This window comes from Rosa rugosa, chromosome 5 (genome assembly GCF_958449725.1).
Source record: "Rosa rugosa chromosome 5, drRosRugo1.1, whole genome shotgun sequence".
In the NCBI taxonomy this organism is placed as follows: domain Eukaryota; kingdom Viridiplantae; phylum Streptophyta; class Magnoliopsida; order Rosales; family Rosaceae; genus Rosa; species Rosa rugosa.
The window spans coordinates 31,217,589-31,274,094 of NC_084824.1; the positions used below are offsets into that span (position 1 = coordinate 31,217,589).

Below are 56,506 nucleotides of genomic sequence, written 5' to 3' on the forward strand. Positions count from 1 at the left end.
ATACTGTATTGCATTAGTGGTCCTAATATGGACAAAAGGAGCAACCTAACCAAAGAGCTTTTAATACTTGCTGTTTTGTTGGACTTGCAGTGCTTCTCATTCATTCAAGTGTTTGGTTGTCTGGTTGTTTTGGATTCAATACAGTGTTGATTAAGTCCTTCTCTTAAATGCAGATCACCCAGATTACTTTACTCTCTCTAACGTTAACTGAGGCCATCGGTCACACACGTTAACAATTTACATGGACTTGGTGTGCTCCTCTTTGACGACAGGTCACCTTATGATTGAATGAGTGAGTCCCACTATTAGAAATCTAACAAAAATAATTTTTTTTAACAAATGACCCAACCATTGCTCGAATCCATGACTTTTAGAATACAACTCGCACAACAAACCACCATACTAACCTTGCATTGTTTTAAATTATCATTAGTTTTTATATTTATACCATGTCCCTTGAATTTTCTCTTCGTCTACTATATCTCTTAAAATTTCAAACAAAAATTTATTAAGCATTTTATATTTTATGAGAAATAAAATATTTTTAGATCAAAAGAGAAAGAAAAATGTTTAATTTTTTAGGAATAGATAAAATATTCATTAACTTGGGTTTGTTTTCGGCTCAATTAAAACTCAAGTTCATCTTCGTCAAAAGTACTTAGAAACAAAACAAAATAAAAAACTTAATGATGAAAGTTTTGAAGTACTTTTTTTTTAGAGTAATAGTCAACCATTTTATTAAAAATTACAATAAGAAAAATTGCAACTTGTAGATGTAGAAACTACATCAAAATATAAAGTAACAAGAAAAATACTAGATGCAACAAAGCATCGGAAATAAAACCTAGCAAGGATACGAAGGGATGCACTTAAGCATTTGTTGAAGCGCCCGACAGAATCCGGGCTATGTAAAACGGTACCAATAGTATGGTCGACCATACTTGCACGCAAATAAATGTGTCGAATAGAGGGTAACCTTCTATCAAGGCAACCGGCGGTAGTATGACCGACCTTGCCTACTCCACGCAAATTAATACGTTGAATAGAGAGCAATCTTCTACCTATGTAACAAACACACCAATTCGACGAAGCAGAAATAGTTGGGGCCCATAAAAAGTCTCCTGGATCCCAAATGCGAACCCTAACAACATCGGGTTCGTACACAAATGGCAAAGTCTCAAGAGAATAGGCCCAACCCCTACTTGAGAAATCCAAAAGGGCAAAGGCCCAGGCCCACGGGAAACTCATTTGGACACCCAAATTTCTGGGCACCCAAACCCTCCCTGACCTCGTCCCCGACCACTGCTCCACCCCCCTTAATTTGTCTGAAACTGACCAACGCGGCCCCATCGGAATGACACCAAACACCACCTCCCATGCCGGTATGCCTCATCACCGTCAACAGCCTAATCCTTGCGCCGCCATCACCTGTTAACAGCCACACTTCCATCCCTCGCCGGAACCAATCCAATCCCATTCTGGCCAGATCTGGGACGCGCCGAGCACCAGCAACTCTCCCCCATACACACCGTCGTGCCAACCCGAGCCACAACCCAACCAAACCAGAATCAGACCCGTTAAAATCCAATTTCAGTCGTGCTCTTCTTGGACGGAGTTGGCCAACTCTCGGCGGCAATCCGATCCAGCCAAGCCGCGCATCCTCTTCACCACCCTGACCAGAGCCACCTTGAGAAGATAGAATCTGAGCACACGATGATGTTGCCGGCAGGATAGCGAGCCAGGGACGATAAGGAGACACGATAGGAACCATGCGCAAAGGCAACGACGCCGAGATCGGTGCTGGAAAGGTACTCCATCGATGATGGAGAAAGGTACAGAGAGGCCCAGAGCGGCGCTCTCCCAACCCTAGCAGAGCGCTAGGTATTTTCATTTTGGGGAATTGATCAACAGTAGTTTCTGCATTTTTTTGCCGTAAGTTTTGAAGTACTTGAGCCTATTCAAGGGATATAATATTAATATAAAAACTAAGGTAATTAATCGAATATCATAAATAAATATTTTTATTTGATTTTGTAAGGAATATAGTATAAATATAAAATCTGAGTAAAATTTAAAGAAAAAAATCATTCAACTAAAATTTAAAATCAGAGCTATAAAACTAAACTAAAAAAATATTTAAAAAAAATTTGTCTTAGTGTAACAAAAAATTTCGCCTTAGGCCTCATATTCTCTTGGGAGAACCCTGATTCTACAATTAAGCAAATATTTTGTTGATATCTTTGTGACGTTTTTGTGGGCGTATGCAGTTCAATGATTGACATGTCTTGCCATCTATACCATGGACGTCCTTTTGGTATTTCATATATATCTACAACTTTTGGTTGCTCAATATTAATCCTAACCGTACATTAAAAATTTTGAAGTACTTGCAACAGCCTGCATCTGAAGTTATTCATCGAAGTTGAGAGAAAGATGGCGAGAACAGATATCAATAGCAGAAACAGGAGATGGTCTCTTGAGGGGATGACTGCACTTGTCACCGGTGGAACCAAAGGGATTGGGTTAGTCCCCTAGTTATTAATCTTCACTAATTAAATTTCTTTTTATCATTTTTTCAATTTCGTAAACATCCTTTTGAGGTTAGAGTACTTCTGAAATTTTGTTTGTCGCAGTCCAAATGTAAAAATGAGGTCCTCAACCTTTCATGGGGTAAAAATGAAAATTGAGTAACTTATTGAGCGCCCGAATGGTTTGCCTATTTTTCCTCGTTTGCTTCACTCAGATCTAGATCCTAGTACTATCTTACTCCTATTACAACATTGCTACGACACTTGTGTTGTATTTAGGTATGCTATTGTGGAGGAATTGGCTGGACTAGGGGCAAGCGTACATACTTGTGCTAGAAATGAAGTCCTACTCAAGTTACTGGTTCGATCTGTGATATGGTCTTAAAAACCCAACGAGAGGAGCTAATGCACAAGGTCTCATTACTGTTTAATGGGAAACTTAACATTCTTGTAAGTATTCCATGTATTCCTACCATCTATTACAATAACAACCCCATTATTTACGATTGCCGGGGCGATATCATTTCCATAAATCCTACAAAAATAACTCAAACCAATATTGTTCTCAACCTAACTACATACATCTTATGCTCGTCATTCACCATATATTTTTTCAAAAGTGATATTGCTTTTTCTTCAGTGTAAATGAGTGTGTAATACCCCGAAAAATCCAAATTAATTTCCGTGGATTTTTAGAAATGATTTCACGATAGTGGGAGCGAGTACGAGGCTTGGAGAAGTTATGGAATTAGTTCGAACGATTAATTTTCGAAAACGAACGTTATTTAGGAGGTCTCAAAAAGTGACTTTTTATACATTGGGAATTTGGGAAAACGTCATTCATGAAAGTTGTAGAGCGCGTCGATACGAGTTCGTGGACATATGGAATGCGAAAATCGGAGTTCGTATGAGAAAGTTATAAGCGATTGAAAATCGGGAAAATTCTATAAATACAAAAAAAAGTTCCGGAAATTGCATTGGAGGACAGAAATTTCAGAAACCTATATTTTCTCCCCAATTCTCTCCCGAGCCCAGATTTGTTCCTCTCTCTTCCACCGGCCATATCTCCCTCCACAGACCTCCGATCGACTTGATTCCAAAAGTATTTTCATTCGCCTTGAAGTCAGTTAAAACTTCCTAGAAGACATCAAAGTGAGAAAAGAACCATGGAAGGTGCTAGGAGGCCGAGAAGCTGCACAGCTCGAGCTGGAATTCGCCCGATGCTGCTCTTCCTTCACCGGCCGATATCTCTCTCATCCAACCTCGAATCGAGTTGATTCCAAAAGGGATTTTGCTGGGCCTGAGCTATATTACAACTTTGTAGAAGACATCGAGGGGAAAAAACCAACGTGGTAGCCGCTACAAGTCGAAGAACACGGTGCAGTCGAGCTGGAAATCACCTCCTTTCCCCACCGTCGTTCTCCCTCCTCCGGCCACCTTTTGCCGTGATTCTTGAGAGGATTCTGCACTTCTGAGGATGTAGATCATTTCCCCTAAGGTGGATTGCATCGATTTCATCTGTGGAGATCGAATTGGAACGAATTCAAAACTAGGGTTCTTCGGGTTTCAAACCTTATAAGGTAAAATTCTACTTTTTGGCTTATAATCTGACTTTGGTGTAGTTATGAAAGTTTCAATTCGAGTTAAGATGAAGAACTTTCGTGTTGGGAGTTTTGTCTAATTTTGACTTTGGATGGGTGGCGGTGCCGCCATTGTGATGGTGGTTTCCGGCGACCTCCGGCCACCCCAAGGACAGTTTCTGTCCATTTTTGTGTTCTACGTGTCGATACGATCGTTTGCATATATAATTCATAATTTTTGGATATCGTATGATTAAGTTATGAATTTTTAAGTTTCGATCGATTTCGATCGTTCGATTTGTGATCTGTGAAGATCAGACCGTCCGATGGACTTGTAGTTTTGTTATGTTGATCTTATGACTGTCCCAGTGGCTTTGTGTGGTCATGGGCGAAGATCCGACCGTTGGATCTTCGTATAATTGTGAAATAGTGATTCGGAAGGCAATTCGTGAGAATCTAACCGTCGGATTTTCGTATAATTTTGAGGAGATGTTTGTTAGAGTGATTCAAGAAGATCTGACCGTTGGATCTTCGTGATAATTTTGGAGGATGATCCTAAGGGCGATCCGTGAGGATCCGACCGTTGGATCATCATATAAATTCGATCTGGCCGTTGGATCATCATTAAATTAGAATCCGACCGTTGGATTTCCGTATATGTGTGGTTTATGAATGATTGCTAAGTTAAGATCGTATCTGACTAGGTGATTGACGGTTTGAGTTAGTGGACGATTGTGGATCGTATTTTGAGCGGAATTGAAGACGCAGCGGGATTATCGAGGTGAGTAAACCTCACGTGGTTCATATTACGAACCCAATATATTTAATTGCTTTATTTTGCAATCATATGAACTATTGTTGGTGTATTAGACATTCCTGTGTGAATGTCTGTATATATATTATTACGTGAAATAATATGTATTGTTGGAGTTGTGTTGAGTTTATTGTTGAGAAACAATATATTGTGAGGGGTATTGAGTTTATTGTTGAGAAACAATATATTGTGAGGGGTATTGAGTTTATTGTTGTGAAACAATATATTGAGAGAGATGTTGAGTTTTATTGTTGAGGAACAATAAATTGTTGTGATCTGTGGAAGATCAATAGGTCACGGGGTGACCATGGCATACTATCAGCGAACCACGCTCTCGCGCCGGGTAGGTGGAACTGAATAGTATTAAATCGTGAACCACGCTCTCGCGCCGGGTAGGTGGAAACGATCAGTTAGAGCTCTAGTCTGTCTGCCAAATATTGAGTGACCTTATGGGGCAAATTGAGAGTAACTCATAAGTGTCTATATATATATATATGAGAGTGAGAAAGTAACGTGGGTTTGTGGTGGTCTTGTAATTTAATAAATCAACAGTTCTTTCTTGTTTACTCATACTAGCTGTCAAAAGCTTACCGGGTTTTGTGTTGTTGCAACTCCCGGTACACTATTCAAATTGTGTAGCGGGTAATCCTACAGGACAGGAGAACCAGGACGGTGATCGTGCGGTTAAAGCAATTGTTAGAGTTTTACAGCAATTGTAAGTTGTGAGGTGTGTTATGCTCATTTGAGCTTTACAATATTGCTTGTGAGAGTGGATTGTAATAATGAACTCGAAGTTTCGAGATTTGGATTTTTGTAATTGTAATTATTCATGTTTCGGATTTGAATTTATTATTCAAAATTCGGGGCGTGACAGTTTGGTATCAAAGCGTAAGGTACATATTTGGTGATAATCAGTACTCCCCGAGTGATGGCCCGTCTGCAGCGGATCCCCATCATATACTCTTCGGTACTGGTATAATCATTGGGTATGTCTTAGTATGGGGTCTAGACAGCGTGTATGTCTGTAGGACGGTAGAGTTGTCTTCTAAGTTCGTATTAGAATAAATTTAGTTTCCGCAGGTTGTAATCTTCGAGGAATAGAGACCTCTAGATTTAACTCTGATGAGTCGGTGAGATTTGTTTTATGGAAGTGAGGTCCTTTTGGATGTTGAAGTGTTGGTTGAAGGCATGATGTTGACCTATGCACGTACCTAGTGTGGATACGAGTATGAATTGTTATAAATTTTGTCTTCTTAAGTTGGACGTACAGACGTTTGGATGGGATGTACGTATCAAGGATTAAATATCTTGTTTTGTAATGAGATGTCCTTGTGGAGTTTGTTAGTAGGGTTGAGGTTAGGAAAGAAATTATTGTGGTTACTTCTTCCTTGTGCTTGTAAGTTGTTAAGCAGGGTTTAAGGTGCGAGACAAGAATTTTATTTTGTGCTCGATGGTTAGAGATGAGAGACCATTGTTTTGGGTTGTCGTTGAGTACTATAATTCCTTCAGAATCAGGATTGTTGGTAGAATTGGAATTAGTAGTAGTTTTGATGATTCGGAATTTGAATTGAGTTCGCGAGACGTGTCTTATATACGTGGTTGATGTTGCTTGCATCATTTTGGAACGATACGTTACGATTCAAAAGGAAAACTGGATTTGAAATTTATTCATTTGAACACCATGGGTTGATGACCTGACCGTGACTTGTGAATATAGTTTTGTTCAAGTGAATGAAATTGAATTTTGTGGCCTTTGTGTGGTGAACTAGTTTTCTTAAGTTTTGGATCATAGTATGGAGATGGACTGCAGTGAATTTGAAGTTGTTGTGTGTTTTAAGTTTAAGTAGGCGGGACACTTAAAGTTTTGCAAGGGAGTTGATTTTGGTGTAATTAATTGGGAGAGTTAGAATCAGTTCTTGTGAATGATGTTGGATGAGAGTGTGTGCCTTTGGTGATTGATTTTAGGTGATATAGTTAAACGCAATTTCGGATATTGATTTTAGTGACTTTGTTAGGTATCCATGGTGGTTCAAGTGAATTACTATGTGATATGGAGTTTGATTCGAATTCTGAATCGCTAAATGTTTGGGATTGAATTGTGGTGAGTTTTTGTTGAAGCAATTGATAGATGGAATTATCGAGATTCTATAAGAGTTGTAAGAGTAACTCTAAAGACGTGGGTTTTTCCTAGCTAACTCAGGATGTGTTTAGCTTTATAAATCCCTAATCCTATCGATGAAATTGTTGTGTTTGGTTTGACTCAGAGGATACTAGCTAGACCTCGATGCGACTTAATTGATTGTTGGATTCTTTTTGAGTGATTGTTTTTATTGCATCATTATGAAAGATGTGTGCAGTAGAGTTGTTTATGGTTTTGAAAATAGTATTGGGTGACCAAGGTTCGATCCTTGGTGTTGTCGTTGGTTAAACAAAAAGAAAGGAAAACATGCACACCATCTTATTGATTTTATATTACAAAAAAAAAAAAAAAGGAAAACGAGGACTATGCTATGCTAAGCCTAGTCAGCAGCTCCGGATGGATTGAGGCTGAGCTCAAGAGAAACGTTAGAGCCACTGTTGTAACCGCCTGAGCCACCAGAATAGTAACCAAATACGCTACCTTCCTCGGATGTAGTCTTCGGGTTACCAAAGACGTCCTCGCCGTGCACGGGGAACAGAGGAAGAGTTTCAACCTCCTGGTGATCTCCTCCTCGTTGTTGCAGGGATGTTCGTCCTCCTGTTGTGCCAAAAGAGTTGTACTGGTATTAGTATTGAAGGGTGAGGAAGAATATGAAACAAAATTTAAATCAAGAAATCCTTCATTACCAGTAGAATAGGTGGAACCAAAGTTAAGATCAATGGATCTACCATCATCAGTAGAACTAGTGGACCCAAAATTGATGTCAATGGATCCACCAGCTGGCCCAAAATTGATGTCGATGGATCCACCAGCACCAGTAGAACCAGTGGACCCAAAATTGAGATCAATGGATCCACCAGTACCAAGAGAACTAGTTCCCATGGGCACTGGAGCAGCCTGATTACACCTATTCATCTGCTTCTCTCGAGCCCTGACGTTCTGGAACCAAAAGTAAATGTTCTTACCCTCAACATGTCCATACTGGTTCAGCTGGAGGCAGATCTCGTGAATGTGCTCTGTAGTTGGGCACTTAAATCCCTTGACGTAGTAAAGATCCTTGAGGATTCTTATTTGTTCTGGAGTAGGAATCCACCTGGTACGGCTTCGCCAGAAATCCATGTTGGCACTACTTCCAGCTGCTTGGGTGTTTCCTCCCTCCTCTGTTGGTTGCTGTTGTTGTGGTTCCATTTGTTGCGGGGTTTGGAGCTCCATTAGTTGCAGAGTTCGTGGCTCTTGGGTCATGGAGTGAGAGGATGTGAAAATCGAGGAATACATGGTTTAGTGTTTGAGGGAGATTTTGTTAGAAGGATTGGAGTTGTTGAACTGGTGATTGGAGATCTGAGATTCTCAGAGGAAAGATGAGATCGAATCTTCAAATGGAAGAAAAGATCTGAGAAAGAAGGATTGAAGATTTGGAGGAAAAGATTGAAGATCTGAAAGTTCAGAGGAAAGATGGGATTGAATCAACTAGATGGGAGAGAAGATCAGAAGAGAAGGATCGAAATTGATGAAGAAAGGATTTGAGAAGAGAAAGGCTGAAGAGTTGAGAGAGAAAGACTTGAGCTCGGAAGAAAATTTCTTTTCTTTTGGAGTGAACAGTTTTTCTCCAGAATGCACCTATTTATAGAACAAGGTGAGCAGATCTCCACCGTTGGATGAACGATCTCAGAATTTGAATCCACGCGTTGGATTAAAGTCGCCCCAAAACCCGGAAAAGCTGTTGGCGCGTGTTGAGCGTGTAAGGGGACAGGCCGAACCTCGAGACGCTGTGGCAGACAGCTTTAGCCGAAAGTGATTTGCTTTCCGTAAATCACGGAAGAGACGTGTCGTGGCACGTGGAGTGTACCGACAGTTTGTTGTTATTCTATCGCTTATGATAGAATAAATAAAAGAAGTTGCGTGGATAGTAACGAGAGCAGCTGGTGCTCTAGTGGTTGAAGAGCAAGGCTCTTGTACAAGAGGTCAGAGGTTCGAACCTTGCCTCTCGTTTATTTTTATTATGTTCGCTTATGACATAATAAGTATAACATTTGTACACATTATATTAAGCACAGCTTGTGCTCCAGTGGTTGGGGACAAAGGTTTCGTGCAGCAGGTTAAGGTTTCGAACCTTGCCTCCCCCGTTATTTTATTTATGTCGCTTATGACATAATAAATTTAACACGTGAGCATATATTAATGAAGGCAGCTCTTGCTTCAGTGGTTGGGAGCAAAACCTTCGTGTTCGAGGGTCGGGAGTTCGAACCTTACCTCTTACAAATATTTTTGGATCTCGTATATGCTTGATATACGGACGTATATACGGTATGTACGGTATACATACGTATATACGGTCTGTACGGTATGCATACGTATATACAGTTGTACGTTATGCATACGTATATACGGTCTGTACGGTATGCATACGTATATACGGTATGTACAATTTCATACCGTAGCCGAGCTGGAAGTTGGTGGGCCGATTGGTAGGCCCAAATAGTAAGCCCAATTGTTCGGCCCGATTGGTAGGCCCAAATGGTAAGCCCAATTGTTCGGCCCGAATGGTAGGCCCAAATGTTAAACCCAATTTGGTTCGGGCCGGTTCGAAATGTGGATGGTCCGATTTCTTCAGCCCAATTGGCCAGCCCTAATGCTTAGCCCAAGGATTGAGCAAGCCCAAGTCATCGTCACTGGGTGACATATTTTATTGGCTTGCTTTTGGGGATGATTTGTTTTGAGTGATGCATCACTATTGTTGTGAAGAATGGTGCATGCTTGAGTTTTACTATAGAGATTTACCGTGATGCTAATTGAGTAGCGAAACACTTTGTGGGAGTGTTTACTGTGCTTGTATGCCAGTACAGAGTGATGATCTAAGTGAAGATCTATGTGATGATCTATGTGAGGATCTATGAGATGATCCATGTGACGATTTTGTGTATGTGATGTGGAGTGTTGTTAAGCAGTTGTTGTGTGAGTTTACGTTTGTGATGAAAGGATTTAGTGGCCATAGGAATGTATTTTTATACAAAGAGCTGAGGCTCTGTAGATTACTACAGATTTGGAAAAGATGGAGATTCTATGGTTAGGTCAACCTTAATCGAGAGGAATTGACTTACGCTCAAATTTCGGGACGAAATTTCTTTAAGGAGGGTAGATTGTAATACCCCGAAAAATCCAAATTAATTTCCGTGGATTTTTAGAAATGATTTCACGATAGTGGGAGCGAGTACGAGGCTTGGAGAAGTTATGGAATTAGTTCGAACGATTAATTTTCGAAAACGAACGTTATTTAGGAGGTCTCAAAAAGTGACTTTTTATACATTGGGAATTTGGGAAAACTTCATTCATGAAAGTTGTAGAGCGCGTCGATACGAGTTCGTGGACATATGGAATGCGAAAATCGGAGTTCGTATGAGAAAGTTATAAGCGATTGAAAATCGGGAAAATTCTATAAATACAAAAAAAAGTTCCCGAAATTGCATTGGAGGACAGAAATTTCAGAAACCTATATTTTCTCCCCAATTCTCTCCCGAGCCCAGATTTGTTCCTCTCTCTTCCACCGGCCATATCTCCCTCCACAGACCTCCGATCGACTTGATTCCAAAAGTATTTTCATTCGCCTTGAAGTCAGTTAAAACTTCCTAGAAGACATCAAAGTGAGAAAAGAACCATGGAAGGTGCTAGGAGGCCGAGAAGCTGCACAGCTCGAGCTGGAATTCGCCCGATGCTGCTCTTCCTTCACCGGCCGATATCTCTCTCATCCAACCTCGAATCGAGTTGATTCCAAAAGGGATTTTGCTGGGCCTGAGCTATATTACAACTTTGTAGAAGACATCGAGGGGAAATAACCAACGTGGTAGCCGCTACAAGTCGAAGAACACGGTGCAGTCGAGCTGGAAATCACCTCCTTTCCCCACCGTCGTTCTCCCTCCTCCGGCCACCTTTTGCCGTGATTCTTGAGAGGATTCTGCACTTCTGAGGATGTAGATCATTTCCCCTAAGGTGGATTGCATCGATTTCATCTGTGGAGATCGAATTGGAACGAATTCAAAACTAGGGTTCTTCGGGTTTCAAACCTTATAAGGTAAAATTCTACTTTTTGGCTTATAATCTGACTTTGGTGTAGTTATGAAAGTTTCAATTCGAGTTAAGATGAAGAACTTTCGTGTTGGGAGTTTTGTCTAATTTTGACTTTGGATGGGTGGCGGTGCCGCCACTGTGATGGTGGTTTCCGGCGACCTCCGGCCACCCCAAGGACAGTTTCTGTCCATTTTTGTGTTCTACGTGTCGATACGATCGTTTGCATATATAATTCATAATTTTTGGATATCGTATGATTAAGTTATGAATTTTTAAGTTTCGATCGATTTCGATCGTTCGATTTGTGATCTGTGAAGATCAGACCGTCCGATGGACTTGTAGTTTTGTTATGTTGATCTTATGACTGTCCCAGTGTCTTTGTGTGGTCATGGGCGAAGATCCGACCGTTGGATCTTCGTATAATTGTGAAATAGTGATTCGGAAGGCGATTCGTGAGAATCTAACCGTCGGATTTTCGTATAATTTTGAGGAGATGTTTGTTAGAGTGATTCAAGAAGATCTGACTGTTGGATCTTCGTGATAATTTTGGAGGATGATCCTAAGGGCGATCCGTGAGGATCCGACCGTTGGATCATCATATAAATTCGATCTGGCCGTTGGATCATCATTAAATTAGAATCCGACCGTTGGATTTCCGTATATGTGTGGTTTATGAATGATTGCTAAGTTAAGATCGTATCTGACTAGGTGATTGACGGTTTGAGTTAGTGGACGATTGTGGATCGTATTTTGAGCGGAATTGAAGACGCAGCGGGATTATCGAGGTGAGTAAACCTCACGTGGTTCATATTACGAACCCAATATATTTAATTGCTTTATTTTGCAATCATATGAACTATTGTTGGTGTATTAGACATTCCTGTGTGAATGTCTGTATATATATTATTACGTGAAATAATATGTATTGTTGGAGTTGTGTTGAGTTTATTGTTGAGAAACAATATATTGTGAGGGGTATTGAGTTTATTGTTGAGAAACAATATATTGTGAGGGGTATTGAGTTTATTGTTGTGAAACAATATATTGAGAGAGATGTTGAGTTTTATTGTTGAGGAACAATAAATTGTTGTGATCTGTGGAAGATCAATAGGTCACGGGGTGACCATGGCATACTATCAGCGAACCACGCTCTCGCGCCGGGTAGGTGGAACTGAATAGTATTAAATCGTGAACCACGCTCTCGCGCCGGGTAGGTGGAAACGATCAGTTAGAGCTCTAGTCTGTCTGCCAAATATTTAGTGACCTTATGGGGCAAATTGAGAGTAACTCATAAGTGTCTATATATATATATATGAGAGTGAGAAAGTAACGTGGGTTTGTGGTGGTCTTGTAATTTAATAAATCAACAGTTCTTTCTTGTTTACTCATACTAGCTGTCAAAAGCTTACCGGGTTTTGTGTTGTTGCAACTCCCGGTACACTATTCAAATTGTGTAGCGGGTAATCCTACAGGACAGGAGAACCAGGACGGTGATCGTGCGGTTAAAGCAATTGTTAGAGTTTTACAGCAATTGTAAGTTGTGAGGTGTGTTATGCTCATTTGAGCTTTACAATATTGCTTGTGAGAGTGGATTGTAATAATGAACTCGAAGTTTCGAGATTTGGATTTTTGTAATTGTAATTATTCATGTTTCGGATTTGAATTTATTATTCAAAATTCGGGGCGTGACAGAGTGCAACCAGATTCTCCAACATAATCTCAACATCTATGAATGTAGATGGTCGACCTAAGTTATTAACTAGCTAATTATTATTCTTAATGTTTGGTTGTAGATAAACAACGTACGTGGGAACAAATATATCAAAACCAACAACCAAGTACACAGCTGAAGATCACTCATTTATCATGAGTACCAATCTTCAGTGTTGCACCTTGGTTCATCAGAACTCCCCTCACTGAACCTGTAAGATCATTTATATGCATATGCATTCGATTGTGTTCCACCTAATTGACATGCAGTTCTAAATCTTTACATGTAGTATCTGAATGATGTAAAAACTTTGGAGGTCGTGAACTCTCGAACCCTTTTAGGACGGGCTGGAGAGCCAGAAGAGGTGTCTGCATTGGTAGTATTTTTGTGCCTCCCCGCAGCCTCTTACATAACTGGACAGACTATTTGGATCGACAGAGGGATGACTATCAATGGCTTTTCATTCCAATGAGCATTAATCAATTTCTAATATCACCCACAGATGCCAGTTACGCAATTTCTATGACTTATCTGCAGTATCTCCTTCTGACTATAACAATTAAAATAATTGTTAAGAAGTTAGTTAATTTCGACAATTGTTTGGCATTTGGCATTTTGATGAGTTCACTTAAAGAATTTTCGCTTCATATCCCAATCTGCTAACTAGCTAGCTAGCTAGGCTAAGCTGATGATCTATCCTTTGTGCCGAGCTTTTCCAGAAGATTCATTCCACTGGCTTAGACAAAGCAACCAAAACAAATGTATTTGCTTGAGAGAAGAAAAGCTTTTCCAGTTATGTAATTGTATAGTTGCTATATGCTATATCATTGTATATTAATTGGAATTCAAAATAAGGTGTTGTCTGTGATAAGATGATAGTTAGTAGTCATTTGCTTATATCTCATTGTACTATACATTTAGAATATGCTCACTTGCATCGATGGTTTTTAGATTGTTTTGTTTTTGGCTTGCATAAGAACATGGAGGTGAGCATTATAATTATGAAACTGAGTTTCGGAATTTCTGAAAGATTTATGCTCGGATGGGCCGGGTGAATATGTAAAATAATTATGAAACTGAGGACTTCATTATATTTCTGTTAGTTGTTAGTTCAGTTAGAATTTAGAAACAAAGCCATGGATAATTGAAAATAAGCTGTTTTGTCACAAAAAAAATTTCCTTTTCTTTTTCTTTCTTCAGCATCAGCCTCTATGCACAACTATATATTGAAGACCTCTGTCATGGAAAGATGTCAAAAAAAAAGCAATTAAGCTTTCAAATATATTTCTGCTCACCTCATTAGAGATGCCAGTTTCAAGAATAAGTCTGAAACAAAGTCGGTGATTGAGGTAATCAATCAATAGTAGTAATTATTTACTTTTTTGGTTTTCCATTCAAACGTACCTTCTCTCTCTTATTTCAGTTACGTGTGGATCTCCCTTGGAACTCTATTTTCAAGTTGAGCAGGAATTGGTGATTCAGTCCACCAGATTGAAAACATTGATAAGAGATTTTAGAAGAAATTGTAGAGGAACCACTTTTCAATTAGCAAAGATGATTTACTGAGACTGAAAGTATTACTTATATATACTGACTAGCTAAAAAATTTGGATTTTATAATATATATTCTGATGTATATGTCTTACCATTTTGTAAATATTATTCTTTTTCTTCAAGCAGTGAACAACTAAATATATATGATACATGAGTTGGGATTCCCTTTTTTATTTATTTAAAAAGGAATAATTGTATGCATATACCCTTAGCTCTGTGCCATACATTAGTTTTCTACATGCATTTTGTTATCATTATGACCAGTCTCTTGATCTTGACAAATGAATGCCATGCTTCAACTGGATGAATGAACTCATCAACAAGCCTTACATACAAAGTCGTTAACAACAACAAATCCCGCAGCAATGCGCGGGTGTCATTTCTAGTTACTAATATACGAAAGATGAGTTAACTGTTCACACCTGTTCATGTAACAGTGGCGTGACGGTTCTGCCCCTGGCTTTTTCTCACAATTTCGGGTTGCCACAGAAAGTCCAGAAACCCGTCAAGCAAAGAATTGTAATCCACCCGTGTACTTGCTCTGTTTTTAGCCTCCACTGAGCCTTCCAGAAGTTCCATGACTTCCAGACATTTACTGAGCCAAATCTATAGATAAGAGAAAAGCAATCCAGAGGGAGATAGAGAGATCAACTGTGATATAGAGATAGAGAGATCAGGTGTGTCTTTTGTAAGATCAAATATGGACATAACACATATCATCATAAAGTAATTGATGATTAGCTTAATATCAATCCTAGTTTAACATGGATACAAACAGTAAATCAATACTAGTAACTTAATGAATAGTGTATCAATTTATTAAGGATAGTAATCCATTGCTTAGTCGACAAGAAAGGCTACAAGTTGTGATACATTAGGAATCTAAGAGTGAAACCTAAACCGACAAGGAATGCTTTAATGGGAAGCTTCTTGAGGTTTAAGTCTCATATATATACAGATGAATTGGTCCCTGATTACTACCACGACTATTGCATAAGTTCTGTCCATTGAGAAGCAAGTTGGTAAGTAACAGAAGACCACATTCAGTGATCGAGTTAAGCAGTTGCATAAGATGGAATCCATGCCTGTTATTGCTGAAGGTAAGCCTTAATCCAAATATGATTGTTGTGCATATGTTGTGAGCATGTAACTATGGTTTTACAATTGGTATCAGAGCATAGGCTCACAAATATGAAAAATCGTTTTAGGGTTTTGCAAAACAAACATAAATTTTTTTTTCAAGGGTTTTTGCTTTACGGGTCAAGTAACTGATCATGTTACTGACCAAGTCACTGGTCATGTAACTGATCAGGTACCTGACCAAGTAAGTAACTGACCAGGTAACTGACCAAGTAACTGGTCAGGTACCTGATCAAGGTAAGTTACTTAAGTCGACTGCTGCATCTGGTTAATTATAAAATTCACGCTTCCGCTATGATTTTTTAGCAGCAAATTGGGGAAAAAGCAAAAACAGGTTTTTCTGTGAGATTGATTTTGATTCATAGCATGATAATTGAATTTTTGATTGTGCCCAAGAACCCTAGTTGCATTCCCGGCGTGCGTTAGGTTAGAGTAGATGGTGACCGGATGAAATTTACAATTTCTTGATTGTTCTGTGGTTTCTTGGAATCGAATCAATTTTGGTTATGCTTGAATATGCATGTTGAATTGATTGATAATATGGTATTGTATATGTGATTGTGTAAAATTGTATGAAGAACAGAAATCTCCCAGATTTTGTTTACACGTTAAAGTTGACAGATACAAGAGCTTAATTTTCTTACAAGGATGAATCTGGATAGAATGTAAAGTAAAAGAGCTCATATGTTTTGTGGTTTTCTGTTGGCATAAGTGATTATGATGCACAAAGCATCCTTCATTGATGTTGGCAGAAAACATTGATCAGGTACGTGTAACTGGTCAAGTAACTGACCAAGCAACTGACCAAGTAACTGTACCTGATCGAGTAACAAAACTGAAATTGTGTTTTGTGTTTTAAAACTATGCTTCAGTTTTATCTTCCAAAGAAGTGGTTAAGTATGGTTTTAGAATACAAAACAGCAGTATGCATGCTTGATGAAAATAAATACGGATATTTAGAAATTTTTCTTCTGTCTAAAGATGTGGATAAATTTCTTTGGATAACTTGTTTTCATTGAACATGGCATATTGATAAAGAACTCCAGGATATTAAGTTTCTGCTCAAAAGTGATGCTTAATATTGTTTTTGTTATGGACTGACATGAATGCAAGTATGGTTGTTTAGGTTTTCTGTATGTTCTTGTTTTGGTTACTTAAAGCTAAATAAAACACAGAAAACTTAAACATATTTTCTTTACAAACTGAGAACTCACTCGATTTTTTGTTTTGCTCCTTAGGTAACTCTTACATGAACTTGAACAGTGTCTTGATGTTAACTGGAACCAACTATAGAGCTTGGCTAGACTCTGTGGAAAATTATATGGGAATGCATGAGAACATAGACTACTGCTTTACTGAGAATAAGTCTGAAGAGTTAAATGAAAAGAGCACCAAGAAAGATACTGACCTTTACAAGAAGTGGCATAGATCCAATAGAATGGCTAAGAACCTCATCAGAACATCTATGTCTAAGACTGTCAGGGGAAGTATAGAAGAGCCTGAGCTAGCATCAGATTTTCTGGAACTCATAGGTGCTAAGTTTAAAGAAAGTGAAAAAGCAGAAGCAGCTAGGCTGACTAAGGAGTTTCATGATTTGAAGTACATGGGTTCAGGGGGAGTTAGAGAGCATATTATGAAGATGATCAATATAAATGGCAGACTCAGGGAGCTCTTGATGGGGGTTAGGGATGAGCATGTAGTGCATTATGCACTACATTCCTTGCCTAACAGTTTTAGTCATCTTAGGACCAGTTACAACTCTCAAAAGGGAAACTGGACTCTAGATGAACTTATATCCATCTGTGTGGATGAGGAATCTAGGATCAAGGAAGAAAAGGAACCTGCTACAACCATTAACCTCATTGAGAAGCCTAAAAGGAAAAAGCCCCAGAATAAGCTCAAGCCTACCAAAGCCATAACTAAGAGTTCAACAGCTGCAGTGGCCAAGGAAAACAGGCCATTCAGGTTCAAGTGCTACTTTTGCAAAAGAGTAGGACACATGAAAAAGGACTGCACTGGCTATAAGAACTGGTTAGCCAAAAAGGGTAAGATTTTTTCTAATACAGTTTTTTCCTTAGAAATTAATCTTATAAATGTTGAACCACAGTCTTGGTGGATAGATTCAGGCTCACCTATTCATATTACTAATTTTTTGCAGGGATTCATAAGGAGGAGAATCCCAAAAAGTGATGAAGTGAACCTGTGTGTAGGCAATGGCATGAGAGTGGCAGTCAAGGCTATTGGAACCTTAAAGCTCGATTTAGGATTAGGAAAATTGTTAGTTCTGGACAATGTTTTTTATGTACCTTCCATGAGAAGGAATTTGGTTTCAGTTTCTCTTTTAGTAAAATCTGGTTGTAGACTTGTTATGGATAGTAATGGAATTCTTATTTCTAAAAATTCTGTTCAAATTGGTTCTGGTGTTATTATGAATGATTATTTACAGTTAAATTGTTCCATGGCTCAACAAGAAATTTTACTTGTTGAAAATAACACCAACAGTACTAGCACTTTAACAGGTGTTAAAAGAACCAAACTAAATGAAAAGTCTGCATTTTTATGGCATAGAAGACTCGGCCATGTTTCAAAAGAGAGACTGAAAATTTTGGTAAAAAACAACATCCTAAATGAACTTGATTTTTCTGATCTAACAGACTGTGTTGAATGCTTTAAGGGAAAAATAACTAATACTAGAAAGAAGACTGCATATAGAAGCCAAAATTTATTAGAACTCATACACACTGATATATGTGGGCCATTTAGGCATCAAACTATCTGTGGGAATGTGTATTTTATCACATTCATTGATGACTTTTCTAGATACAGTTATATTTATCTACTTTCAGAAAAGGCACAAGCATTGAAAGCCTTTCAAATCTTTAAGTCTGAGGTAGAAAATCAACTAGAGAGGAAAATCAAAACAGTAAGATCAGATAGAGGGGGTGAGTTCTATGGCAAGTACACTGAATCCGGCCAACAAAAGGGTCCATTTGCCTTGTTTTTGCAAGACAATGGAATTAAAGCTCAATATACAACACCCTATAACCCACAACAGAATGGTGTTGCAGAGAGAAAGAATAGGACTCTTTTGAATATGGTTAGATGCATGATGTGTACAACTGGTTTGCCAAAATTTTTGTGGGGTGAGGCTTTAAAAACTGCAAATTATATTTGCAACAGAACACCTAGCAAAGCTATAGAAAAGACTGCTTTTGAGCTTTGGTGTGGCAGGAAACCTAGTCTTCACCACTGCCATGTTTGGGGATGTCATTCAGAAGCTAGGATTTATAATCCAAGCTTGAATAAACTTGATCCTAAGACAGTTAGTTGCTATTTTATAGGTTATCCAGATAAATCTAAAGGCTATAAATTATATTCTGCTCATCATTCACCTAGAATTTTTGAAACACATCAAGTAAAGTTTCTAAGTGAAAAAGTTCACAATACAAACCTTGAGGATTTAACCTCAGATTTTGAGGAAATTGTGTTGGATGAGAATATAAGTGTTGTATTGCCTTTAGAACAAGATGTAACTGATCGAGTCACTGGTCGAGTAACTGACCACGTAACTGTCCCTGATCAAGTAACCGGTCATGTAACTGGTCATGTCACTGACCATGTAACTGACCAAGTAACTGTACCTGGTCATGTAATTGACCATGTAACTAGTCAAGTACCTGTCACTGGTCAAGTCACTGACCAAGTAACTGTCGCTGGACAAGTAACTGACCATGTCACTGGTCAAGTAACTAACCAAGTAACTGTCACTGGTCAAGTAACTGACCCTGTAACTGATCAAGTCCCTGTCAACCCTCAGCCTAGAAGATCACAGAGAGCAAGAAAACCAACTTATGGGGGGGGAAGATAGTGACTACATTGTTTATCTGCAAGAAGCAGAAATTGAAATGGACTGTGCAGAGGACAATGATCCAACTACATTTAACCAGGCTATTGAAAGTAATGAATCTCACCAATGGCAGCTAGCAATGGAAGCAGAAATTGATTCCATGAGCCAAAATGCAGTTTGGGAATTAGTTGAACCTGACCCTAATCAGAAACCTATAGGTTGTAAATGGGTTTTCAAAACCAAAAGAGATGCAAATGGCAATGTAGAGAGACATAAAGCAAGATTAGTTGCCAAGGGTTTTACACAGAAGGAGGGCATTGATTTTACTGAGACTTTTTCTCCAGTTTCTACAAAAGACTCGTTTAGGATAATCATGGCTTTAGTAGCTCATTTTGATATGGAGCTGCACCAAATGGATGTTAAAACAGCCTTCTTGAATGGTGAACTAGATGAAGTGATTTATATGAAGCAGCCAGAAGGTTTTGTGCAAGCTGGAAGTGAAAACTTAGTATGCAGGTTAAGAAAATCAATTTATGGCCTTAAACAAGCTTCTAGACAGTGGTACAAGAAATTTGATTCTGTGATTTCTACTTTTGGATTTACAGAGAATCTTGTTGATGAGTGTGTTTACTTGAAGACAATTGGGAACAATTTTATTTTCCTAGTACTCTATGTCGATGATATACTTTTGGCTAGCAGTAATTTTAAACTGCTTAAAGACACCAAGAGTTTTCTGTCAAAGAATTTTGACATGAAAGACTTAGGAGAAGCATCCTATGTACTAGGCATTGAGATTAAAAGGGATAGAGCACATAGACTACTTGGTTTGTCTCAACAGAATTATATTACCAAAGTTTTGAAGAGATTTGGTATGGAAAAGTGTGCAGCTGGAGAAGTTCCCATGTCCAAAGGTGATAAGTTAACCAAGAAGCAGAGTCCTAATAGTGATGTTGAGAAAGAAATTATGGAGTCAAAGCCTTATGCTAGACTTGTAGGAAGTCTCATGTATGCACAAGTCTGCACTAGGCCAGACTTGTCTTTTGCAGTAGGGATTTTATCGAGATTTCAATCTAATCCAGGCCATGAACATTGGGTAGCTGGGAAGAAAGTGTTGAGGTACCTGCAGAAAACTAAAAGTCACATGCTAGTTTATAGGCAAGTGGAGGATTTGAAACTCGTTGGATTTTCAGATTCTGATTTCGCAGGGAACTATCCGGACTCCAAGAAGTCAACTTGTGGATATGTGTACATGCTAGCAGGAGGTGCAGTTGCTTGGAAAACCATGAAGCAAACACTAGTTTCAACCTCCACCATGCAAGCTGAATTTATTGCAGTGTATGAAACTGTGTGTGAAAGACTTTGGATCAGGAATTTCTTGATGCAGACCAAAGTGTTAAGTCACATTGTGGCAGGCACACTTGTGATTTATTGTGATAATGAAGCAGCAGTTTTCTTTAGCAAGAACAGTAAAAGATCAAATAATTCTAAACACATTGATCTAAAGTATTACAGTGTTAGAGAAAGGGTAAAGCATGGTGAAATAGCTGTTTTGAGTATTGACACGAATTCACAGCTAGCAGACCCCTTCACCAAGGCCTTGTCAGTAGCAGCATTCCAGAAGCATACGGCAAGCATTGGAGTTTTAGCTAATCTAGATGCTTAGGTTCAGTAGAGAGTTAATCCAGTTGGAGCAATTTAAATTTCTAAGGTTTTTGAGTTCTTGTATTTTTAGTTGTGATCTTTTGACTTTATTTATCACAACTTGTTTGTAATGACAGATTTTATTATTATCAATAAACTTTTGAGGTATTTCCAGTTATGATTTTGCTGCAGCTTTATTGTTTTATTTTGGAAATTATCATCTTGTTTTGAATATCATACTTGCTATCAGATGGCTTAAATCATGTGAAGCATGATGTTAAGGTTCAAGCAATATTTTTTAAGCCATCAGTGTTCAGTAAATTTGCTTGAGTTTCTGGTTTTAGAAACATAAAGTAGGACCTAATATATGTTTACTTGTTGATACACATTAACATATATTGTATCACTTCTGGTTGAACATATGTGGATTGCAGAAGCTTATGTTAGTGGTTTTGAAACTCTGCATTTTTGTTAAAATGTATACTGTTTCTTGCTCTGCATAAGTAACTGTGATCTGACCATGTTGGAATGGATTTTTGATTTGAGTTTGTTATCTGGCGCGCACTTCAGTAAGTTAAGTAGGTTTTGATGTTCTCTGGTGCAAATCATCGAGCATGATATGTGTGAGTCCAAGGGGGAGATTGTAAGATCAAATATGGACATAACACATATCATCATAAAGTAATTGATGATTAGCTTAATATCAATCCTAGTTTAACATGGATACAAACAGTAAATCAATACTAGTAACTTAATGAATAGTGTATCAATTCATTAAGGATAGTAATCCATTGCTTAGTCGACAAGAAAGGCTACAAGTTGTGATACATTAGGAATCTAAGAGTGAAACCTAAACCGACAAGGAATGCTTTAATGGGAAGCTTCTTGAGGTTTAAGTCTCATATATATACAGATGAATTGGTCCCTGATTACTACCACGACTATTGCATAAGTTCTGTCCATTGAGAAGCAAGTTGATAAGTAACAGAAGACCACATTCAGTGATCGAGTTAAGCAGTTGCATAAGATGGAATCCATGCCTGTTATTGCTGAAGGTAAGCCTTAATCCAAATATGATTGTTGTGCATATGTTGTGAGCATGTAACTATGGTTTTACATCTTTTGCTTTGTACAAAGAGATAGAGAGAGATTTAGGAAAGGGGATTCTCACCTCATCATCTTAGCGGTTAGTTCTTTCTGAGCCGATTTGCCTTGTAATTTATGGTCCGTTATTACGGGTTTTCGGTTTGATCTGTTAAATATTTGGGATTTCTCTTCTGATGTTGTTTACAATCTTGATATAGAGTGAAAGGGAGATAGACTGATAGAGTTATGTTCGATCTTTTGTTGTTGCGCGCTTATCAAAGAAGTATTGGGAACGACATGATTGTTTTCTGTTCGGTGTTTGTCAGCGTAAAAGGTAGTTGCTCTATGTAAATGTTGTTACTTTTATTGGGTTTGGGTTTTTAGGAGTATTCGATTAAGGACTCTTGGATTGGAAGGTAATTTAGTTGATTTGATTAGTGTGCTTCATTTCGTTGTCATTTTGTTTGATTTTAGGTATATCATTATTCTGTTTCTGAAAATGACCGATGCCAGATTGGTTTCCATTTAGTTTTGTTTTAGCATCTTTAAGTGAAAAAAGGGAAGTGTTTAAATGGACATCCTTGTTACAAGTAAGTATTAGTGGTCCAAGTCATACTAGTCACATCGTCAAAACAGATTTCCAAATACCAATGTATTACTCCATCTTTGAGAATACGAAATTTGACCTTCAAAACAAGGGCTTGACTTCCCAAAGTTGATGAGAAAGTCTATATATATCCTTTTCGTATTTGCATGTCTCTTCAAATTTTGGCCATCAAGATAGAAAAGAAAGAAACAGAGAGGGCTGGCAGATGGCTCGAGCAAATAATCCTATTAGCAATGACAGCTCGGATAGAAGATGGTCTCTTGAGGGAATGACCGCTCTTGTCACGGGTGGAACCAAAGGCATTGGGTTAGTCGTCTCCTTCAATTTCACTTGGGTTTTATTTGTATTGTTCTGTTATTATAGAAATTAACCAAAGTCATCGATATTCAAACGGTCATTTTGAATGAGTTAAAAATTTCATTGTGCATCAAACAACACCGTCTTTCAATTATCTGAAATATAGTTCAGTTTTAGTTTACACCAAATTTTAATATAATATAGTTTTACTACCTCATCTCATTGTTAGATATGCTGTTGTGGAGGAATTGGCGAGGCTAGGTGCAAAGGTCCATACTTGTGCTCGGAATGAAGTCCAACTCAATGAGCGGTTGAGTCAATGGAAGACCAAGGGTTTTCATCAAGTCACTGGTTCTGTATGTGATTTGATCTCAAAGCCCCAATGAGAAGAGCTCATAAACAAGGTCTCATCACTGTTCAATGGAAAACTAAACATCCTTGTAAGTATTTCATAATATCTATGATGCACGGAAACGCCAAAATGGTCGCGTTTCCTTCACGTTTCCGTTTCCTGTTACATTTAAGATTTGCCGTTTCCACGTTTCCGATCGTATCGTATCCGGAAACTCGTACCCGTTTCGGTGCTTCTTAGCATAATATCATTTGCATTATATCAATTACCAACCGATACTGTACTTATCTAACCGTGTGGTTAATTCTAACGCAATTAACTTGAGTCTAACAGAAGCATCAGGTTTTATCTCATAGGCGTCCTTACATGTAATTAATTTATCCAATTCCCAATGTTTGGCTGCAGAGATAAACAACGTGGGAACCAATATACTAAAGCCCACAACTGATTACACAGCTGAAGATTATTCATTTCTTATGGGAACCAATCTTGAATCTTATTACAATATGTGCCAACTTGCACATCCTCTCCTTAAAGCTTCAGGAGCTGGTAATATTGTTCTTATATCTTCTATTGCTGGTGTGATGTCAATTGGGGGTAGTGGAAGTGTCTATGCTGCCACTAAAGGTCTTTTTCCTAACCTACTTTTTGACTCTTCAATATTAAATATTTTGTTATCAGAAATTGAAGGTTATTGGCTCTTCTCATTATGTATTTCAGGAGCAATTAACCAATTGGCAAGATACTTGGCTTGCGAGTGGGGAAAAGACAAGATTAGGATCAACAGTATTGCACCTGGGTTCATACGAATTAACTCCCTTGGCTGAAGATGTAATATCAATGCTTGATTCCTTTCGCGCACTTCTTAGTTTTGCAGAGAATTCATTTAACATTATCTTCCAGTTATATATCTGGATCCTTTGCTGGTCTATGTATTTAGTTTATTTATCTTCTTGCTTTTCGCTTTTTTAACATACGCAGATTCTCAATAACCAAATGACGCTTGAGGCTATTAAATCTGGAACACCTTTAGGACGCCATGGCCAGCCGGAAGAGGTTTCTTCCTTGGTGGCATTTCTATGCTTTCCTGCTGCCTCATACATAACTGGGCAGACTATTTGCATTGACGGAGGGATGTCTATTAATGTCAGCTTTCAAGGCTAGGACCTTGAATTCGAAAGAGCACAAATTTCCTTGACAGTGTAATATCAATGTATAGTATGTAAAGACATAAAGCCCAACTTCCTAAACTGCATCTACATTCGATGGCGGAGCTAGCCCAATTTTTTTTTGGGGAGAGTGGATATATTTTCTCTTAATTTTTCAATAATTATAATGTGTAATCTATGAAAATATAATGATCATTTCCTCTTTTCAAAAAAAAAAAAAAATGATCATTTCCTTTCCCGGCTATTTCCATATGGTATTAAGTGGGATTGTGTCTTGTGAGCAATCTTTGCCATTTTGATGACTCCACTTTTAAAGTTTTTTTTTTTTTTTTTTGGGAGAACAGGTAAATTACATATACTAAAGCTCTAACTCTCCATGAATAGTAATATCCATATTGATTTACTATTTTTTCCTTAATGTTGTGTTTATTATTATTCTGCCTCTCATGCCTGTTTTGTCTCTCTTTTCACCGCTTCGGTATTGGGTTTTGGTTTGTTCCTCACATATATTAAGGGGGGTGTATTCATTTAAGAGTCTACAAGATTTTTTTGTATTTTGAAAATCTATGGGTATTCAATTGAGATTTTAAACAATCCTTTAAAATCTTGATGTATTCAATTAAGATTTAAAATTATCCATTCAAATCTGCAGATATTCAAAAGTATATGGATTTTTAAGGATTTCATTAAATGTTGGATTTTGAAGGATTTTATAGTGCTTTTTATACTTATCAAAACTCAAAAACAATCCAACCATTTTCCAAGAGATTTTGATGGATTCTTTCTCACTCAAAAAATGAAGAAGCTCTTCACCAAACAAAAAAAAAAAAAAAAAAAAAAAAAAAAAACAAGAACAAGAAGCAGCTCTCAATAGGTGACACCCATCTATTTTGTCTTAAACCTATCTTCCCACTATCCTCCTCTGCCTGTGCCTCTGCTCTCATCTAATAATTTATTTTTATTTTTATCACTATAGCTCTGGAAGCCTTAATCCTTCTAGCTAATTAAGCTCACTTTCAATGGTATTGTTAAGATGATACATACACACATGTTTCTTTTTTTTTAATCAAACCCGAAGCCGGGTGCCGATATATATACATATATTCATCTAAAACCAGAATAGGCCGTTACATACACACATGTTTCTTTTGTAAATTAGATATGAAATAAATTATGTCATTAGTTTACTACTTTATTTTTTGTGTAACATTTTGGTTGATTAGTTTTCTCTTATTATTCATATATCATTATACACAACATAAAGAATGGTAGATTGCCATTATAGTTGGATCCATACATCCATTGCTCTTAAAGAAGAAAAAAAAAATAACCTACCAAAAACATCATAAGAACTTGTAAAATCTAAACAAATACTAGTAAATCAATCCATTAGAATCAATCAGAGTCCATATAGAATTTAAACAATCCGTGGATTAAGTAAATCCATGGATTATAAAAACTCAAACAAAATCTTTTAAAATCTGAATTGAATACACCCCCCTAAAGCTCTAACTCAATGAATAATAAAACTCATATTGATTTACTATTTTGCCCCTAATGTTGTGTTTATTACTATTCTGCCCCTCATGCCTGTTTTGTCTCTCTCCCACCGCTTCGGTTTTGGGTTTTGGAGTTGTTCCCGACGAGCGAGAGAGAGAGAGAGAGGAGGTGGAGAAAAAAGAGGGGAGAAGGGAGTTATCGCCCATTGAAATATGCTCTCTTCATTTTTGTGGGATTAAATTTGGGATTACTTTGCTTGATTACCCGCAAAAAAGAGATACTCCCGACAAGAGAAAAAATAGAAAGAAGGGAGTCATCGCCACAAAAACTTCAAAACCTCATTACTCGCAGCATCGCGCGGCGAGTTTCCTAGTTCTCACTAATGATCGAAGGCGCAACCTGTTGGGTTCCTTTCATGGGCCGTTGGGTCGAGAGAAACTCAGTATGCACGACCTTTTTCTAGACCCGACGACCGGCGAACATAACCTAATCTAAACTTCTCCGTCCTGTGAAGACACCGCTGCGCACTGGTGTCGTTTTGTCTTATCACCGCGGTTTCGTTTCTAGTATCGGTTGGTCCATCCCACTGGGTGTAGAGAGAGAATCGAAGACGACAAGTTTTGTGTTTCCCGACGATTTTGCAGAGTTTCCCGGCGACTTCGGTCAACGTCAACGATGCATGAGGTATGAAACTTCTTCTACTCTTCAAGCTGTACGTACACGTTGATATACATGGTTTTTGATTTCGATCAAGTTTGGAAGAGTTGCCATTTTAGGTGATTTCGGCCTCCGTCGAAATCCACTGTGCGCGGTGGCTGTTTGGCTTTTCTGGGTTCATTTCTCACCTTAACGCGTGTCTATGAACAACTATTGATGCTAGATTATGCTTGAATTGAAGAAATTGTGAAATTGGAAGTGAATTCGATCCAGAAGTGGGTCACCTGAGTTTGTGAGAACTTAAGGACAGTACAGCTGCTGTTTGAAGTTGAAATTGAATTAGAACTCGATTGTGGAATTGAAAGCTTGTAATCAAGGTGAATTCTGAATTTCAAATTTGTAGTATCTGGTAATATTGCTTTAGAGGTTACTGTTACTGCTGAGGATTGATTTCTGGGAATTTAAGAAAGAAGTTGGTCAGATTATGTCTTTACAAAGTTGTCTTATTGACAATGCAGATTAAGTCGTGGTGATACTGAACTCAGTTGCATAATTACAAGATAGTTGGTGTTGGGATTCTTTGGTTAATTGTGTGATGCATGTGCCGTTGAATGGAATTACAGGGCTTGAGTTTGATTAATGGCAACTGGTCATTTGAAAGTACGATGAATGTTGGGAAAAATTGTGCCAGGGCTTGTTGATTAACTGATTAAGGAACTATTTGGCCAACTAGTTGATATATGGGGTTTACGCATTTTCTATAGTTGTTGGTTTGGTTTGTTATTTCGTATTGAGAATGAATGCCAAGTACATTGAATTCATATTTGGTGACTAAGGTAGAATCCTTTACCCCGTGAGTTATAAGGGTTAAATACTGCTTACTCTCTATACTTATAGGGTTTCATCGTTTCAGTCCTTGATATTTGAATTTCACCTAAAAAGTCCATGAACTCCCAATTGGTCCCTACCGTCAAACATCAGTCAAAAACTCCGTTATCTTCCTCTAAAAAGTCTATTATACCCTTATTTACTTTAAAAAATATATATATTTCTCTTCCTCTCTTTTTTTATTTTTTTTTTTATTTTTATTTTTACCTCTTTTTCTTCCGACTCTTTCGCCTCCTTCTGTTCATCTCCTCATCAAGATGGTTCCAATCCACAGACCTTCAAGAGGTGAAATGAAAAAAAGAAATAAAACAGAGAAAAAATAAATTTTTTAAAAAAAAGTAAGTGAGGGTATAATAGACATTTTCGACAACTTTAACAAAAAAATTTGACGGCAGGGACCAATTGGGAGGAAATTGAGAGTTCATGGACTTTTTAGGTGAAATTCGAAGGTCAGGGACTGAAACGATGAAACCTTATAAGTATAGGGAGTAAACAATATTTAATCCTTAATTGTTATAATCTGAAGTTCATCTGTAGTGATTAGAAAGAGAAAATTGCTGGGTGTCCATAGTAATTTGGGACATGCCACTGAAATATTGTAATTTTGAAGTTAAAGATAATTTTACTCGGGTACCTTTTTGAAGTTAAAGATAATTTTACTCGGGTACCTTGGTCAAGAAAAAGTGATATGATCTTATTAGTATCGTCGATTTGAAATATTGGAATGACAATGAATTGTTGTCAGATTTAGGGACTCCAGTTACCCGGAACGTGAAAGTGGTGGTGTTGGCCTAGAAAAGTGATTGGAGTTAAGAACTGTGATATTCCAGGTAGGAAATTCTGGACTCGCCTCAGTTAGTATTTTTTATGAATGTATTCTTACATAAATTATTGATGGATGAGAAATCTGTTTTTGATTTTTTATGAGTTATTGTTTGATGAAATGAGATTGAGAGAGCATAGCGACTTCCTTCGGCTTTGATCCTGTAAACCTCCGGAGAGGATTTATGGAGGAAATAGTGTTTGAAATCGGTTGAGATGTGGCAGTACCTCTAAATGATATGGCATAAGTGGACTCTCACTACACCTTGCCGCTTGGACAATATTATTTTGGTAAGGGTGTAGTTGGCATAGAGACCGGTCATCAAGTCTGTTTTTCTTTGATGGCCCTACTTGTTTTTTTACAAATGAACAACGGTTTGTGATTATGAACATTTTATTTTTTTGCATGGTTTTTCACTACTCGCCATGGCAAGTGTATAAAATTGTTTTGACATCTACCTGGGGTAGAGTCTTATTGAGCAATAAGGACGAAAGCTCACCCCCCTACAACAGTCTGTGGATATAGGTATTGTGTACGAAGACGGGACAGCTCAATGATGCTAAGTGTGGTTTAGTTATCATGTACTTCAAATTGTGTCATCGATGGAGTTAGATCCACACGATAGGGTTTATTAATTCATTTACTCCCGCAAAATTTATTTATCGAATTTGTGATTGTTCGTAAAATACCTCTCTTGTAAATTCTTTGGATTGTGGCCTTGAACTAGACTAACATTCGATCATGGTTTTGAAAGGAATTGTATTGGTTTTTAAAGGACTTCTATTGGTTTTATTGTTTTCAACTCATTTTTAATAAACGCTTCTGCATTTAAATTTTGTAATTTACGTTTACAAATAAATTTTTAATTTTCTCTTTTGCCTTGCGGGTTCATATGACTTGAATTAAAAATCTCGGCTTAGATTTTAAGGATACGCGGCACTGTAATGTACTCGATTTGATAAGGTGCAAATCGGGGCGTTACAGAAAACTATAACCAATCAAATACAACACATGGACTTTTTTTTTGGGGGGGGGGGGGGGGGGGGACGGGAGCCGAGGCTGTCTCATAGCATAACGAGGCTCTGCCATTGTCTACATTGTCTAACGTTTAGGTGACCTAACTAATTGCCTTAGTTGAATCGATATTAGTCATAAAAGAACTTCGCATTATTCTCTGCTGCAAGTTATGGAGGAAAAGTGTGTGAAGAAATCAAATAGGCTGTTAAGGGCCAAATTTAAAAAATGAGGCGTGCTCTGACTAAGAAACTAGGATGTGCCTCTTATTCTTGGTCTTTACATCAGAAGAAAATTTTATACGCACCATCTTGAAATTTTGGTTGTTCCTCCTTGACTGAGGCGCGACATCAACGTGGTGACCTTGCATTCTATGTCCAGTGGTGACGCAGTTATTGGCGAGGTTGTCTTTTTATCTGCAGTAGCCTCCACGGCTGCAATGGTTGTCACATTAGGTGTTCCACCGATTATCTTCCTGTTCTGAGCTATCATATAGACCAGATCATCCGGATTGATTTCCCTTAGGTTTAGGGTTATGCTCACGACAGCCTTGCTTAGGGGCGTTATTATAATTCGACTTCGAAATAGTCTTAGTTCCAAGGGGTATTATTATAATTCGACTTCGAAACAGTCAGGAATTATAATTCTTCACAAGAATTTTGTCGTGTTTTTTAGCAACAGACATTGTTGAGATCAGCTGATGAAATCTTGTGATCCGTCCACCTCGTATATCAAGTCAATATATACTGTTACGTCATGTATCTCAATTTACCTATTTACTAGTCATTTGGACGGTAAACGACAATTACTTTCACTTTTTACTTTGTTTCGATCCTTTTAGTGGCCCTAAAAGTTGACTTTTTGTTTGGGTCAGTTTTCGAGAAAATTTTCTTCATAAAAGTTGTAGAGGACGTTAAACCGAGTCCGTGCATATGTGGTACGTTTAAATCGGAGTTCGTATGCAAAAGTTATGCACAAAATTGCAAAGTTACTGTTCATGGTAAGTTTCTATATAAATGGAAAGTTACTGTGGTAGGTTTCCATTTTCGGAAATCACTGCAGTACATCTCTCTCTCTCTCTCTCCTCCCTCGCGTTCTCTCTCTCTCTCCCGGTTTCGTTATTTTTTGTTTTTTCCGACATATCTTCCAATTCCGGCCACCTGACGGCGTGCCACTTGTCATTTTAGGACTGCCTCCTCCTCCCGCACAATCCCATAGCGGTGGTTCACGGCGATTTGGCCGGAAAACCGACGATCGAAGCAAAACACGTTTACTGTAGTAGTTGGACATTGCAGGCGATTTCTTCTGATTCCGGCCACCATCTTCGACAATTCCGGTCATTCTGGAAAGCCCATTGTTCATGGACGAATCCCTCCATGTGCCCTAACTCAATTTGAGGTGTGGAGGAAGAATTGAAGGTTTGAATTTTTCTCTTCACTGTTGCAAATAGGATGTTTACTGTTTGCCTTGATTTCCGATAATTCTATGTGTTTTCTAGCTTGGTGGTAGTTGAGAAAAGTGTTGGGCTTGTTGAGTGGATGTTTTAGTTGAAGACCCAGTTTGAAGGTGGCTGGGGGCGTGTGGAGGCGTGTAGGGCAGAGTTATATTTCCTGTTTTTAGCTAGTTAAACTATATAATTGTTGTAGAACTTGTAAATGTGTTTTTGGTGGAAATTGGAGAAGTTTGTTATCGACTGTGAATTTTTGAAGTTTGGAGTTTCGAATGTCGATTTATGGGAATCTGACCTTCGGATTTCCCTTGTTTCCGCTCTGGAATACTTTAATCGACGGATTGATATTAGTGGTGAAGTTTGAGTTGAATCAGAGAAGAAATGGAGAAGTTGGTTTTGCGAGGGGTTTTCAGATTTGAACCGTATTTAAGTGTCGAATTGTTGTTTACGGAATATAATTTTGTACGGGACTAGGTACCGACCCATTGCTCAACGAGGATCGTTACCCTTGGCTGCCATGTTAGCCGTATACTGTGAGCAGACATTTGATTTTAAATGATGCATGTGAGTATTTTTTGAATTACGGATTTATTTCATTATCATTTATTTGTCGAGCATATTATTTGGCTTTGGATTAATGACTTATGTTGAATTTTGACGAGTTTTTCCGAGGCGATTCCGGAATTTTATTTATTTATTATTTCTCGCCTATTGGTTTATGAATTCTAGAATATTTGGGTGTGCGGGGTCACGTCATTGGTATATATATTTTTCTCGTGAGATTTTGGGGGAGCCTTACTGATTTTCGATTTTCGTGGATTTTGACGCACCATACCTGGGTCGTTTTATTTATTGCTAGCTAGCCTATTAGTACTCTTCCCCACTTACTATGTGTTTGCGGCTGAGTTGAGCAGAACCTGGGAGGCTTCGACCCGAGTCTGGGAGGCTCCCTTACTTGTATGGTGATAACTCCTTCCCCATACTCTATTATTACTTGACTAGCAGGGCTAGTCCGATGTCTCTTAACTAGCGGGGCTGGTATATTTTCACGAGTTTTTGAGCTTAGAGAAATGTGTTTTATAAATGTTGCATGCATCGGATTTTAAAAGGAATAAATGTGGGAAAGTATAAAATCCCTTTTCTTTTCGATTACTTATTTTTGTCCACTCACGCTAACGTTTTTATCTACTTTCCCTTGGGCCTTTCGGTTTCAAATGCCCATTCTGCAGAGTAGTTGGTTCGACATAGTAGGATTCGGGGCATAGCATCTGCTGCTGTTGTATTTCATATTGTAGGTTACTTATTGAACCTAGCTACTTGTATCTTGAATTCTTTTCTCTTTTAGATTGCTTTGATAACCTGTGGGACAATTGTTATAGATTTTTTTTGGGTTTTTGGAATATGTTGTATTGTCGGATTTCAGTTGTTTATTGTGGAGTTGTTGTGATTTGGGGAGCAGGGTGGCTCCAGAAGAATAAGGATGCATGGTTCTTTAGAAGTGTGAAGGTGTTTCTACAGGTTTTGGATATATAGTCCATTTTTAGGAGTGACTTTGCTAAATTTTCGGTAGAGTTATTCCTAAGGTGGGCCCCACAGGGCCACCTCAGATTTTAAGGTGGAATTCGAGGCAGGTCTTGTCAAATACTGCTTGGCTAATATCATAGTAGGGATGGGGATGGTAGAGACAGTCTTCACAATCATGTCATCATACAAAATTGGTTGAGTATAGAATTACATCATTGATCTGATGCAGAGAGCTTTCGAATTGTACTCGAGCATAGACTTGAAGTTGGTGAAGCGAAGATTATTCCACTTCTTGAACCATTCGGGGAGGTAAGAGTCTTGGTCATTCCGAAAACTCTCTTAAAGCGAAACCCATAGATTTTTACGGTTATTCTTAGTCATATATTCGAGCTGAAGTTAATCGTCCATATGGCGCGTCATCAAGATGAGAGCTCGAGCATTGTTTGCAGGGACTTTCTGATCAACCAAATTAGGGTTGGGTTCTTGTATCGTTGTGATGATCCCTTTTGTAGTGAGATGGTTCCTGACATTACGAACCTACTTGTGATATCCACTGCCAGTAGTGTCCAACGGAGCAAGGTCAAGTTTGTTCGAGTTTGACATCCTGAAAAAGGAAACAAGAACAAAATTAGTTTTGAAGCTTAAAAGGTTCCACGAAAACAAAATATTTTTTTGAGCGTAAATAGCTACCAAGAACAAAATTGATTAAACCGAAACAATGATGTTTTTAAAATAGTCGGGAACAAGAAAATGTTCTAGGCTTCCACGAACAAGTGTTCGGAGTAGCATGAACCCCCACAGTTCGACTCAAATCTCACGAGAGAGAAGAGTAGGTGTAGGCAAGGGATATTAGAATCCCCGAGTACAGAAAACATAAAAATAATACAAAGCGTGAAAGTAACAAAGCCCCAACTTTTATAAAAAATAAAAAAAATCTCAATTCATTGACCTTTTTTTTTTTTTTTTGGTAATGATAATTCCTTGAAAACAAAGAAAGCATAGAACAAACATCTAGAAAAGAAAAAATACAGCAAAGGACCAGCCAAAACGAAGGCTGAAAAACAAATCAAGGTGGAGGAGTTGCTATATCAAAGAGGAGTATGCGCATAAGGGAGGGAGGAGGATTGCAGCACCAATCTACTGCCCATACCCTCCGCGAAGCCAAGGACGCCACCAAGTCCGCCGCAGCGTTGGCTTTCCTATTGGTCCACCACCAGTTAACACTGTTGAAACTGCTGACCCTAAACTCAAATCCGAAAGAGGATTTAAAAAGGCAGAAATCAAGACTGAAGAATCTGATTCCATTTGAAAAGAAGAGAGAGAAAGGGATAAGGCCAAATTGAGACCATGGTCGATGGCCAAAGCTTCAACGGCCAGAGAAGAGAGTAGCTGATGCAGTTTTGGAGAAGCCGGCTATCAAGTTACTAGATGATCACAAACCAATGCAGCCAATCCACAAACCAAAGTGACATGATCCCATGAAGCATCTGTATTTATTTTGAGAGAGCCAGAGGAAGGGGCCACCGAATGGGGGATTGTATCCGATCAGAGGTATCTCTCAAATGATTAAGTTATTGACTTGGCATGCGTTTTGTACTAGGATGAACTTAATCAACAATCAAACTTCAATTGTTTTTAATGATCTATGCATCCATCAAATAGACTTTCTTATGTGCATTCACAAAGTGTTTTGAGATTGGATGCTTAGAATGTTTTTAACTTGAGTGTGTTCACTAAGTTAGATAACTTAAGGGGAGTAATAAAGAACTTATGCATGCGTTCATGGTTTGTTCTTGATCATTGTCTTTCACAAGCATAGTAAAGGAATTAGGAGTTAATAATCGGAATTGCATATGATTGGTGGTGGATTTACATGCCCTTGGCTATCTCATTCCATCGATTTTCTTCTATTTTATCTACTGCATTTTCAACCCTAAAACCCCCTTTTATTGTACGTCGTTTTGCGTCTACAATCCTCTACCATCCCTAGTCTTCTAGCCACCTTTCTTATCTCTTTCTTTCTTTGTTTTAGTTTGTTTAATTTGTTGCGTGAATTGTTTGGAGTACCCTCAATCCCCGACTTGTAACGATACCCTACTTACTCTATTCTACAATCTTCTACAGGGTTTCAAGTTGACTGCCATTTTTGGCGGATCACGGGAAGGCCTAAATTTGAACCCGGATTGAGCACAGCTTTAATCCCCAAAACAGAGCTAATAAGATGGACTATTTCATGCTTGGTATTAGAACTGAATATATGGAAGACTTCAATAAATTAATTGATTGGCTGGAAGCAGAGCAATAATGATGAAGAGTGTCAGATAACACTTCACAATTGTAGAGAGAGGCCTTAAGGAAGAAAATGGAGTCATCGGAAAAAAATAGGTGGCTCACTAGAGGACCCTCGTTGCTGAGTCTAACTGCATCTAGCATGTTTTCTGAACAAATGTTCTGAGTCATGTAAGAGAGAACATCATTTACAAATAAAAACAAGAATGGGGAAAGCATGTCACCTTGGCGCAAACCCTCGTGGGTTTAAATTTTCATCCTGGCGAGCCATTGATAAGGAGAGACATGGAAATAGAGGTGACACAAGACATGACTAGCCGGACCCAAAGCTGATCAAAACCCATTTTTAACAGAACCAATTCAAGAAACTGCCAATCAACCTAATCATAAGCTTTATTCATTATCCAGTTTAAGAGCTAATTCTCCATCAGAGCCTGATTTTAGTAACTTCAGTGGTGAAAACATTCATGAACCACCAAAATATTGTCTTGAATTTGATGACCAGAAACGAAGGCAGATTGGTTCTAAGAAATAAGCATAGGCATGAAAGGACGAAGCTGGTTTGAAATGATCATTGTAAGAATTTTGTAGGCAAAGTTAAATAATGCAATGGGCCTAAATTGACAAGCAAATTCAGGAACCTCCACTTTTGGGATTAGAGCAACATTTGTAGAGTTAAAATGCTCATAGATAGAAGAAGAAGCAAATGCCTGTCTGGTAGCAGCATGAACCAAAGTCTTGACAATATCCCAATAAGATTGATAAAATGTACTTGAAAAACCATCGAGGCCAAGGGCCTTGAGGGAACCAAGATCAAAAATTGCTTCCCTGACCTCATCAAGAGAAATCTCAGCCATTAAATTGGAATTCATTCTGGAGTAACCACAAAATCAACAAAATCGAGAACAGTTTGTACGTGATCTGTTGGTGTGGCTGTATACATTTTTCAAAAGAAGAGGTTGAGACGTATAACAGTCTCAGATTCATTAGTGAGCCAATTACCATTTCCATCATTAAGCAGGAGAATCTTGTTGCACCGACGATACATAAGAGTACTTTGGCAGAAGAAATGGGTATTGAGGTCTTCATGGGCTAGCCACTTAATATGAGTTTATCAACGCTTGAAAAATTGCTCGCTTGAGAAAGCGTGAAGTGGTGCTTGAGGATGCTAGTGGTGTGGGTGCAAGCAGGCTTATGGCGCATACGGTGGCGAGGCTAGAGGCGGGTCACCGAAGCTTAGCGAGGCTAATGGCAAAGAAACACTACAAGAGAAAATGTCATCGGCGACAACCCAAAGTGGTGGTAAAAGGTCTAAATTTCTCGTTGAATTGAAAATACGACGACTTTGGGTTGTCACAACCAGTTGTCGCCTTATGTGTTTTAATGCTTGTCAAAAGTAACGAAATTACATGGTTGTCGCTTTTTCAATATGCAACGCAGTTAGTTCCTCGCATATCACCAATTGTGAGACACACAAGTGTGTTACCAAAAACTATATGCGAGACTTTATATTTGTTACTATTTTTAATATACAAGATTTATTCCATATGCGTGGCTTGGATGTTTGTTGCATTCTCAATAAGCGACATAATTCGTTCATCACATATGACATCTTCTGGGACATGTAAGTGTGTTACAGAATCCTATACGCGAGACTTTATGTTTGTTACAATTTCTAATATACTAGACTTTTGGTCTTCAACCTATACACCACAAGTTATAATAGGTTTATAAAAACAAAAAAAATACTCTAGGTGGGTGAAAGTCGCTCGCTGGTCTACGATATTTGTGATATATCTCCAATAAAGTGAAGAATTTTAGGATATATCCCCAATAAAGTGAAAAAATATTTGTAAAAAATAATTTTACACTTTATCTGTAAATAAATATCTGTATATCCCCAATAAAGTGAAGAAATATCTGTGTAAAATCATTTTTGGTCTACATATTTGTGATATATCTCCGATAAATTGAAGAATTTTAGGATATATCCCCAATAAAGTGAAGAAATATCTGTATAAAATTATTTTTTACAGATATTTATTTACAGATAAAGTGTAAAATTATTTTTTACAGATATTTCTTCACTTTATTAGGGATATATCCTAAATTCTTCACTTTATCGGAGATATATCACAAATATCGTAGACCAGCGAGTAGCTTTCAACCACCTAGAGTATTTTTTTTGTTTTTATAAACCTATTATAACTTGTGGTGTATAGGTTGAAGACCGAAAAAAAAAATACTCTTTAAAAAAAAAAAACGAAGAAACAGAAAAAAAAAAAAACTAAAAAACAGAAAAAGAAAAAAAAAATTTATTTTATTTTTTAATTATTTTTTTATGTTGAAATGACCATTTTAGCCCTCAAGAGTCAGACTTAACATCCAATTTGGACGGAATAGGAGAAATTGGACACGGCTGATTGAAATTGGAAAGTTTAGGAGGTAAAAAGTCAAAATTAAAAGTAGAGGGGGTGAAATGATGACACCCCCAAACCTCGGGAGGGTAAACTGTAATTATCCCTTTAATATTTGATGACAGTTTTTCCCTTCACTCAATTAATTAATTACATGTGCATCTCCCTGTCTCTCTCCACTATCCCCGATCAGCTATTTCTCTCTCATCCCCTATTCTCTGACCTCTCTCTCTCCCCGATCTGCTATTTCTCTCTCATCCCCTATTCTCTGACCTCTCTCTCTCTCCCCGATCTGCTCTTTCTCTCTCATCCCCATTCTCCGATCTCTCTCTCTCTCTCTCTCAAACCCATGGCTTCTCCAAAAAGAGCCCATCATCATCTTCAGAACCAGAGCGTCGGCACTTGGGCTCGGCGTTGGTAGTCCGACCGTCCGATCCCCTCTCTTCCCTCCCAGCGGCACCCCCACCTCTGGTGCCCAGCGCCGCATCGGGATCGTGCCAGATCTGAGCAGCAAGTGTCGCAGAGCTGGTTGCTGAGCCGGCCTCACACTCCGGTGGGTGCCCAGAGCACTTTTTTTATATTTTTTTTTTGGTATACTGTGAGCTTCCTGAATGGAGAAGGGAAAAAAAGAAAAAAAAAAAGTGAACGTGTACAATTGAACATAATTGTAGTGTATTCATTTTGGTTTTGGGAGTTTATGCAATTCACTTGAAGGCAATAATATGATTATTGGAGGGCAATAATATGATTATTGGAGGGCAATAATATGATTATTGGAGGGCAATAATATGATTATTGGAGGGCAATAATAAAATTATTGGAAGGCAATAATAAGATTACTGAGGGGCAATAAAATGTTTATTGGGGCAATAATAAGATTATTGGGGGGCAATAATAAAATTATTTATTCTGATAAACCTCCGAAAGCTTTCAAAATTCAAAACATCTTCATTTTTCACTAATTATTGATCCCAATAAACTTGTTATTGGGGAGCAATAATATGTTTATTGGGGGGCAATAATATGATTACTGGGTATTATTGGGGGGTAATAAAATCAGACGCCGGAATCCGGTCATCGGTCCGGTAACCGGATTCGGGATTCCTGTCACCGGTCGCCGGAGTCCGTCACTGGAGTCCCTGGCCGGCCACTAGTCACCGGAGTCCGGCAAGGTCTCCGATGACTTCTCTCACTAAGTGACAAAGAAGGAGAGGGCAAAAAAGTCTCAAAAATAAATAAAAATAATAAAAAAAATACTTAATTGGGTATTAGGGAAATAATATCTTAGAGTGTTTGGGTAAGTGGGCAATTTTTAAGCTAAAATTGGGTATCATTTCCCCAATCAGTAAAACACATAAGGCGACAACTAGTTGCGACAATCCAAAGTTGTCGCATATTTAATTAAGCGAGAAATTTAGTCTTTTTACTACAACTCTAGGTTGTCGCCAATATCTTTATAAAAACATGTCAAATGAACATAGTTGTCGAAAATACAAAATGCAAGAGTAAATATTTGTTGAAAAAAATAATAGGCGAGGTCGCATATAAAGTTGCATATTATGATTTGCAACATATGCGAAAGAATCATCGTTTGTTGCAAATGACTTTAAATGAGGATGGATTGTTTGTCTTATTTAATAATTATTTATTTAAAATTCCAAAATAATTTGAATATTAAAAAAAAATTATTAATAATAATCAAAGACTTATTAAATCATAAATTAAATAGAGTTTACAAAAATTCTGCCCAAAAATAATAATAACTAATAAAAAGAAAAATTGTTTGCCAAGCCTTGGTAATTCATCAGAAACTTCTTCAACATTGTGATTAGCCGTGCATTTTGTGACCGCAGAGTGTCCACAGTTGATTCAAGCTTCTTCACTTTATCTTGCATTACATTCATCTCAGAACTCATGGTTGTTGAAGATGTAGCAGTTAGAAGCTTCATGCGAAGAAATGAGCCTAAACCACGAACTCTTTTTCCCTTCCTTCCACACTCTTCGGCCATGATTGGAATCTCATCACGCGCAGTAACTTGTACAGATTCTGGTGGAATACCCTTCGGTGCCTTCAGGGTTAGTTTCTCCTTATGCTATTCTCTCTTATTTTTTAGCCGATCCTACAAAAATAAAATTTAAAAACAAATATAAATATATTATTTATTTATATATTTAAATAGTAATTATTTTCCAAAAACAAATACCACCTTAACAAAATGATAACAATACTTACATATTTATCACGTGCAGAATCACTAACCCAATTGCTATTGAATCTTGATACATAGGTGCCCAATTGTCTATGAAAGATAAAGGCTTGCCGTGCTGCAATTTAAAAAAAAAAAAAATATCCCAAATAAATAGTTATTCAAGAGAACATTTTAATGAACTCACTTGAAACTCATTAAATTTACCTTGGCTGTCTTTAAAACATGTTGAATGAAAGGCATAGCTCCGCCATGATGCGTACTCCTTCATCTCTTTCGGCTAGCTAAATTCTTCTCGCATTTATCCTTTATAAATGTTGTGAGGTTAACTATGTACTCTAAGATTTTTAAACAAAGCATAAACTGTAATATTATTTCTTTAAAAAAAAAAACATACGACAATAAAAATATTTTGAAAAAAAAAAGATGAGTAAAGAAAACATACAATATATTTTGGATCGGTGTAGAGTTTGATACATAGCCAATGCCACTCTTCTGTCGATCTGTCACGCCATAGATCTGATGGAGGAAGCGTGGTTCATCCCCGAGCAGGTGTGCCACATTTTTTGTAGTGATCGTGCAACTTCCACTTGAATTGAGTATACGCAGAGCGCATCTTATCATCCACAAAATAGATAATTTTTGGATGTTCTATTTCCACATCAAAGTGTACCTAATTAAGAATAAAAATAATCTAGTATGTTCGGAACAAAAAATATTACCTTTCCATTAAACCACTTTGACTTAAACTTACCGTCAATCCCTCTCGTAGTGTGTTCTTAATATTTGCTGGAATCTTATTCCATCCGCTGTAAGATACCGGAGCTCAACATTTTACCTCAATCCCTATAGCAGTAGTGAACTTCTTATTACTGTATTTAGTATTTGGGACCCAATGCTCCTGGTCAAATATTATCTCCACCTTCTTGTTTTCATCGCTATCAATCATCTCAATCATACATTTCCTAATTGTTTTGCCACGTGTTTTTTTTTCTATTAAGCAAGGGTAGAGGAAGTCTCTACATGATCAGATAAAAATAATAAGAAGACAGAAACTGAAACTAATATCCCATAAACTTATTTTTAGTTATATATCAAATCATCGTTAAGGATAACAAGTGACTTATGTATTCACATCTTTACCTGAGTTGTGAGTTGTAGGATGTTGATCGACTTGTGGCTCTTCAAATGGCAGTTGAGTTGTTGTGGATGTTGCATTAAAAGTTGCTCTCAGTGCTGGTTGTGACGGTAGCCGAGAAGCTGATTTGGATGGTCTTGTTGTTGCAGTAGCAGACTTCCTTAGCTTCTAGTGGCAAGTGCATGGCTAAATGAACTATGATGTCAAAGAATGATGGAGGAAATTTTTTTTCTAGTTCGCATAATATCAGTACAATCTCCACCTCCCACCTATCCAAATCTGCAATTTTGAGTGTCTTTGCGAATATCTGCTGAAAAAAATGTGATAGTTCTACAAGTAGAGCATAAATCTTTTTCTTTAAATGATTTCGTATTCCAACAGGAAGAACTCGCTGCAATAACACATGACAATCGTGACATTTCAAACCCGATATCTTCCGGTCATCTAAATTCACATTGGGTGATATATTTGCTGCATAACCATCTGGAAATCTAACTGACTTGAGGAATTCACATATAAATGTACGTTGAGGCGGTGTAAATATATATTATGCATGAGGAAAATCACCTTATTTCCATCCTGCTGCACCCACAAATCTTTTTTAATGTTCATTTTCGTGTAAATATATATTATGCATGAGGAAAATCAACCTTATTTCCATCCTGCTGCACCCACAAATCTTTTTTAATGTTCATTTTCTGCAAATCCAGCCTTGTCTTGTATGTGTCGTTTGATTTCCCTTCCATATGCAATAATGTTCCAACCACACTATCACATATGTTTTTCTCAATTTTCATGACATCTAAATTATGTCTGATTTTCAATTTAGACCAGTATTCCAGCTCAAAGAAAATACTTCGCTTAGTCTAATTTAACTCATCATCAGTTCTCTTCCTCTTCCTATCCTTATTATTATTTGGGTGTTTACCCGATTTTCGCAGAATAATGTATTCACACTGACGAAGTATGTCATCACCGGAAAATTCTCTAGGGGAAGGTATCTTCTCTACTTTTCCGTCAAAATTATTTTTGTTGGTATCTTTGCGCCATGAATGATCCATAGGTGAAAAACATCGGGGTCCAGTATATCCAATCTTACTCATCAACTTCTTGTATGATGTATCTCTATCATAAACCGGACATGCCAAAAAACCTTTGGTGCTCCAACCATACAAATTTGCATAAGTTGGAAAATCATTGATGGTCCACAACACAACTGCACGTATGGTAAAATAAGATTCGATCATTTTATCATAAGTCTCAACACCCTTCTCCCACAACTCCTCCAGCTCATCAATCAAAGGACGTAAAAATATATCAATATCTTTTCCTGGTGATTGAGGTCCTGAAATCAATAATGTCAACATGGAGAATGGTTTCTTCATGCATTTCCATGGGGGCAGGTTATACGGAACCACCACCACAGGCCACATACTATAAGAAGTACTCGATCATGAAAGGATTGAAGTCGTCAGTTGCAAGGCCTAATCTGACATTTTGTGGATCTTTCGCAAAATCAGAGTACATCTTATCAAACTCTTTCCAAGCTATAGAGTCTGCCGGATGCCTCATCTCACCCTCCACATCAACTCGTTTATCCTTATGCCATCTCATGTCATTCGATGAGTGTCTAGATCTGAACAATCTTTGTAACCTTGGTTTCAATGGAAAATATCGCAACACTTTCTGAGGAACCTTTTTTTTTTGTTCACAATGACTGTTCTTATATCGTGGCTCATTACTGTAAACCCCGAAAATTCGTTATTAATTTCTTGAAATTTTTGGGAATTAATATAGTGTTCATTAGTACGATTTCGTGGTTCGATGGTGGAGTGAAAGTGTTTAGGACGAATAATTACTTGAAACGTTTTATTTTTGAGGGGTCAAAGGGTTGACTTTTTATTTGTTGAGTTTCTCCGAAAACTTCTTTCACGAAAGTTGTAGAGCGCATCTATACGAGTTGGTGGACATGCGGAAACTGAAAATCGGAGTTCGTATGAGAAAGTTATGGGCAGCGGAAAAACCTACTATTTTCGGAAAATTTCTATAAATAGAGGGTTTCTGGAAATGGAAATCACTTTCCATTTCCGTCATTTTTTTGGAAAATTCCAGAACCTCTCTTCTCTCTCATCGAAACCCCAGACCTGAGCCAAACCCAGAAATTAGACCCGACTGGCGTTCCTTTCTCCGGCGACGGCAGACGACGAAACCAACCCAGATCAGTTCCTTTCCTCTATCTGGTCCTTCCTACGGTGGTCTTGGGCAGATTCTCGTCCACGGCGGCGCATCGAAGCGGCGAAGGTGTGAGGCGACGGACCAAATCGGTTCTCCAATCTCCAGTGACGGGTGGGCTTGAAACTGGTCTCTTTGTGCTCGTGGAAGCATCCTTGGAGGTTTGGTTGATCGATTTTCACCGGAGAAGCTTCAACTCACGATGAACAGTTTATTTGGACTTGCAGCGGTGATCGGTGGCGATCTAGGCCGAGATGGGCTTTGCTCCAGGTATTAAAGTTGATCCTCATTGTGCAAAACTTCATTTTCCACGGTTGGATCTTGCTGGTTTGGAGTTTGGCACGACGGGGCGTGCGGTGCACTAGCAGTTGCCTGTGGCGGCACGAAGGGGAGCGTCCGGCCATGCTTGGGGTAGTTTCTGACTTCATAATCATCTACTCGTTGATACAAGCATTTCGATATATGATTTGTAGCATTTGGAGATCGTTTGAGCATGTTAGGGTTTTTAGAAGTTTCAATTATCTCGGTTTTCGATATGTGAGGATCCGACCGATGGATCGACTTGTCGTTTTGACATATCAATCCTAGAAGTATTCTGGAGGCCTTGGGTGGTCTCAAATGAAGTTTCGCCTTCGGTGGTGTTTCTTTCGGGTTTTAGTTCAAATGAGGGATTCGAACTTTAATCGCTTTGTGATTCACGTACTAAGTTGAGACCTATTTTACTTAGGTGATTGATGGAGAGTATTCTGTACTTTATCTCGGCTGTAAGAGAAGATACAGCGGGATTTAGATGTGAGTAAATCTCATGATGTTCATTTATGAAAGGAATTACTTTATTATTCGAAATTATTTGTTAGCTTTGAGGTCTGAAAGAAATAGGTATGATTTTGGTTATGGTTTTGAGTTAAGAAAATAATATTTGGAAAATGATTTCATTATTGTTTTGAGGTTGTTGGAGTTGAGGAAACAATCTTATGTGATAACCAGTGTAGTGATCGATCTATGAGATACTGCATGATGATTTTGTGTAAATGATGTGGGTTGTGGTTGTTGAGTGATTGTGTTATTAATGGTTGATGGTGTATTGTTGTCTAGTTTATTTCTATTATTCAATTGCTTGTTTCTTTCGTAATCTCCTAAACTAAATTATATGCAGGGATTATTGTTTTCTGAATTGATTAGTTTTAATGTAATCCCCTGAACTAAACTATATGCAGGGATTACTATGATTTCTATGGATTGGTTTTAATGGAATCTCCTGAACTAAGCTATATGTAGGAATTACTATGATTTCTATTGTTTGATTTTAATGTAACCTCCTAAACTAAACTATATGCAGGGATTACTATAATTTTGGATTTTGTGTTTTTTGGTGATTTCCTGAACTAATTTTCTAAGTAGGGATTACTGGTTTTATTTAGTTTAATTTGTGAGTGCAGTTGTAGATGAGACTCGTGGAGAGTTGAGAAATATTTTATCACGTCGTTATGGTGATGAATGCTTCATGTCGAGAGGAAATGAGTGAATTCTTCGATTTGTTGTTGAGCTTTCAAATGATTCGGTTTGTCACGGTGCTGACTTGTGTTTTCCTTAAAAAGAAAAGGATTTTGCTTTTGGAGATAATCATTGTGTTGATTTGTTGTCCTTGAGTCGGAAAGGTGTTTTGTGGTTATTAGGGTTTACTCACACGAGCTTGCAAAAGCTTACCGGGTTTGTTGTTTCAACGTGATGCACTATCCCATGGTGTAGGGCTTATTATGCATGTCAGAGTAACGAGTAACCTTGTCGAAGATGAGGCCTTGTTGCTGTCGTAGCGTGGACGTAAAAGTGTACTTTGGTTTTCGTCTTCCGTAGAAGTGTTTACTTGTTGAATTGTTGTTTAGTTTAATTTGTAAACTCTCTGTAATGTAATATGTGACTCTAAAGAATGAGTCAGTATTGACATTGTGAGTTCGGTTTGTTTTATTACTTAGTTTAAATGAAAAACTTTCAAAGTGTTATTTTTGGCTTGTTAAGTTATCGCATTTTGGATTCAAGAAATTCGAAATTCGGGGCGTGACAATTACACACCGAACATTTATCTTTCTCTTCATTCTCTTTGTAGAACAAGACACAATCATATTTACAAACATATCCAGGTTTCGTACCCCAAGCCAATACCTTTTAAGATTTTCTTTCAGGCATAATATGATTCGGAAATATTATTTGGCTTCAAACACATATTCATCATCATTTGTAACAAGGTATGAACAGACTTATTGGTCCAGAGATTGTCAACTTTGCAGTGAATCAACTCCATAACCAGAGTAGAGTTCTCGTTCAGCTTCTTGTAGTAACTTATCGTAGTTATCCTTATTTTCATTCTGAACAGCGATATCATAAGCCCCTTGGGTATCCTGATTTCCTAATGTATTATCTATATCATCGTCTTCATCCTCCCCTATATCATCTCCATCACTTGTTACATGTGCATTACCCATTGGAAAAAGATCGTTCATCATATCAAATATACCTGTATTGTGTTCAGATGCATCAACTGGGCCATTCGGAATAGTTTGACTATGCACTTAATTCTGTTCTCTGTGATATATCCATGGGTTATATGTTGTTACCATGCGAGTTTCAATAAATGGATATTGACCACGGTTAATGGGTGTGAATTTGTGTTGTTGCACTTGAAGCATGGACATGAGATCTAATTATTCGCATTCACATGATGCTTTGCAACCTCAAGAAAAGAGTTAACCCCTTGTTTAAAGGGTCCTTGACCCAAAGCACCAAAATGAGCCAATATTATCCCACTTACCCCAGCAACAGATTTTTATTCTCACTAACCCAATATAATATAAAAAGACAATTTTATCCTCAACCAAATTAAACAATTACCCATGTGTCTCTCATTCCTCCGATCTACACTCTCTCTCTCTCCATACGTACAGATCGCCGGAAAATCTCTCTCTCTCTCTCTCTCTCTCTCTCTCTCTCTCTTCGTCGGAGTCGATGCATCGTCAGAAACCAGATTTTCCGACGAAGATCACGATGAGTTCAAATTCGGATTTGGTGTGGAAGCTGGAGTAGACGCTTGCGGTTTCGTTCGGAGGCTCAACGACGGACACGGCAGTGCTGATTGCGACGACTTCAATTGCTTTGATAATAGGGGTTTTGGTGGTTCTGTGGTGGAGATCTGGGGTTGAGTTCTTCATTGCAGTGGTTTGATTCCTTACCACCAGTTATCTGGTTATCATTTAAGTATTATGCATTGGCTTTCTTGCAGTTTTGGAGTTGGTTTATTTCAAGATTGCAGGGCCCGTCATGTTGGATACCTGGCACCACTATTGACAATAATCGATTTCCCATATTGTAATGGACTCAAATGGGAATAATTTTTAAGCATATCATCATGAAGGGATAATGGGTTCAGCTTTCAAGCAATAATGGGATATATTGGTCTAATTTTGAGATTGATTATTCTAGTGGCCTCTTACCAACAATTGCTGTTGATTGGACATTCTTTCTACAATTATGGTTTTTCATTAGTTGGTACTTGTCATGAGATTGCTGCTGTGCTGCTTCAGAAAGATTTCAGCGTGATCTGTTTGGGCTTTCCTTCTTTCAGCAATATATATAGGACTAAATTCTGTTTGCCTCCTCCAACTTTGGGGCAAACATTAGTTTGGTCCCTGATCTTTTTTTTTAATCATGATCGTCCCTGCATTTCTAATTTTCATCACCGACGTCCAATTTTTAAAATTGGCTACAAACATGACGTCACGAGCTGAGTTGGCTCCGACATGAGGGCCCACTGTACAGACTTTAAACCTTCCAAAAATGGCAAAATGGACATCTCCCATTTAATATAATTTCTTTTTTCTTTTATTAGAAATTAATTTAATTTCTATTTTTTTTCTCTTCGTTTTTCTTTGTATTTTCTCTCTTCTGCTTCGCTTTGCATCTCTCTCATCTCTCCAAAGCCGAAAACAAAATCGATCCAACAGCTTCTCAATCTTCTCAATCCTCCTCCATCCTCAAGGTCGAGATTCCGGCCACCGCACGCCCTCCTCCACCTCCTCCTCAACTGCATCCGGACTCCAACGCCATACACTCTCAAACCTCAAAATCCCCGGATTCCCAGATTTGCAACTTGCCTATCTTTGGGGAGGCCAGTGTGATCCACCAGCTCCCGCCGAAGACGTCTGGGAAAATATCAGGTCACGGCGGCAATCGGGTTGAATGGTGGCTGAGATTTGGTGGCCGGAGCTGGATCGATGGGGCAGAAGTCGGCGGCAGAAATAGGGATGTAATTGGGGCTGAATTTCAGGCTCTGATTGATGGGCAGAAGTGAAGCAGCTAGAGAAGCAGGGGTGTGGAGATCATGAGGGCGCGAGGGTGGAGATATCAGCAGCGATGTCAAATATGAAGAAGGAGACGCAGGCAGATTTGCTTTGCGGAGATATCGGCAGCGCTGTCTTCGATTCCAATTTCCGTTTTTGACACCATCGAAATCGAAGCGATGGCTCGATTTGCTTTGCAATTTTGATTATGTTCCCTTTGTTTTGCGATTGGATTTGGGTTTCGATTCAATTTGTTTCCATGTATTCTGGGGTTTCAGAATCGAGGTAGACCTTGGTGGTGTTCATCTGGATTTGATTCGGAGGTTGTTTGGTTTGCTGAGAGATTTTTGGAAATGGTAAGAGCATTAGAGTCTGATAATTTGTTGTGTCTGACCTTGTTCTTCTAGGTTCTGATGGAGATGAAAGAAGCAGGTCTAGAGCGAGAGGGTTAGTGGTGGAGGTGGGGAAGTCGGCGAAGTCGATGAGCTGGGTTCGGAGGTTGGTGAGCCTTGATTAAGGCCCTTTTGCCTTTGAAGGTGTGATGAGCAGGATTTCAGAAGAGTGGGAATGGAGGAGCTGGGTGGAGAGAGCGGTGGGGTATTTGGTTTCTCTGTCTTTCATGGTGGAGTAGGAGGAGGAAGAAGAGAGGGAGTCGGCCAGTTTCTTGTTTTTGGGGTAACAAGGGTAGTCTGGACATTTCGTTCAAATTCAGGGTCAATATCTGAAAAGTGGGACCTCATGTCGGGGCCAACTCAGCATGTGACGTCATGTTTGGATCGAATTTTAGAAATTGGACGCATGTGATGAAAATTGGAAATGCAGGGACAATCATGATTAAAAAAAAAGATCAGGGACCAAACTGATGTTTGCCCTAAAGTTGGAGGGGTTAAATTGAATTTAGTCCATATATATATATATATATATTGGCAAAATGAGGGCAGAAAAAAAATATAAAAAAATGTTTTATTGTCTCCCAATAGACATTGGGGGGCAATAGACGTTTTGAATTTATGTAATCTCCTTGTTATTTTTCTGTAATCAAAGTTTTATTTGTCTAAATTTAGGGAGATTAGTTCTCATTCTAGCTATTGAAAGTCCTATTGGCGGGCAATAGACATCTATTGAGGGGCAATACATGGCTGATAGTCGTCTATTGGGGGGTAATACACATCTATTAGGGAGCAATAGACTATTGGGGCAATAGACCTCTATTGCCCTTCCTCTATTAGGGGGCAATAGATGTCTATTGGGGGCAAAAAAAACCTTTCCGATGAGATTTTCAGCAAATTCCCGTGGGCGGCGGCCGGTGGCCGGGCTCCGGCAAAGTCTCCTATGGTTTCTCTCTCTTCCATTTTCTCTCTCTCTCTCTCTAAGTAACAAAGGGGTGAGGGTAAAATGGTATTAAAAAAATTAAAAAAAAAAATCTTAATGGGGTATTAGGGAAGATCTCCTTAGAGTGTTTTGGGTAAGAGAGAATTAAAAAAACTTAATGGGGTAAGTGGGAAAAAAATCTCTAAAAATGGGGTAAATGGACAAAAACCCTTCTTTAAATGCATGAGTAAACCGATAATTTAGATCTGAACGTCACTGAATCCACGTGCTATCCATCTCTCGTTGAGTCAGATTATCAATAAGATCTAGCTGCTCCTCACTGAATTTTTGACAAATTGAAGAGGTTGATTGAGATATGAGATTGCAACCGTGAGAAGAAATATACAATCAAATTCCAAGCTCAAAGTTTATTGCTTTTTCTTCTTCCTGTTGTTTCTGTTATTTACATTAATTTATTTTTCTTTTTCCGGACCAACATACCTTTTCCTTTGTGGAATAGGTTTCTTTATGCAAAACCAATTCTCAGAGCTAATTTAAATCTCGGACACATTCCCTTTTTTTTTCTTTTGGTGTTCTAAAAGGAATAGGGTGTTCTAAAGGGAATAAACCTATTCCTTTGTAATCGTTATTAAGGGTCAATATGATTGGCTGTTCTGCTAGCTGATTCAATAATCAGACTAATTGAGATTGTTGAGCATAGATTTGAATTAAGGTGGACAAGGGGATGATGAACTATTATAGTGACAGAGACACAAAGCTGTATCTGCCTGTATGAATATTTATGGAGAAGAGGAGGATGATGAATGGAATTAGCCAACCTGTTTGACTTGCCGTCACAAAGTGTAGAACTTTTTTTTTTTATCTGAATAGAACTTCATTAATAATGAAATGATTACGATGAGTTATGGAGTATCAATCTAAACTTATATATTCCCCAACATGGTAGAAAAGTTAGAAGGTTACCCACACTAGACTTCGCACTGAAAGTCCATATTGACACACTCATTGAGCCATATAGGCCCCGACTCTAAACAAAGGAAAGACTGACTAAGTTTTAAGGCTTCTTTTGCTAAATGGTGGGCAACTTTATTGCCATCCCGTTTCACAAAGTGCCCACTACAACTATGAAAAGACTGATCGAACTAAAGACTTAACTTCTGCAATAATATGTCCCTCATAACTCAAATCATCGTCATTATCTTCCAACGTGTTAATAACTGTGAGAGCATCACCTTCAACTTCTAGGTTTGTGAAACCCACATAAATAAATTTTTTTTTTTGAATTAATGCAAAAATCATTTTCTTTTACCCCAGGCCATACAAAGAATTAAAAAATCAATTAAATAAAGGGATATATTGAAAATATTCTGAAAAAGAATTTTGTTTTGAAATATTCAATTTATTAGCCTCACTCAAATTTGCTTTGAAGAGATGTCTCTTTACCAAGATTCTCCTCAAAGGGAATTCTCTTCACCTAGATTTCCCTTTAGGGGATTACCCTCACCCATGTTCGTCCTGAGGGGATTTCTCCTCACACAGATTTACCTTGAGGGAATTTTGCCTTACCCAAATCCGTCTTGAGAGGTTTTACCTCACTCAGATTTGTCTTGAGGAGATTTCGCCTCACCTAAATCCGCTTTGAGAGGTTTCACCCTCACCCATATTCACCTTGAAGAGATTTCGCCTCACCTAAATCCGCTTGAGAGGTTTCACCTCCGCCTCATCCAAATGTGCCACATAATCATTAAGCGACAACCTATAGAAGTCGTTGCTTAATTGTTTTTTTTGTGAGAAAATTAAAGTTACCACATAAACATAAACCCACAACACGTACAAGTCGTTGTCTGATTGGTTTTCAGCGAGGAAGTTTAAGTTGTCACACAAACATTAAGTGACAACATGTACAAGTCGTCACTTAATTAGTCGTTTGCAAGAGAATTAAAGTTGCCACATAAACGTTAATCAACCACTGATAGAAGTTGTCGCCTAATTGGTTTTTAGTTATGAATTTCAAGTGGTCACATAAACATTAAGCGACAACCCATTGAGCTCGTTGTCGAGAAAACTAAGGTTGTCACATTAATATTAATCGACAACTCATAGAAGTTGTCGCCTAATTGGTTTTCAGTGAGGAAGTTCAGGTTGTCACATAATCTCATCAAGCGGCAATTTACAAAAGTGGTCACCTAATTGGTCGTTTGCTAGAAAATTAAACTTATCACATAAACATTAACCGACAACTAGTAGAAGTCATAGCCTAATAAGTTTTCAGTGAGGAAATTCAAATTGTCACATAAACATTAAGTGACAACCGATAAAATTGTCGCCAAATTGATTTTCAGCGAGGAAATTCAACTTGTCACACAAACATTAAGCGACAACCTGATAAATTTGTCACCAAATTGATTTTCAGTGAGGAAGGTAATAAGGTTGTCACATAATCATCAACCAACAATTTACATAAGTGGTCGCTAAATCAGTCTTCAGCGACAAAATTGTTGTTGTCACATAAACATTAAGTAACAATCCACAGAAGTCGTCGCCTAATTAATCTTTTACGAGGAAGTTAAAGTTGTCACAAAAATATTAACCGACAATTGGTAGAAATTGTTGCCTAATTGACATTTTGCAATGAATTGGGTGTCACATAATGTCATATGAGCAACGACTGTCAATTTCTCGCAAATACCTACTTTATGCGACAAATTGGTGTTCACCGATGGGATCATGTGCGACAACTGAAATTTCCTCATTTTTGCGATGAATTTTGGGCTATCACAATGAAATTCCTTGCTTTTGCTATTTTTTCTTGTAGTGAAATTTTTTATTTTATTTTATTTTTCTAGGGTTTTTGGCTTTTCGAAGTTAGGATTAGAGACTCATGGGTGATAACGCTTTGTAGAGAACAAGAATTTGGGACCTCTATATATTGAGAAATTGTATCCTTGATGTACAAGCACAGAATGAATCCTATTCATAACTAGGATATCTACGAGAATATACTAACCATATTACAATTAGACTAGGTATAATCTCGTTTGGACTAGACACATAAATATTAGATTTCCTATAACATTATTAAAAATAAAAAAAATAAAAATATGATATACTGATATACATCAAACCGTGGACCACCCTTAGTTCAGCAATTTATTATTGAAGGTGACATTTTTTGTGTTCTTGCACTTCTCTTGAGTATTACAAGTGGTAGAGGATGAGGATCGTATGACGTTTTTGTGGACAGAAACATATGAAAGCAACTAATGATGACTTTGCAGAAGAATAATACAACAACACATGGACTTTATATCTTCACAGTTCACACTACTAGTGAATATTAATCACAAAAATTACCTCATTTTTGAGACAAAAAAAAAAAAAAAAAACTGCCTTATCTTCAATACACTGACATCAAACTCGAATCCTCTATAGTGCTCGAAGTAGCAGAGAGCTAGACAAAGAGAGATGGCTCAATATGGCGGAGGAAGAAGATGGTCTCCTGAAGGAATGACTGCTCTCGTCACTGGTGGAACCAAAGGGATCGGGTTTGGTTCTACACTTTCAATTTTGCTCATGTTTTGTTGTGCTTAAGTTCAATACTGTTTGGTATTTGGGTACTGTTATAGTTGTTAAATTTGTTTGTCGAAATTTTGTTCGCACACGCTATAGATTATCACTTAATTCTGACGTAATACAGACATAAACGCCAACATATGCATCACCATTGTGACAGCCACAAATTTAGTGAATTAGCTAGACCGTGTATCTATTGTTTCTAGGTATGCGATTGTTGAGGAATTGGCTGGATTAGGTGCAAGTGTACATACTTGTTCACGGAATGAAGCCCAGCTCAATGAATGCTTGAATCAATGGAAGAAGAAGGGTTTTCATCAAGTCACTGGTTCAGTGTGTGATGTGGTCTCAAAAATCCAAAGAGAGGAACTAATACAGAAGGTCTCATCACTGTTTCATGGCATGGGAAACTTAATATTCTTGTAAGTACTTTAATCATCAATCCGTTGAAAGCAAATACAACCACATAGGATTCAGTACTGATTAATAGCACCAGGGTAGTTTGCGACAAATAACTATGACGAAGAAGGTGTTTAAATTGCAAGAGCAATATTAGATGTATCGTGCTGTCTTCTACATCATTGAATGGTATATTTCCTCGCTTTGTCGAGGTTTTGATAAAAGAAAGGAAAAGTAAAGAGTCTAATAGTTGTATGATAAGCATGTGATGGGTTTTATCTGATATGCTATTATGATAGAGCATCTGAGATCAGTTAAAAGAAGATGTAAGAAGAAACACAAATCAACTTGTTAATTTATATCTTGTAGATAAACAACGTGGAAACTAATATAGGAAAGCCAACAACTGAGTACACAGCTGAAGACTACTCATTTATCATGAGTACCAATCTTGAATCTGCTTACTCTATGTGCCAACTAGCACATCCTCTTCTCAAAACTTCAGGAGCTGGTAACATTATTTTTTCTGTCTTCTGTTGGTGGTGGGTCTCAATGGGGGAGGTTACGAGTGTATACAGTGCAACTAAAGGTACACTTTTAATTTCCTTAAATATATATTTCGCAAAATGTTTTACGCCATAAATTGAAGATTAAATGTGGCTGCGGATCTTTTCTCTATTCAATTTAGGAGCAATTAATCAATTGGCCAAAACTTTGGCTTGTGAGTGGGCAAAAGACAAGATTAGGATTAATAGTGTTGCACCTGCTGTCATCAGAACTCCTCTTGTTGAACCTGTAAGATACATTCGTAGATGAATGATTTCAAATGTATGTGATCGAAGACCTTCATTTTTCCACCTAATTGATCAACGACACTTATTATTATTATTATGTTTTTCACATGCAGATTTTGAATAACGAAAAGTTTATGGAAGCTATCATCTCTCGAACCCCATTAGGACGTATAGGAGAGCCTGAAGAGGTGTCTGCCTTGGTGGCATTCTATGCCTTCCTGCAGCTTCATACATAACAGGGCAGACTATTTGCATCTTATCCTGTCAATGGCTTCCAGTTCCAAGCATAATGAAATATGCTGAGATTTGCTCATGCAAGAATAATAGGCGATTATATGGCGAAGCTTCTAGCACTAAATTCTTATATGGTATGAAATACTCATTTTTAGGCCATCCATTGCATAGGAGCGATAGCCAAGCCAAGTCATATAAAGGCAAGCAGCCTTTTAGCAATAGCAAATGACACTTGCCTTCTGGAAAGGCCACCTTTTCTGAATGTCTTATGTCTCATAATACAGTGAACACGGGTTATGTGTATATCGTTTATGTCAATTGTAGGTCAAATTAAATCAATAATAATTGTCTTTAGAAGTCTCACTTCTTGTAACTATTGAAATTAAAATTAATCTAGAATTATGTTGAGAGTTATATATGGTGAGAATAATGGTGAGTTAGTAGCTTCATAGGTTATGGGAGTTAGAAAGGTTTAAAGTTAGTGTAACGCTCTAATACTTATGTCCATTGGAATTGTCATACTTATAACATTGTCTAGTTAGGCTTATATAAGTAGGGTAGTCTAGCTGAGTAAGGTGTCTAGAGGAGAGTATTTTGTAGAAGTTTTATCAGAATAACTTTATTATCAGGTACTTTGAAAGTCTTCTCCATATCTCTATCTAGGAGCTCTATACATGCTTTTAGGCTGTGCATCTATGATATTGTGTGTTATTCATGCATCATATCTCCTCACCCAAAACTAGTTTTTAATATTTACGCTTTCACTAATATCCAACAAAGTGGTATGTTGCGGTTATTGTTGCTAGGTGGTAGAAGAAATCTCACTACAAGAGAAAATGTCATTGGCGACAACCCAAAGTTGTCGTAAAAAGTCTAAATTTCTCGTTGAATTGAAAATGCGACGATTTTGGGTTGTCGCAACCAGTTGTCGCCTTATGTGTTTTACTGATTGTCAAAAGCGACGAAATTACATGGTTATCGCTTTTTCAATATGCGACGTATTTGGCTCCTCGCATATCACAAATTGTGAGACACACAGGTGTGTTACCAAAAATTATATGCAAGACTTTATATTTGTTGCTATTTTTAATATACAAGGCTTCGTTTACGTTGCATATTCCATATGCCAGGCTTGGATGCTTGTCGCATTTTCAATAAGCGACGCAATTTGTTCCTCGCATATGACATCTTGCGAGACACATAAGTGTGTTACAGAATGCTATATATGAGACTTTATGTTTGTTACAATTTGTAATAGGCGAGACTTCGTTTACGTTTCATATTCCGCCTGCGAGGTTTATATGTTTGATCAAAAATTTATATGCGAGACTTTTTTTGTTGCAAAAAATAAATGCGAGGTTTCATTTTTGTTGCATATATTAATATGTGACATATATTTATTTGTTGTAGAAAATTATATGCGAGACGTCTTGTTTGTTTAATATAATTTCGTCGAGGAACTAATTGCGTCGTGCGTTAAAAAAGCGACAACCGTTTAATTTCGTCGCTTTTGACAATCGGTAAAACACATTAGGCGACAACTGGTCGCGACAACCCAAGGTCGTCGCATTTTCAATTAAGCGAGAAATCATTGTTTGTTTCAAACGATTATAGATGAGGTTAGGTTATTTATCTCATTTAATAATAAGCAAAATGCAACAAATGGCTACATATTTCTAGCTCAAATTTAGTTATTTATTTAAAATTTTAAATTAATTTAATATTTACAAAAAAACATTAATAATATTTATCTGCAAATAATAATATTCGAAGACTTATTATTAATCATAAACCAAATAAAGTCTACAAATATTGTACCCGAAAATAATAATAGCTAATAAAAAAGGAAAAAAATAGTTTACGAAGACTAGCTAAAACCTAAACTAATTATTACTCAAAACTTCTCAAAGTATCAAAATTCATCAGCTTCATCAAATTCCTCATGTTCCAAATTGTCTGCATTGTTTGAGACTATCTTCATCTCTTGGCTCTCCTTAAGGCATGTTAAATGAAAGGCACAGCTCTCCCATGATTCATACTCTTTTGTTTCTTCGGCTAACTGAATTCTTGTTGCATTTTTCCTTCATAAATAATGTGAAGTCAAATATATATACTCTAAGATTTTTAATCCAAGCATAAAACTGGAAAAACATAACAAAAACATTTTGGAGAAAAAAAAATGTATGTGTAGAGAATACATACAATATACTCTGGATTGGTGTAGAGTTTATCGCTATTGCCAATCCTCTCTCGGCCTCATACCTAGACATTTAGACAAAGGTACAGACCAAAAAAAAAAACAGACAATCAAAGTTCCATTCATAAGTTAATTAGGCATCCATACGTGAACTGATATAGAAGATAAGCTCCATTCATCTCTCACCCCTCGATCAATCAAAATTCTGAACGCTAAATTTACCATAATCACAATTTCACATAGATAAACAAAGGAGAAGTATTTTGTCATGATATTAAAGATAATTCCATGTGGTAATATCCAAAAAACTGAATGCAGGACACTAGAAGGGACAAATCCCATACTGATGACCTTCGCCACATATTCCCTAAACTTGGCTGCAGTCTCATGTTTTACATACCGACAGGGAAAACTTATATTAATTTATGAATTCAAAACTAGTACGTACCAACATAGAAATAAAGTTGAAACAATCATAATGTGATCCAGCTTGGAAAAGAAATCAAGTTTCTTATAGAATGAAGAATCAACTCATAGTCTAGTTGTTTCATTTGCAAACTCTTCTTTCCATTATCAAAATAAGAAGAACAACGGTGACATAGAAGATTGGATCTGAACAATGAAACCTTGGCAACTCCAGAAGGCAGTCACAATGCAGAAAAAACGAAGTACAGAGTAAGCTAGATCGAGATATATATAAAATAATAATAATAATAAGATAAACGCAGGCAATATATTTTGACGCATTTTCTCTGCAGCATAAAAAAAACACCCTCCTCTCTAAATCTCCGTCATATTTTCTCATCAAATTTTTAAACACTAAATCAGAATGATACATAGAAGCGTCATATCAAGCACAGAAAGATCCAAATCGGATAATAAGAGAGAAAACGTACCATTTTGACTGTTGGGTTTGGTTCTGAACACCTTGAATTGTAATTCGACAGAATAGAGAACGTTCCCTTTATATCGTCTTCCA

At 37.7% G+C, this 56,506-nt stretch overlaps 2 pseudogenes; both read left to right on the forward strand.

Moving 5' to 3' along the window:
- The first annotated feature begins 2,163 nt into the window (after window positions 1-2,163).
- Window positions 2,164-24,723, forward strand: LOC133712675 (tropinone reductase homolog At2g29150-like; annotated as a pseudogene).
- Window positions 24,724-51,686: 26,963 nt separating this feature from the next.
- LOC133712676 (tropinone reductase homolog At1g07440-like) lies at window positions 51,687-53,693 on the forward strand (annotated as a pseudogene).
- The last annotated feature ends 2,813 nt before the right edge of the window (window positions 53,694-56,506 follow it).